Raw genomic sequence first — 53973 nt, 5'->3', positions numbered from 1 at the left:
GGCTGTACCAGCCAAATCCTTTACAGAGTCCTGGTCCGGAAAAGAACTACAGAACAATAGGAGTAGGGGGAGGAGGAGGAGAGGGAGGGAGGCATCTGGTTCCTTTGTCTTTCAGGCTGCAATTAATCAGGCAAAGGCCAAAGAAAAAAGCCAAGGGAGGGAGAAACACTGAACGGAAGCCTCCTTCATTTGTGACTGCTCCTGATAGAACAAGGGAAAGAACCGGGGCTTCTCCACTTCTGAGCCAGGTGACCTGGGGCCTCAGTTTCCATGTCTGTGAAATGGGGGATTTCCCAAGTTCCATCAATATGGGGGAAAAAATGTGAAATGTGAAATAAAGCCTTTGGAAATGGTGTATGGTAAGAATGACTGTTGTGCAACTGGGTGACAATGACGGTGACAGTGATGATTAAAAATAATGTCAGCATATGGCTCTTTCTTCACCCGTTTAACAAAATAGTGGGAGCACCTTTTCTGTGCTAAGCACTGCTCTGGGTGCTAGGGGTACAGAGGTGGGCAAGATAGACACCGTCCCTGATCTGATGGAGCTCACCACCCAGCAGGGGGACAGACTTAAGGCAGCCAAACAAAGAAACAAATAAAACTGGCAGAAAAGGACCCTAATGAAAATGAAACAAGGGATCGAATAGACAGCAAATGGGGACGGGGGCTACTTTAGTTGGTGGGAGGGGTCAGGAAGGGAGTCTCTGAGGAGGTGACGTCAGATCTGAGACCCGGAGGAGGGGGCGTGGTCCCGGAACAGCGGATCAGCAAACGCAGAGGTGGGAACGGTCTTGTATGCATTCGCCTTGCTGCTGTGGTTGATCCCGTTTGCTTTCTTTTGAGGGCAGGTGGAAAGGAGTGCCTGGCTGGGGCGCAGCGTCAGATAAAGGTGGAGCAGGAGATGTCAGTCCTCTAGGGTTTTGTAAGCCATGGCAGAAGGTTTGGATTCTTGTGCTTACTCTGTGTTGGAAACTTACTCTGGCTGCTTCACAGAGAGGGGTTGTCAGAGGGCAAGGCTGGAAGTGGGGAGACCAGGGAGGAGGCAGAAACACATCTAGATGAAAGAGGGCGGTGCAGGTGAGCCCAGCACCTGCTAAATGCTTACATGCCCCATCTCATTTAATCCTCTTCGCAACTCCGTGAGCTGCAAATTCTTATTCCCCCCATTTTACAGATGAGAAAACTGAGGCTTCAGAGGTATGAGGCAGCTTGAGATCATAGAGTTTTAAGCCTAGCTCCAACCCTAGCTGATATAAATGGCAGAGCTGGGATTCCAGTCCAGGCAGTCCGACTCCTGAGCCCATGGGATCCTGTGTCATAACCATCAAAAGGCTTTTGAGTTAAGGGACAGAGCTGGGAGGGTTCAGTCCTTCCTGAGACGCTGTCTACAGATGGACCCTGCAGGGACCACCCCTCTCTGAGTTGCTCCCTTGAATCAGAGAGAAGCCCCCAGACCTGGGTCTGTTTAGGGTGTCAATAGAAATGGGAAGTCATTCCTGCAGACACCATGAATTATTTTATTTTTAAAAATGCTTTTAATTGGGCATAACTTACTACCATGAAGTGCATCCATATATGTACAATAAGTGGGTTTTTATATATGAAGACAGCCGTGGACTCACCATCCAGGTCAAGATAGAGATCCTCTATCACCCATACCCAGGACAATTTTGAAGGGTAAAGTTTATGCCCCAAACACAGCCTGTCTCTGCGATATACCAGGTTTTCCCAAGATCTCCTGCCTCCCCCAGAAGGAAGACTCTACTAGAAACTCCCAGTGACTCCCAGATCCTGGGAAGGCCAGCACCAAAGTCCTTGTCAAAAAACTGAGAAGTGAAGAGGGCGGCTTGGTGAATGACCAGGACTCTAGAATAAGGGTGCTTTGAAGGTGACTCATATGAGCATTTCCACATATATCTCATCTCCCAGCAGTCAGTGAGGTAGGTGGTCCCACTTTTATTTGCAAAGAAGCCTCAGTTTCACCATCTGTTAAATGGGTGGATGGGAAGAGATGAACTTGAAGCAGAGTCTCTTCCAGACTCAATAATCCTAAGATTCTCAAGGTCAGGAGGAAGTGACAAGCCCACCCAGATGCCGTTGCCTCCCTCCAAATGAAACAGGAATCTCTCAGATTCCTCCATCCCCCACCTCCTCAAAATCGGACACCGGAGAGATCATATCCTTGCCATCCTCTCTCCTGGGAGGAGCCTCTTCAGAGGACGCTTCGTGTTTGCAAGTTGCTTTAGGGTCAAACAGACTGGGGCTTGAATCCTAGCTCTGTCACTTACCAGCTGTGTGACGCTGGGCAAGTCACTTCACCTCTCTGGGCCTCAGTTTCCTTGTCTGTGCGGGGAGATAGTAATGGCCCTTAACACAAAGATGTCTGTAAGGATTCAAAGAGATAATGACAGGAAAGGGCTTGGAAGGTGCCAAAAGCTTGGACGTGCGCAAGGAATTGTACCTACTGTTACTGATCTGATGACGGTTGTTGAAATTCTGAGCACCAGGTAAGTATTCTCTAGACCTGTGCGCTCTCTTCCTTCACCATCTGTCTCCTCACCCCCACTTGCCCACCATCAGCAGTAACTGGGTGATGTGCCTGAGGGTGTCTCCGTCTCCCAGAGGCAGGGGAGACTTCTGGAAGATCCCACAGGTCAGAATTTGGTGACCTCCAAGTTCAAGTACTTGGAGTCTCGTCTGCATAAATTCCCCGCAGCCACCGCCCGCGATTGCTGCATTAATATGCCTCCGTTCCTCTTAGGTTAATATATGTATAATTTATAGGGCTTTATTATGTGCACAGAGGGTTCCCCTGAGAAATATAATTGTGCATTGGGAGGTAAATTTGAATAATATTTACAATTAATCTCCATCAATAAAGCAACGCGCCGAGGCCTCTGTGCAACTGAAACGAGCCCTGGGTCGGTTTCCCACTAACTGCTCCCTGGAGAAAGCTTGGGTAGCTTTTCAGTATCTCTGGACGAGTCCACTTCTCTCAAGCCCTGTCTTGGCTCCCAAAGTCCAGACACCATCGCGCTTGCCTAGATGCTGCAGCAACCTCCCACCTCCCCTCGTGCCCCCGTCTAGTTTGTCCCCCCAAGAGCAGCCCTGGGCATTGGGCATCCTTCTAATATGCAAGTCTGAGCATCTCAAAGTAAAGACCCATCCCGCGGTCTGGCCCTGCCTTCTCTCCATCCTATCTGGTCGCTGCTCATTCTACTCGCTCTGCTGCAGCCCCCACCCCCATTCAGCCCCTCAAGGTCACTCTGTTCCCTCCCACATCAATGCCATCACCCATGCTGTTTTCTGCACGAAGCACCATCTCCGTCACCTTCTCCCCATCCTTCGCGTCTCAAGTGTCTCTTCCCCTGGGGAAGTTCCTTGGCCTTTGGACAGCGTCAGATCCCTCTATATGTGTAGCACTTACTGTGTGTGTTTTCCATTTAAGGTATTTTTTTTTTAATTGGCTGTCACTAATGAATGAGCTCAGGAGGACAGAGGCTGTGTATGTGCCAGTGCCAACCACAGGGCCTGGCAAAGAGGAGTATTAAATAGATGCTTGTGGAACGGACGAATGGGTGGTTTTATATAGAGATGGTTACAGAAGTGGCTGGGTGCACGAAAGGATGGCTGAGTGGATGCGTGCGCGAAAGGATGGCTGAGTGAACATGTAGATGGCGGTATCTGTCCTTGGGTGGCCAGATCACGGACTTAGGAGTAAGGAGTCCTGGGTTTCAGTCTCCTCTCTGCCACAGCTTACTTTGTTACCTTGGGTAAGTCACTACCTGTCTCATATCCTTGGTAACTAGGAAAATTAAATGAGTGGAGGAAATTTTTTTCAAGGAGCAGATTTCTTGGAGTCCAAAATTTGGGGTCTAGAAGGTTGGAAATCTCAGGGTTTCTCCTGCTGTCTCACAACATAGCTGTGTGACTTCAGACAGGACGCTTCACCTCTCTGATCCTTAGCTGGGATTCCACGAGGTGGGTGGGGAAGGCAAGGGGCGGGACCCTCCAGCACTGATCCCCACGCTTGTTTCAGTCTCTTTATTCAAAAGAAACTTTGTCCTCAGAATGAGGAAGCAAACAAGACCCCTGCTGAATTATTTCAAGGTTTGACAAGCGGCTTCCTGGATTCCCCGGTGCTGGATACCAGCCCCAGGAGCAATTTTCCAAAGCCAGAGCATCATAGGCGGTCAGGGAGGGACCGGAGAGGGAGGCCAGAGGCAGGAGGTGGGGACTCACTGACCACATCCATCCAAGCCAACACCACCTCCTTTTGCAGGTTTCTCAAAGGTTAGCTCTCACAACCTCAATTCCCTCATCTGTAAAATGGTAAAGGCCTGGGGGAGATAAGTTTGAGAGGTCCTCGTGATTCTGGCTGTTGGATTCTCTCTTCTCCCACCCATCCTGGCTCCTACGCCCTCCAGAGCTGAGTCTGGAGTCAGGCTTAAGGTAAACCCCTCCTTCGGCCAGCGCCGGGGTCAGTCTCCCCTTCTAAGCCCCTCCCTCTTGCCCCCTCTCCGCCTTCTCCTCCTCCTCCTCTCTCCCTCTGCTCCCTCTGCCCCCCCCCGCCCCCCTCCCTCCTCTCTCTGTCTCTCCATCCTCCCAAAGGCTGAAGAAGCTGGACACTCAGGCAGCAGACCCCATTCCACCGTTTACTACTGTGTGACCCCGAACAGGTGAGGTCTGCAGTCCGAACCTCCCTTCCTGCATCTGCATCGTGGGTCCGATGGTCCTCTTCTCCCACGGCTGTTCTGAGGCTGGATGAGATTTTGTGGCTGACACTTGGTTGATGCTTATTACATGCCAGATCCTTTTCTTCATTGGCAGTCCGTTTCCTCTGTGCATCTCTCCTCCCTCCCTTTCCCCCGCCCTCAAACAGCATGGTCTCTTCCCGTCCCTTTGCCCACAGCCCTGCAGCCCCTCTGCCCACCCACCCGACCCACCCACCCGACCCAGGAGGCAGCACTGAGGCCCCATCAGCCAGATCCAGGCCCTGGAGGGAGTGCTGCCGGGCACAAAGCGTGCTGGCCCCCTGTGGAGTAATTCACATGAACAGACTTTGTGATCTCCACGGGGCCTTCGTACGTCTGACCTGCGGAAGGTCTCAGAAGAAGCTGTAGGGACAAGATGAAGGGGATGTCCTGGGTGCATTTAAGCATTTGATGGGAAACTCCAGTCAGAGCAGGGCAGCCAGAAAGAGCGGGCCCTGGCTCTGAGGAGAGAAACAGCTGGTTTTCATTCTGCTTCTGTTCGTCAGCTTTTCCAACGACAAAATCGCTTCCTGGCTCCCCCAGCCCGGCCTGGCGAGCACGCAGCCCAGGAAGAATGAGACAGCGAGCCCCAAGGAACAACATGGTCCTCCTCAAGCCGTGGATGACCATCTCTAGGACCTGGAATGCATCCCACTCCAGCTTGGGTCTCGGATGCTTCACCCGTGGAGATGGTGTGGGGTTGGGGGTGGAGGACGGGGATGCTGGGCGGTGTGTCCGGCCCCCTTCTCACTCTCAAACTAAGCTCAGATGGCTTGGAGCCATTGGAGGCCCCAGCTGGGGGTCAACTCAGAGCTGTCTCGTCACAAGCACAAGGACGGAACAGTTTGTCTCTTAATGAGGTGTGATTCCAAACAGTCCATGGCCTCAGGAAGTCGCTGGGCACTGTGTAGACATCTATTCATGGCATCTTGTTGGAGAATTGGCTTCACAGTGAAGAAACTTGGAAGAGAGCAGAATGTGGACACTTAGAGACCGAAGGGCCCTCCTGCTGGCCGCCTCCCCTCCCCCGCTCTCCCCGGAGAGCTTGGGGGCACACGAGGTGGGAGCCATGGTGGCCAAGTGTGAATGGGAGCCAAGGGACCTGGAAGCCAAGTTCATTTTCTTTGCCATGTTGGGTCTTTTTCGAAAACTGTTTGCAAAGCTGACTTTAAAGCCCTTAAGATGTTGATATTAATCTGCTGAGGGATATGGAGATATTTATAATCAAAACCCCAAGGCTCTGCAGCCTTATTTCAACCAGACAGACCTTGGTCCAAGTCCAGGCTCTAACGCAGACCGGCTGGGCGCCCTTGGGCAACTTACTTAAACTCTCTGAGCCCTAGATGCCTCCTCCATAGAAGGGAAGTGATGATTGTTCCTAACTCAGGGCTGCTGCGAGAGATAAATGAGATACACATGTAACGTGCTTAACATAGGAGTGCTAAATAAATGTAGGTTATCCGCATTGTCTACAATATTCTCAATAGATCCATCCTGCATAAAAGAAGGGTTTCTGGGGCCAGGCAGGGCTGGCTTCAGATGCTTAACTCTTAGCCTCTGGCTCGCTGTGTGACGTTGGGTGAGTGACTTCCCTCCGCTGAGCCTCTGCTTTGTCATTTGTAAATGGGACAAGGGCACCCTGCAGCATGGGGAAGTGGGGGGGCGTCCCAGATGAAAAAAGACAATGTAGCTACACACAGGAGATGCTCTGGGCCCTCGGGCCCCCTCAGCCCTGCGTCTTCGGGAGCACAGTTCAAGGAGCGAGGCTCCAGCTTCTGCTCTGAGCACAGGGACAGAGCACCTGACACCCCTTTGGCCCTTGAGGTGCTCCCAGATTGATTTTGGACCAGCCTCCAGCAAGGCTTTGAGAAAGGTGAGGAGGAGGAGATGTGCAACCCCCAGTTCCCCCCATTCCCTGCCCCCTGCCCTGGAGTATTCTGAGCACCTCCAGCCTGAGCCAGGGGGTTAGAGAAGAGGGGGGTGATGGGGTAGGGGCTGCCTGCCTCAAACCAGCCCCAGGGTAGCAAATGCAAAGTGAGATCAGGGCTTGGGCCAAAGGGCTGACATCGCTTAACCCCACCCTGAAAACAGCTAAGATCCAAAGCACTGTCACCCTGGGAAGTTCAAAGGTGAGCTGCATCAACACTCTTCTTTCTCCGGCCCTTCCCCCCCGGCCCCAAGTCCTCACTGCAGTCCTGTTTCTCTTGCTCTCACAAAGAGCCCTGTGGCCCCTGGGGATCTCTTCTCTGTCTTACCAGCTGATCCGAAAGCCAAAAAACATGGCCCCAGGAGATCAAGCGCTCACATGTCGCCTCCTCCTCCCAGGTAACCTCGAACCCAGAGGAGTGGCTTGAGTGGCAGGATTCCTGGCCAGCTGTTGATATAAGGATGTGGGACGAGGCGTGATCTCCATTGCACCAGGTTTGCTCTGACCTCCTCTGCTCCCATCGGGAATGGACCTTGGAAAGTGTCTATGTTATTTCAGGGGAGTGCTCCGTAGGTGGCTTAATCCCTCTGTCTCATGTCCAACCCAGTTTGTGGCAGTGCTTTTGAGAATTCTCCCTTTTTCGTTTGTTTTGCATCGGTCCAGGCTAGCCTCCCAGAAGCATGGGAAGCTGGTCCAAGGCTGAGTACCATGGGTGCTCTGTCTACCATGACACTGAAAGAAAGGAGTTCCCGGCCCTGGATTCCCAGCTCAAAATACTGTTCAGCCCCATGCAAAATGCAGTGGGCATCTGTGGGTACCCAAGAGGCTCCTACCATGGTCCGGAGAATGCATCGCTTTGAGCTTCCAAGGTTGGGAGTATCCATTCGGGGGTTTCCAGGCGAGGCTCAGAGCATGCTGGTCTCCCTCTCATTCATGGATGACATCTTGGTAAAGCTCCTGTGGCTGGGGTAGGAGGAGTGGCCCGTGTCCTCACTCAGAGCATTGATGAGACGGGAGAAGAGGGCCACCTTGAACTTCTTGAAGTCCTGACCCATGAAGACGTACAGGATGGGGTTCATGCAGCTGTTGGCAATGGCGACGGCAGTGGCCAAGGGCACACCGAGGCTGAAGACGGAGCCCGACATGGCGCGGTGGTGGAGCTCCAGGAGGTACAGTGTGTGGTAGGGGCACCAGCAGAGGAAGAAGGTGATGATGATGGTCACGATGATCTTGAAGGGCTTCTTGGTCTTGGCCAGGCGGTTGTGCCGCAGCTTGTAGACGATGGTGATGTAGCAGGCAGTGATGATGAGGACCGGGATCAGGAAGCCACAGAGGAAACGGGTGATGGTCACCACCATGTGCCGGCCGAACCCCACAGGGTCCACGTGGCGGTGATCGGGCCACGAGGCAGAGCTGGCGGCGGACAGGCTGAAGTTATTAAAGCAGGATATTTTCCCGTGCAGGTGGGCCGTGTCCCGGAAGACGAGGGATGGGGAACTCAGGAAGAAAGCCAGGACCCAGATCACCATGCAGGCCATGTAAGCCAGCCGGATGCTGCGGTGGTTCTGGGACCAGACGGGGAGAAGCACAGAGATGCAGCGGTCGAAGCTGATGATGGTCAGCAGGAAGACGCTGGTGTACATGTTGTGGATGAGCAGGAAGTTGCTGATCTTGCACATGGCCGTCCCGAACACCCAGTGGTAGTCCATGGCGGCGTAGGCGATGTGGATCGGGAGGAAGACGTTGAACAGGAAATCCGCCACAGCCAGGTTGAGGAACCAGACACTGTTCACCGTCTTCTTCATCTTGAAGGCGGCGATGACGATGACCAAACCATTGCCCAAGAGCCCAAGGAAACAGACGATGCTGTAGACCACCACCAGGAAGATCCTGACCACCCTGCCTTCCAGGGGAGATAAATCCTCCAAAACCAGGATGGAGTCTAAATCCTCGGAGTACTCATACTCATCGGCGAAGGAGCCGTTGTAATCCTCATTCTCCATTCTCTGCAAGGGGAGGCGGGGGTCAACGGGGGAACTTTGGTTAGAACTGACTTTCAGAGGCTGACCAATACCAGCGAGACTGACAGTGTCCCCCACCCTCACCCCACCCCCGGCTCTGAGCAAGGCCAGTTGGATGGTTTAACCGTTTCTCACTTTGCTATTTTATTTATTTAACAAACACTTCTCTGGAACCTCCTACATCCTGGGTCCTAATCTACAGCTGGATGCATATAAACTCTCTTCATCCTTACAACAACTCCATGAGATCAGAAGGTTACAAACCTCCTTTTACAGATGAGGAAACTGAGGCACAGAGCGCTTAAGTCACTTGCCCAAGGCCACACAGCAGGGAAGAGGCAGAGCCAGGAGTCAGGTCCCAACTTCTGAGTCTATCCTCTTGATATTTTACTGCCTCACTGGGACCCTCCTCTTCCCCTTACAGTCTAGTGGGGGAGACAGACATTCATCAAAAACTCCTCAAATCATGGAAGAGTCGCAACGATGTTAAGTGCAATGAAGGAGAGGTGCGTGGTCCTGTGAACTTGGTTCCAGTCGTGTTTCTAAAGCCCAGCAGACAGCCGTGCTGACATCGTCCTGTGCTCCCACCCGGGCACGGTTCCCCAAAGGTACCCTTTGGAGAGCTGAATTCAGACCACAAGGGTGCCTCACTGTTCACTGTTATGGTGCCCAAAGCTCCCCAATGTGGGTCCCCAGTCCCTGCACACAGCTGGAAACACCTGCAGGGAAGAACGAGGAGGCAGAAGCCGGATCAAGGTCTAAGAACCAAGGGTTTGGGTGGACTCAGAGCCTGAGAGAGAATTCTACTATTATTACTCCCAGTTTATAGAGGAGGAAGCAGAGGCTCGGCGTGGCGCTCGGTGCGATGTGCCCGAGGTTACAGAGCTGGGAAGTGGTGGGGTCTCCTGAGTCCAGACCTAGAGCTAGACATGTCATCCCAACCCCCATCGCCCCCCACTCCCCCCAAGCACGTCCTTAGGTGAAGCCTGATTCAGGGGTGGGTGCAGGGGAAGGTGCAGGAGAGAGAGTGTGGATGGCTCGATACAAATCCAGGGTGGGACCCAGAAAACATCACTTCAGGCAGTGTTGGCGACCCAGGGGACAGGAAGAAGAACTGCCCAGAGGACCTACTATGTGCCAAGAACTATAATTCCTTCATCTCATCTAGTCTCCCCAGGGCACAGAGAGCTTAAGTCACTTGCCCAAGGTCACACAGGCAGGGGATATCACTCCTGTTTTGGAGCTGCGGAAACTGAGGCTCAGAGAGAGAAGCACCATTCTTACCGGGGATTTTCTGGGCCCTGTGGGTACCAAGAATCGGATGCAGGCCCTGCTTTCACAACGGTCTGGTGGGGAGACAGACACAAATACATTCCTTGAGCACCTGCTGTAGGCCAGAGAGCGAAAATGGTACTTCACAGAGTCCCCATAACAAGCTTTTCCCAATTTATAGAAGAACAAACTGAGACTGGAGAATGGGCAAGCTTGGGAGGTCTTGGAGGCGGTGGTCGTGAGCCTGGTTCCAACCCAGCCTTGGCCGCCTCCCAGCCCTGTGGTTTTGGACACGTGATTGCTCCACTCTGAGCCTCAGTTTCCTCATCAGTAAAATGAGAATACTCACTACTACGTAGAATGGATGTACAGATTACAGGCAATCAGGAACAGGGAGCATTTGGCTCGGGGCTGGCACATAGTAAACCTTCAATAAATATTCAGTGGTAACATTACAGCCCAGGGGTAGACAGCTGAATTCTGAGCTGGAAATTGAACCCAGGACTCTGACACCCCAGGGCCCGTGCACTTTCCACCACCCAAGCTCTCCCCCTCTGACAGGTGGGCTCCAAACCAGATGTTTCAGCAAGACTGCCAAACGATGCTCCATTATAAATAACTTCAGCTTTCCTCTGTATCAATTCATTACTGGTCCTTGTTGGGCTTGAGGTTGTATTTTATTGCATAGAAGTCATCTTTGCTATGTATTAAATAAAAGCCACTTGGAAATTTCTGTTGAGGCCAGGGACTGAGAATTTAAACTTGGGTGTCACCCTACTCTGCAGCCTGGGAGGATGTTCCAGAGGTGCCCAACCATGGGTCCTCAAGGGCTTCCTGGGGAACCCGGAGAGAAGATGGGAAGGCTGTAGCTGCCCCCCCTACTCCCATAAGTGGGAAAAATGATGGGTGTTCATGATAATAATGTACGTGCTGAGCATAAGACACCAAGGGTGTGACTTTAACCCCAGGAGGGGCCACCCACGATGAAGACTTGCCCAAGGCATCCAGGCAGGAGGTGGAGAGCCCACATGTGCACCAGGTCTGCAGAACCGAGGCTCCTGACCATTCCTCCACGCTGTCCCCAAAATCATCATCCGATGACAGCCACGGAGTGCATCCTTGAGGAAGGAATGAGCGTGTCCACGGTCCCTGCGCCAGGCTGTGCAGGATCCAGGAATGAGGAGATGGCTTCCCCAGGGTTCCTTCCCACGGGGGCTCACAATCAGTGACAAGGGACAAGACAAAGGTGGTGCTGTGACAGGGCAAGGCCAGGATTCCCCCAGAGAGCCCCGAAGAGGGGCATTCTCCAGCCTGGGCATCAGAGGCTTCCTGGGGCAGGCAGGATCTACAGCTGAGTTCTAAAGGTCAAGTGTGAGCTCAGACGGGAAGGCAGGAGGAAAAGGGCATGCCAGGCCGTCTCCCTACCTACCGTGGGCCCCTCTTATTGGTTGATGTCTGAGCCCCCAGAGGAGGGTGAAGGGGAGCAGGGTCTCAGGACCCAGCACTTGGCAGCAGCGTCGGCAGAGAGTCGAGGGACACAGATAACGTCATGTCTGGCTCTCCCGCTGGGCTGGAAGCAGCCCAGGGTCAGAGGCCACATGTCTTTTCATTGTCGAGCAGGGTCTGGGGGGCAGAGTGTGGTGATGCCTGGCCTCGTCCCACCAGGAATGAGTCAGTGCTGGTGCACGTCCCTCCCCCTCCTGCCCCTTCCCTCCCGGTCCCTGAGCCCCTGGGATCTCCCTAAAGGGGGGCCTTAGTCACAGGTTTGCCCTCAGCGCACCTCCCTCCTGTCCTGAGAGCCCGTTTCTGCCCCCAGCCCAGGCGGTACAGCACAGTGGTCAAGGATACAGACCCAGCCAAGCTGCCAGTGTTCACATCCTCGTTCTGCATGAACTCCCTGTAACCTCAAGCCAGTCGATTATCTTCTCTGCACCTCAGCTGTCTTATCTATAAAATGGGTATGATCCAAAGGGTTTGAATGGTTGAGAGAATTAAGTCCTAAGAAGAAGTCCTGTTATGCGGTAAACACTATTCCTGTTATTTTATTATCATCATTTTTCCCCTCAGGCTATTCTTTTTTTCTTTCTTTATTTTAATTTTTTTTTATCTTTTAAAGGCAGTACTGGGGATTGAACCCAGGACCTCGTTCACGCTAAGCAAACACTCTACCACTGAGCTATACCCTCTTCCCAGACTTCTACCCTTAACTCCCTCCTAAAGGGAGGCTTCTCCCTCCTAACTCCCTCAGCCTGGGAAGGTGGGTGGGGCCAGGAAGGCCAGAGGACCAGTGCATCCTGCCCACTGGTCTCCCCAGCTCTGGGTTCAAGAGAAGGTCAAGCGCGACACAGCGAGAATTTTGCTTCTGTAAGCTCCAGTCTCCTCACCTCTTCAATGGGGGTAAGAACCCCTCCCTCGTCATTGGAAAGGTCATAAGAAATGACAATAACTCCTTTGCCAATTGTAAACAGCTATAAAATTCTCATTGTTTGGATTCCTTAAGCCCTCTGTCACCAGGAAGCTTAAGAAAAAGGTATATAAACATAATATGTGTACACACACCCCTAACATTTATTTGAGCGCTCCCTGCATGCCATTGTACTCTGCAACAGCCTTACAAGGATATTGTGTGTTTGCAGGTAAGAAAACTGAGGCTCAGAGAGGTGAAGCGACTTGCCTGAAGCCTCACAGCTGGGAGGTCTGACTCCAGAGCCTGATGCCAAGAATCCCAAGTGAAGTCTCTTGGGTTCCCCCTGCTTCCCTGAGAGATTAGCAGGCCCGATCCCACCCCTCTGAGCCCTCTAAGCCTTAGCTTTGAACCCTGAAAGCCCAGACCTTCATCCAGTTCACAGTCATCCCATGGAGCTGCCTTTCCTGAGCCACTTTCCCTGGTGTCCCTTTGCCTTTCCTTCAAGGCACGTATAAGTGGCTACCACTAGGAAATCACACCTGTGGTGCTGTATGAGTCCAGGACATTGAGGCTACCCACTGGCTGTCTCAGGGTGCCCTTTATGAAATCCCCTGCCCAGTGAGAAATGCCCTGGAGAATTCAGGATAAGGAACAACATTGCTTCCCCTGAGAAACTGGGCTGCTTCCTCATACCTGATAAACCAGCTGAAAACGTTTCCCTTTTTGATGTGGCCACAAGGAAGCTCAGAGGCACCCTTGCAGGTCCAAGGCAGCAAGCCCGTTCATCCTGTTGTCTGCAGCATCTGCACTGGTTTTGGTTGGCTCTGATGTCTATATCTAGTTATATTTTCTGTTGGTTTTAGTTCCTTGTGATTAAAATAAAAATCGGGGCCAGGACATGATTAGACCCATTTTCAGTTGGGGACACCAAGGCACAGGGAGATGAAGTAAGCTCAGTGACGTATTTTGCAGCACTGTAGAACCTAAGGCCACTGTTGTTTTTGTTTCTGTCATTTTTGTTGTTAGCGGCGGTTCCGTCTATAACTAGTGCCCGCCAGGACTTTCTGTTGGTACCCAGTTCTGACCCCTCCTGCCTCCTTCCCCTCCAGTCCCCAGGCCTCTCCCTCTGATGCCGACCATGTCCTACCTGCTGCCCCACCCTGGGCCACCCCCTCACAAAAGTCCTGCTGGATAACCCTGGCCAGCCCCCAGCTCAGTGCCTGGAGCAGGGGAAGCCCTTAATGAGCACGTACATTACTATTACTGACATCATAATTCCTTGGGCATTTACTATGTCACAGGTACAAGCGCATTAGCAATGTTGTCACAGACTGTCCCCAAGCAGCCCTGCAAGCGGGGTGGTATCCCCTTCCCCTGAGGCTTTAGAAACATAGAGCTGGATGCCCACTGTTATCAGTCCGCTGGGGTTGCTGTAACGTAGGACCACGGACTGGGTGGAAAAACAGACATTTTTTTCCTCACAGTCCTGGAGGCTGGAAGTTTGAGATCAAGCTGTCGGCAGGGTGGGTTTCTCCTGAGGCCTCTCTCCTTGGCTTGCAGACGACCACCTTCTCCCTGTGTCTTCAGTTGGTTTGCCCTCTGCATGTGTCGGGGTCCAAATAGCTTCTTCCCATGAGGACACCAGGCAGACTGGATTAGGGCCCACCCTAATGGCCTCATTTTATCCTTATCACCTCTTTAAAAAATCCTGTCTCCAAATACAGTCACATTCCAACGCACCGGGTGTACACCAGAAATTAACAGAACTGTTGTAAACTGACCATACTTCAACAACAAAAAAAAAATTAGAATTTTTAAAGAGTAACAAAACAAACAAAAAAACCCAAAAAACAATACCGAAGTACTGGGGGTTAGGACGTCAACATACGCATTTAGAGGTGGGGTGGACACAATTCAGCACTACAACACCTACGCAGTTCTCATTATTATTTTAACTAAATGTCGATATTTGTTGTTCCTCCAGATCGCTCCCTCTATCCTGGGGAGTCTTACCCCCAGCTCTCTGTCCCATGCCCTCACTGATGCTGGGGCCCAGGCCTTGTCCTTATAATGAGCCACACACACACAACATGCCCACAAACAGAGATACACACACTGTGTGCTCACACACGTACAAGAACACACACACACATTCTTTCACACACACACACACACACACACACACGCCTGGCCTCCAGTGGAGGAAGAGATTTACAGTCCTCAAAACCAACAAACAATTGCCGTCCAGAATGTACCAGGAACTTCCTTCTGCAAATCCAGAAAGACAGCAATCCCAGCAGCAGAACAGGCTAATGATATAAACAGGTAATTTACAGGACAGAAACCTCCAAACTGAGGCATGAGACAAACTGAGGATCACAGGCTCTCAGACTGGGAAAAACTGATGATCACAGACAGCTGTGGGAAGTGTGGCAAGGACCAGAAAGATGGGATGGAGACCCCCTTGGGGCTGGCAGGGTGGGGGCAAGGGCTTCATGCCACCCCGTGGGTACCCGTGAACCCCCGTGTGCCTCACAGTCCCGCAAGGAACCACTCTCTGGAATGACCGTGTTTCAGGAGCCATGTCTTAGCTTGGGTTCTCCAGAAGAAAACCTCAAATAAGGATTCCTGCAAAGGTGATTTATTAAAGAAGTGTTCCAGGAAAACCCAGTCAGGGAGTGGGGAGACTGGCTTGGGAAAGGGAGGAGGTCGGACAAGGGGGCATCACCAGGCACAGTCTTGGGAAAGGTGGCCTTGGTTCCTGCCGGGGTCAGGAAACAATGGAGGTCACATTCCAGGAGGTTATTTATAACACTGCATCCCGTCCTGGGAGGGGTGCAGTCGCGGGCACTTCCAGCCCCTGAGGGCAGTCCTCTGACAAAGAGCCGCAGGTGCGGGCTGTCAGGAGTGAGAGCCCACGGGGAGGCTGTGCACAAAAACAGTCAAGGATCCAGAGGACTCAGGCCGCGCACAGATGGAAGCTGGAGGCTGCTGACGTCCGCTGTGGGAGAGGGGCCGGGTAGCAGCCACGCAGCTGTTGGAAGAGACAGAGTAGCAAGCATACACACCACAGAGGAACGCGGAGCATCTTAAAACCACCTACCTTAATAGCACATTAGTACACGCCGGAAACGTGCCTGCAAAAGCAGCAACATGCACAAAACAGTAACACACGTTGGGCAAGAATGGAGCCAAATAACAAGATACACGCTGAACGGATTAGAACCGCTCCGTGGGAGCGGGGGCGGGAGGGAGAGCGAGAAGGAAACGGGGATAAAGGAAATGAATGCGGTGAAGAATAAAAATAAGACAAGTGTGGGGGCTTCCAGAGGCCTCTGATGCACAAGAGGACGGATGGAGGGGTATCATTATGTCAGGCCATCCTTTCCCTCCTGAGGTCCAGAAAACCCAATGCAAGCAAATGAGCACCCCAAATCCCTGCCTGGGGTTCATGCTTGGGCAGTGGCTAGCCAATGGCCTGGGTCACTAGGTCCCTCATGAAGCCACACTGGGCAGGGGGAGGGCCCAACAAGCAGCCTTGGACCTGCCCATGGTCTTTAGAGCCCCGCTCCCCAACAGCCTCCTCCATCAGGCTGGTAATGAACTCGGACAAGCCCACAAAAGGAACGGTATCACTCCCGTCAGAGGCGGCCGTGCAGTGGCCAAGGCCTGATTCCTCCTGCCGGGGACCACATGGACCTGGCAGAAGATTCTATACAGATGCTCCTGCCCTGCCCATGGCCATGGCTGACCGCTGCTGGGGAAGGGGTCGGGGGCTCAAAGCCACATCTGGTTCCTCCCACCAGAGAGAGCAAAAACCTCAGGCAGAGGTTATTTGCTTAGTTTGTATTAAACAGACACGGATATAGCCCTCACCAAGTTCCAGGCACGGTTCTAAGCCCCGTTACAGATGAGGAAACTGGCCCAGAGAGGGTCAGTAAAGTGCCCAAAGTCACACAGATGGCTCAGGTAAGCAAGGCAGGCCCAGTCCGTCATTCCAGACAGAGGAGGAAGCTCAGAGCCTACTGAACTGCCCAGCCCACGCTCATTCCTCGTCCACTGCCTCGCCTCCTTGGAACATTCCAGAATCCTAGGGGCATCGCCCCAGTGGAACCTCCCAAGACCCCCCACGAGATCAGGGTGTGCATTTTACAGATGGGGCAAGATGAGGCTTCAGGTCCCCTGGGGGTTTCCCCCAAGCAGCTCCGCCTCTAGTTGATGACCCTCTTGAGAAGGGATGTCCCATCCCAGGTGCTGCTGGGAAAAGCCCTTTGGAGGCGGGGCTCATTCGTGCATCCATCCTTCCGGGATGTGCGCTGCTCCCTGGCCATGGTGAGGGGGCTGGGGTGCAGTGGGCACGGATCTCTGCACCTGGACCTCCTCGTAACCCTGCAAGGTCACTGTCATCTGTATCGATTTACCCAGGGGACATCTAAGGCCAGGGGGCTCAGGGGGAGCATCCCTTGCCTGCGGTCACACAGTTGGTTAGTGGCCATGCAGAGATTTGAACGCGGGTCCTTAGGCATCCAGGGCCCCACCTCCTCCAGTTGCCGCCTGCAGGCCTGTGTCCCCCTGGGCTCGGGGAACAGCTGGGCTGAGAGGCATCTGGGCAGCAGACGTTGCCCTCTGCTTCCTCTCCGTGTCACTGCCATGCCCTCTGCCAGGGTCTGCAAAGGACTCACTCCCTTTCTGTGCATCTCTGCGTCTCTCCCTTCTTGCTCCTCCGTCAGCCTCTGTCTTGGTCTCTCTCCCTGTGTCCCTGCCTCTTTGTCTCTTGTCCCTCTTTCCTGTGCTATCTCCCTCATCCTCTCTCTGTCTCCTGTTCCCTCCGTCTCCCCCGAACCTCGGCCCCGAGAGGCCCAGCCACCCCCTCACCTGCCAACATCACTCACCTGTGTGTCTAGAGGACTGAAGCCGCTAGCGGCCACTCTCTCTCCCAGCCCGCTGCTCCGGGCTGCTGCCTCCCCAGCCTTCCTCTGGCGGCAGGCCCCTGACCGAGGACAGGGGCTTTATCGGGGCCCGTGGGCGTGGGAGCCCATCAGGGAAACTGGAAACTCTTCCCCCAGTGTTTGGCCTGGCTCCTGTCCCCATCTCCCACCTCCCTGACAGCCCACCCTGACAGTCTGGGCTGGGCGGCCCCGATGCCTCTCCTCCAGTTCTCCCAGCCTCCAAAAGGCTCTGAGGACCTGGGAGGCCCCTCAGAGGTCATCCCATTTTGTAGCTGGGGAAACTGAGGTCCAGGAGAGGGAGTGACCCTCCCTAAGGTGCAGAGAAATGGACCTTGGCCTGTCTGGTGTGTGACGATGTATACCAATGCCTAGAAATCTGCCTGGCATCTGACACACCTTATGCCTCATCATTCAGTATCTTCATGGCATAGATTTGCAAATGAAACTTTGTCCAGAGAGGTCAAGTGACTTGCGCAGGCTCACACAGCCTTTAAGCATCAGCCCAGGACTTGAACCAAGGACTCTGTGACCCAAACACCTTGGCTATTTCTACTTGTCCAAGGTGGCAGCCTCAGCCAGCAGGGAAGATGTAATGGGGACTTCCGGGTACCACACTCCCCATCACCCATGTCCCTCCTTATCAGCATCCCCACCTCCCCCAGACCCAGTACCCTGGCCTGCTGCCACAGTTCCTTGGTGGTCCCATCCACCAGTCCCTCATCCTTCAGGGCAGAGAGAAGGGACCTCCCAGCCCCCTCCAATGGCTCCAAGAGACACCTCGCGGGTCACCATCCCTGGATCCCCAGCTCTGAACGATGCAGGAACCTTGAAACCACACAGCAGCAGCAGATGTGGCCACCGCAGTCCTGGCTGCCAGCGCTGGGACGGAATTAGCTCTGTGTTGGGAGCAAATTTCCTCCCTGGTCTCACGCCCACACCAGGGAGCTCAGGCTGAGTCACCGCAGTGGGGACGGAAGGTTGCTGGCTGCCTAACAGGCTGTCCCATTTTCTTTTGGTTTGGATGGAGGCCGTGTTTGAGCTTGGGACCCTGCAGTGGTGGGCAAAAGTAGGGAGTTTATGCCCTTGGACCTGGAGAGCCCACTGGCTCAGAGGCCCTGGGAAACCTCCAGCAGCTGATGAGAGCACAGAAGCAGGGGACCCCGAAAGTGTCCACTCCAGTGCCTGGCACCCCCCTGTTAGAAGGATGCCCCTCTTCCCCCCCCCCCCAATGTGCTCTGTCTTCAAATTCCCCATCCCCTGCTCTGTGCCCTGCAGGCTGGGCTGTAGGAATGATATCATTAGGCTCCCTGCCCTCTGACCTCTAGTTGGGTTTATCAGTGGAGGTCCAGTGGGGCTGCAGGGCAGGAAGAGGGCAGGTCAGGTGTTTATCCTCCCAGCTCCCGCCCTGCAGGGTCTTCATGAGTTTAACCACAGCTACACAACCTGGGTCCCAGTAACTGCTCCTCCCCTGGCCCCTCAGCTTAAGGGCAGGAAGGTACCTGGAGTACTGTCCACCCCTTCTAAGTCCTCATCAAGGCCCTATTTGACGGGGGGAGGGTATAGCTCAGTCGTAGAGCACGTGCTTACCATGCAGGAGGTCCTGGGTTCAATCCCCAGTACCTCCATATTAAAAAGAAAAAGTCTAAAATAAAAATTAGATAAAATATAAAAGCTTGTTTAAAAAAAAAAAGATCCTTTTTGAGTAGGCCGTCTGTTTCCCACTAAGACCCCGACCCAGAACCCAGACTCTCCATGCCTCCCCTTCCATCACCCCCAAATCTGTCAGATCCTACCCACTGTTTCTACCCATAGTATAGATGACTGTGGTAGGCCCCCAACTCGCATGTCACTTCAACTACGATTTCATTATCCACTTCGTTGCTGGAGCGATGGCTCCAAAATGCAAACCCCATCACAGCACTCCCCGCTTAATGAAACACAGCCCCCCGGGCAGCTCGCCCTTGGTCCTCAGAATAACACCATCTCCTTACCAACGTCCCGAAGGCCCAAGCAGTCTGGCCCCTGTCCACCCTAGGACTAGTCGAGGCTGGACCCCAGCCCCAGAGGGAATCCTGACCCAGCAGCGGGTTCCAGGGCCCAGGTAGAGGACGGAGGCTTCCTTGCAAACCCAGCCCCACTCTTTTACTGCAGACCCAGCAGCCCACCGAGGCCACAAAAGGCACCCCAGCAAGAATGTTTAGACAGACGTCTCTCCCTTCCAGGCTAGAAAGTCACTCTGGCCCCCAACGATGGATCCGATGCACAAATACTGGACGTCCTCCCGGCCACCCAGCTTACGTCCAAAGCCAACGAGCAAACAGCTCGGGCCTCTCCCCACCCCCTCCCCGGTAAACACTGCCCCAGCCCCTGGAGGTGGCCTGTAAACAAAGTTTCTTCTCTGCTTATAACCCACTGGACTGGGAGGCCGGGTACCCCATTCGCTTAATCCCCTGAAGTCAGCCTTGAGTCCACACACGCAGATAACCCCTGAGCTGTGTACACAGCGTATCTGGAAGGCAGCAGGCACGGGGGTGTTTACGTGAGCCGCTCAGGATGTGGTCGGAGGAGGCCGCCAGTGGTGATGGCCGTCTCCCTCAGCCAGCAGCCAGCCACGACAACGCACTCGGTGTCCCACTCGCAGTGTGGGCTTGGAGCCCAGACTCTGAGTGGCTCTTGGGCGCCCCCTGAGAAGTCATTGCTCCAGCCCCTGTCCCCCTAAATCCAGGCCAGCACAGCCCAGCTTCAGCCCTGAGGGCCAGGCTGCATCTGATACCATCCCTGAGCATAATGGCTTCTCCTCCTGGCCCCTGGAGACACGTGGGAGGGGGCAGCCAAAGGAACATGCGTTCCCCATCACTAGTGCCCCCACCTGCTGCGGAAGAGAAGAGCAGAGAAGCTGAGAACCAGACTTGTCTGCTTCTGGAGCCCTTCTTTTGAACCCCTCCATCCCTCTGTGTTGCTCTGAGAACATTACCAGGCCCCTGAGAGTCTCACAAGAGCCTCAGGCCAAGTATAGGAGGACACAGCTTTGGCCCCTAGAATGTCACAGTTAAATATTACTAATAATAATCCCCAAAATATTGATGTTTTATTGAGAAACTACTATGTGCACTGGGATGTTGAGAAGCACCTAACGTGTATCACTGCACAAAAACCCAGGGGTGGAGGCCATTATGATGGCCATTTTAGAGGTGAGGAAGCTGAGGCCAAAGAGGTTAAGAGTCTTGCCCAAGGTCACATGGCAGAGGTGGGATTTGAACCCAGATTAAGAATCCAGTATTCCAGGAAAAGACGCTCGACATCGCTAATTATCAGAGAAATGCAAATCACAACTTTCAGTGAGGTACCACCTCACACTGCTCAGAATGGCCATCACTAAAATGTCCACAAATGACAAATGCTGGAGAGGGTGTGGAGAGAAGGGAACCCCCCTTGCCCTATTGGTGGGAATGTAAATTGGTGCAGCCATGAAGGAGGACCACATGGAGGTTCCTTAAAAAACTAAAAATAGAGTTACCATATGATCCAGCAATCCCACTCCTGGGCGTATATCCAGAGAAAACTCTAATTTGAAAAGACACATGCTCGCCAGTGTCCATAGCAGCACTATTTACAATAGCCAAGACATGGAAGCAACCTAAATGTCCATCGACAGGTGACTGAATAAAGAAGATGTGGTATATATATATATATATATATATATGCGCAATGGAATACTACTCAGCCATAAAAAAGAATGAAATAATGCCATTTGCAGCAACATGAATGGACCTGGAGATGATCATACTAGGTGAAGTAATTCAGACAGAGAAAGACAAATACCATATGATATCACTTATATGTGGAATCTAAAATATGACACAAGTGAACTTATTTACAAAACAGAAACAGACTCACAGAAAATGAACTTACGGTTACCAAAGGGGGAAAGGTAGTGGTGGAGAGATAAATTAGGAGTTCTGGGATTAGGAGATACAAACAACTATATATAAAATAAATAAACAACAAGGTCCCAGTGTATAGTACAGGGAACTATATTCAATACCTTATAATAACCTATAATGGAAACAAATATGAAAAAGAATTTATATATGTATAACTAAATCACTGTGCTGCCCACCAGAAACTAATATTGTAAACCAACTATACCTCAATAAAAAAAAATTTTTTTCAAAGAATCCAGTGCTCTTTCTTTTTATACCTTACAGGATCTACTTGGCAAATGTCCTTAGATGAATCCCTGACAATTTGGGTCCTCGGATCCCCTATCTATGAAACAAGGAGGTTGGGGTTGGTGTTGTCAAGGTGCTCTTCCAGCTTTAAAATATGTGCATAGTTGAATGGGGCAAGTGTCCGTCCATTCCCAGCCTTGTGCCAATAAAAAGACAGCCTGGCTCGGGTCCATGCTGTGTGACCCTGGGCAAGTTGCTTTATCTCTCTGAGCAGTAGTAGGATTGCCTAGAAAATGGCAATTTTAAAAAACCCTCCTTTCAGAAAATCAAGGGGTCTGGCTGAAGTGATCTCTTGGGCTCCCTTGCAGGTCTAAGATCTCTGGGCTGGTAGTTCAAGGTTAATTGACAAGCCTCCCCACCACCAAGACCCCAAGTCTGGGGTCATTTCTGATCGTGACAATGTTGCCTCAGACTCGTCCCCGACTCCAAGCTGCAAGAGGCGAAGAGCCCACACTTGGGAGTTAGCCAGATCAGGTTTAAAGGCCCTTCCTGCTTCAGTGGCTGCGGACATCGTCGCTCTCTCCTCCAAGTCTCAGATGTAAAAGGAGGCTGACATTACCACCTTCCTTCTAGGGTTATCATGAGCATATCATGATGTGGACATGGTGCCTGGCGCCCAGCAGGTGCTCAGCAAACATTTGTATAGAAAAATCAGATGGGGCCGTATCTGCGAGTACCAACAGCACCCCTGCCCCATGGTGGGGAGAAAGCCAGGCTGAGTATCCAGTTTGCAAATTCTGACCCCAAGCCAAGGGCTGTGTTTCCATGAAACCCACAGAGCTCAAAGATGAGCCTGGATGGTGTCTGGAAGCAGAGGAGGGCTGGGAGCCAGGCCACAGCCAGCTCCTCCTCCCAGACCAGATGCCGCCTGGGGCCAGATGAGGAAGTCGCGGCTCCTGCACCCCTCCCACCCCACCTCTCTGCTCGGCCCTATCTCCCTTCCTGGCATCCCCACATCCTCTGCCAGAGCCTCTGCAAAGCATTTTTCAACTCGATTGAAGTGCCTCGGTTGACACAAGCCATTGCCCCACCTGTGTCAGCACAGGGCATTAAAACCTAACAAACAGACAGCTCTGGTTGTGTGGCCTCGGGCCCATTCTCCACATCGCCAACCTTCCGTCTCCGCGTCTGGGACATAAAAGTGGTCCCACACACCGTGAAGATGAAGGAAAATGACCCCCGTGAAGCACCAAGCAAAACAGCCAGCTACTCGTAGCATTTCAAGTGGTGGTCCTTCCCTCTTTGGCCCACTTAACAGATAAGAAAACTGAGATTCAAACAAGGTTCATGATCTTTCCCAAAGTTACCCAGCAGGTAAGCAACGGGTATAATCAGGAGCTCCAGGCTGGACTTCGGGCTTCTCCCCTCCTGGTTTCCCCTGGAATCACTGAGAACTACATTTCAGGCCCAGCTCCAGCCCTCGCAGGCTGTGTGACCTTGCACAACTTGCTTCACCTCTCTGATCCTCGGGCATCTCATCCATAGCATCTTTCTCTGGGGGTTGTGAGGATTCAGTAAAGCGTGGCTGGTGAAGGGCTTGGCATATGCCTGTGATCACAATTACCAGTACTATTAATATGAATAATTATTAATATGAAAGGGGGGGGATTTATCTCACAGAGGTGAAACTGGAAAATGTGTTCGCACTCTCTTGGTGGGGTCCATCATTTTAGGGTCCAAGGAGAACTCAGCAGGGCATGAGCCTCCTCTGGAACCCCAGAAGTCAGGGAAGCTTGGGTAAACTGGGGACACCAGGAGGCTGCAACACCGGGTCACAGACCCCTTCCCAGCCTTCTCCCGTGTCCCATCTGCTTGTCCCCTGAGTAGCACCGAGGCCCCAGCACATCTGGCCAGGAGCAGCTCCACCTGGGCCCCTAGCGGGCTGTCCACGGCCCCGTTCACTCCAGGCCACCTTGTTTCCGAGACTCCCTGCCTCTGGCCTGGAACATTGTCCTCCATGGCCTTGTCACAGGAGGAAGTGTGCACAGCGTGGGCCCGGGGTTCCAGGAGTGCGGTTTGGCACCTCTGCCTGGGAAAGGTCAGAAGACAGAAGCCCTATTGGAGGGTGAGGGAGGGAAAGGGAGGACGAGGCGGGGCCCCTTCCAGGCAGGCTGACTCAAACCCTCCAGGAGGCTGAGAAACTTCCGGCAAGATGGCTCTGACACTGGGCTAACAGAAATTAATCTCAGAAGGCCCAGGAGTCTTCCCTCCAGCTCTCTGATCCTCCTCTTTCTCTTCCTCCATCCTTCCAGGAAACATTTATTAAAGACCTATTATGGGCCAGGTCCAGAGCCAGATCCAGGGGATACAGCAGGGAACAGAGAGGACACATTCCTTCCCTGGAGGGCTGCCATTCCCCAGAGGGAAGAACGAGAAGCAGACAGATAAACAAATATGTGATAAAGAAGGCAAACACCTCTAAAGTCAGACTGCCTGGGTTTGAATCCCTGCTCTGCCATTCACCAGCTGTGTGATGGTGGGCAAGTCACCACGGCTCTCTGTGCCTCAGTCTCCTTGTCTGACACGACATGGAAGCAAAGGGAAGGTGTCCAGGGAAGTCAGGGGAGGCTTCTTGGAGGAGGTGACGTTTGAACTGAGCCTTGGAAGGTTTGGGAAGCTTTTGCTTAGTTGAGCGCTGGAGGGAGACATCACCTTTGCAGAGGGAACTGGGCAAAGAGGGGTGGCTAATGTGAGGTTAGAGTGTGTGCATAGGGTGAGGGGGCACAGAGGAATGACAGGAGACGTGGCTGAGAAAAGAGGGGTTTGGGTTATGAGACCCCCCTGCAAGCCACCAAATTTATCCTATAAGCAATAGGAAGCCATGGTGGTTTTTAAGCAGAGAGATGTCCATTTTTCTAAAAGGACCCCAGCTCTAACCCACATGGCTGATGGGGGGGGGGGGGGGCTGCACTGGAAGAGGGAAGACTGTAGGCTAGAGCCCAGAAAAGGACATGGTGAGCTGAGCGAGAATCCTCCACCAGCTCCAGGCCCCCCCACAAGTGTCTGTCTTTGGAGGCTTCAGAAATCAACGGCCCCATCAGAAAGCGGGGGAGTCTGCTAAGCTCCCCATTTTCTTGAGGCATTTTCCTCAGCCCACACCACACGGGCAGATTTGCCTCAAGAGCCGTTTCCATGGCAACTGCCAAGGCTCCAGGAAAAGTCTTGGATGAGCAGAGGAGTGGGGACCAGATACACGGAGATGAGTCTTCATGGGAGAAGGCGGGTCACACTGGCCAGTTCCAGGGGCTGAGACCCAACCCCTGCCCTCAGAAGCCCTGATGCTGCAGATGAAATCTGGTCACCACGGCAACACTGATTCCCTATTCTTGGGCATCACTGGGGGGTGGGGTGAGACAGAGGGAGGCAATGTCAAGGGGTGGCCAGACCAGTAGATTACAAGATACGCTCACCCTAGGATGGGTGTATGAGGTGGGTAAGTCTGAAGACCCCCAAGAGATGAGCATGGATGTAAGGCTCTGGGGTTTGACTTGGGGATTCCAGAAATTCATTTCCCCTACACCCCACAAAAAAATTGAGGCTAGAATTCCATCATTAGAGTTCTACTTTTAACTCTCCCACAACTAACTGCAGTAAAAGTGACAATGGCCTGGGGCCAACAGCCCCGTTCACTGGCTCAGGCTGGTTTGGGGCAAGACTGGAGGGGTTGTGGGTGGGGAAAGAAGAGAGGGAAAGAATGTTCAATATTAAATGATGGGATGAGGGGACATCTCAAGGATGCAACTTGATCCCCCTCCCCATCTTCCACTCCAGCAAACCCGGGGAATGCATTGAGGGCTGAGTTTAGAGACCAAACCGACAGAACCCTCCCATCAGGTCCCTGGTTTGCCGTGTGACTTTAGGCAAGAACTTTCCCTCTCTGGTCAGACCTCCATTTCCACGTCTCTAAAATGAACGGGTTGGACCGAGAGGGGAAGATTTAAGAGTGGAGGAAACAGAAAAGAAAGTTAGGGTGTGGGTGTGCAGCAATCATGGGGTCACAGGGGTATGAGAGAGGAGGTGTGGAAATAAGGCTATTACGTAATCATGAGCTGTTTGTTGAAATAGAATTTGATGGGAAAGTTAGACACTAAGCCCATCAAAGCTCAGGCTCTCACCGAGGCTGGGTGGTGGCGGGGTTGAGAGCCCAGCTCAGGAGCCAGGCTGCCTGGGTTTAATCTCAGCTAGCTGTGGGACTGAGGGAGGACCATTTACCTGCCCTGTGCCTTGGTTTCTCCGTCTGCAAAGTGGAGGAAGTAGTGATACCTCTTAGAGAACTATTCTGGGATTAAATAACTTGACAGACGTCAAGCGCTTAGAATAGATCCTGGCTCTTGTTGTCTCACTACTGATGAAAAAAAAAAAGCTAAAAGCATATACGCGGGGGCGTGTGTGCGCATGTGCTGATATTGACGTTCCCAAGCGCGAGTGAGCGAGAGGATGTTAAGGGGAGAAGGAGCACAGATCGGGAGGCTGGGTGGAGACAAGCTAGAGAGAGAGAAAGGGAGGGCCCCTGGGAGTGTGCACTGGTCTCTGTTCCCCAACCAGAGGGAGGTCAGCGACCTGTGCTCAACTGACCCAGGACACAGCTGCAGGGTTCAAGGGAAGCCACCGGCTGGGGTCAGGGAGGGGCCACCAGGGGAATCTTGGAGCCCAGGTCCTTCCAAGACAACCCCCTCCTTTGTGCCCCAGGAGCCCGACACCCCCAGCGTGGCGGTCAAGGCCTCTGGGCATCTTCTCTTGGAGGTTCCTCTGCTGGAGGTGCCCTTTTCTTGTCCCCTCTCTCCTCCCAGCCTCACCACACACAAAAGCAGGCAGAGCAGAAGCAAAGTGGTAACAGAAGAAGACAGAGCAATCCTGCTGAGACGTGCCAGGCGTCCGGCTGGGCACTTGGCCTTCCTTATCTCCCCATATCCTGACAAGCCTCCCCGCCCCGAGGAGGGGGTGGTTAGTATCCCCACTTAACAGCTGTTGAAACTGAGGCTCTGAAAGGAACCAGATCAGGATCACCAGCCCGCCCTGGTGGAGCCAGGACTTGAACTGGGATCTGTGGGACTCCAGAGCCCGCATTCCAAGGCACCCCAGCTGCCACCCACATGGCTGTTTAAAATGTTCCTCCATCTTTATCAGCACTTCCAAGCACCCTGGGTGAGCTGGCAGCCCCTTTGACTGCAAGGCTGTGATGCGCATTTAGGCAGCATCCTTGCCTCTCCCTCAGTCTTCCTGGGACCCCAGGTGCAGCCCTGGGGTGGGAGGTACAGAAGCCGAGAGGCTGGGAGTAATGACATTAACACTCACTGCTCAGGCGCCAGCTGCATGCATACCCAGTGCTGCTCCTCAGAACCAAACTTCAAGGTGGGTATTTTCATTCCCATTCTGCAGATGTGGAAACTGAGGCACAGGAAAGCAAAGCCACTAGCCCAAAATCCCCCAGCTAGGAAGAGGCAGGTGTACACTTTGAACCTGGGCTGTTCTGACACTGGGGCTCACGTCTTCAGTCACTGTGATTGCCTTCAGTGTTCTGTGACTTGCCCACTGGGGAGCCCACTGAGTGCAGGCCCTTAGTTCTTGCACCCACTGACCACCCCCCGCCCTTCCGCCCGTGCACAGGGCTGGCAGGGGAGCAGTGTCTTGAATATCCACAGTGCCACCTCAAAGAGCCAGCAGTGACCCAACTCACCTACCTCTGATCAGTGCAGTCACCACACGCCAGGATCCAGGGCAGGCGGGGGGCTGCAGGGGCCCATCCAGCTGGGAGCACCCCTGAGAGGTCCTGGAACCCTGAGCCGCCCCAGCCCCAGCCGGCCCAGGCAGCCAGCCCCAGGCACAAGGCCCCTGGGGCACCCAGGCAGGCTCTGGCCCCTTGGAATTGCCTGGCTCCAGTCCAGGCAGCTGACGGAAGGGCTGGCGTTGCTGCCAGCAACCAGGACGGCAGAGTATGAGATCCCACCCTGTTCCCAGGCTCAGAGGGGTTGGGGGGAGGGACAGGCTGCCCTCCCCCTCGACTACTTCACTGCGCTGTCACCTTTCCCTGCAGAGAAGCTCAGCCTTGCCCCAGGAAGGGTCTCACTGGGAAGACTGCCCCCCACCCTCAACAGGAAAAACAGACGGTTGAAGCCCAGAGGAAATTTCAGAATCCTAAAAGCCATCGCTGGAGACGCTACAGGATGGAGGGGTCTGCCAGCCCAGTGCCACAGAAAAAGGAAAGTGGCCCGGAGCAGAAGAGCTCAAGCCTCATGCAGCTGCAGCAAAGCCAGGTACCAAGGCCAGCCTGGCTCGTGAGATTTTGGGTCACAGACTCAGTCTCTTCGTCCGCAAAGTGGGCCGGTGTTAAACTTACATGCGATCACAAATGCAGAGATGCAGAGAATATAGGTTAGCCAGTCATCCCAGTTTGGGGATGTCCTGAAAGGCGGGACTTTTGGTGCTAAAACCAGAATGTTCTGGGCAAATCGTGATGGGTAAGTGGCCCTACCTGTCTAAAAATCCCGGCTCCCCCAAAGGCACCCCGTGGCTGTGATGCTCAAAGACGCCTACTTCTGGAGTCAGATAATACTGAGTTTGTATTCTAGCTCTGCTATCACACAAACAAACAAACAAACAAACAAAATAAAAACTTTGGTTTTAAATTTTCATTCCATTAAATTCAACAAATCTGTGCCAGGCACTGTGTTAGGTGTGGGGGTGCTATAGAGAGAGGAGTGGGCAAAAACCGGTGCCTGCGGGGATTACTTTGTAGTGGGAAGAGAAAGACACAAGACATCACATCACATAGGTAGCCCTCCAGTGGCTTTGCCTTTCTGAGACTCAGTTTCACCTTGAAATTGAGGGGACCCTCCACGTAGGACCTCCCCTCTGGCATCCCCTGAGCCCTCGAATCATTGCTCAAAAATAAAAGCTTCAGAAATAAACTCTCCCTGGGTTCTGCTATTGTCCAGAGAAAGATTGCCTCTCCCTTTCTTCCCCTACCCCCAGAGCCGAACTTCTAGAAAAAAACAGCAAGTCATTAGAAAGCTCTTCCTTTTTTCAAAATGAACTCCAGCAACCTGCCACATTTCCCTCAAGCCTGGTTTCAGCCCCCCTGGGGTCACACGGGATAAGCCGGCCACCTCCTTCCCCTGGCAGCCGCCACTTCCTCACGTTAACCTTGGCCAGAACTTCCTCTGCATCATTCTTAACCCCTTACCTGCTGGCCCCGACTAGTTGAGACCGCTCTTTCCCTGGGCAGGGAGAGAGGCGCTACACAGGGCGCTTTTTTACCTGCAGGTTTGTCAGATTGTTTGTTTGCTTAGGGATCGGCTTGGTCCAGCAGGGTGGGGAAAAGCTCCAGAGAGGCTCACGTATCCAAAAAAAAAAAAAAAAACGTAAAAGTGAGAGTGAAAGGAGGAAGGGAAACGTGGGTGGAGACAGAAAACAGAGCCAAGACTGAGGGGAAAAATGCAGACGATAAGTCATGTCCTAAATACTTAACAAGGGTGGGCCACGCAGAGGACTCACAGACTCCTAGTCTAGGGGGAAAAAAAAAAAACAGTGCCGGGAGTCCACGTGCCCCGTGGCTAAAAACAAACCCACTTTGGGAAACAAGAAGACTTTGCAGACCAGGAACAGGACTTTCTCCCGAAGCCCGCGTAAAAAGGACACAGTGTGATGCCCTGATCAGCATCCTCAGTGATGTCCTGACCAGTCAGGCCTTGAGGGTCCAGATGTTTCAGGAGAGGCATCCAAACACCGGCGGCCTGAACACCCCTCCCTGTAAGCGGTCAGCTCTGGTCCAGAGGGCCAGTCGGTCGGTAGGACACGCCCCGTGTTCGCTCCGCCCCTCGCCCGCCGCCTGCGCCCCACCCCCTTGCTGTCGCCCCGCCCAGACGTGCCAGGGAAGGAGCCACTATTTGCTTTGGTCTAGACGTCCAGGGTGATGATGCATGGCCAGCTTAACATGAAATTTCTAGAATGTCTGGGAAAGTGGCCTTCAGGGCATTCTTCCTGACGCTGTCGCTCTGAAGTGATGTTTTGATGCTGTTAGCAATGGTCAGTGGGACGTTACTCTCTGCAGCAAATGCGAGAACACAGCCATGCTCTACACCAGCTGGGGACGGACCTGGGGGCCGTGACACTCACTACCCCCAGCTCGCTTGTCTGTTACCATGTCCTATAGAAACAGGATGCTATAGAGGACGCTCTTGACCCCTACATCAAGTGCCCCTACGTCAAGTGACTTTTTTTTAGTATAAATACTATATTTATTAAATATCTTCACAGTTTATTGAAATGTATTTACAGAAGCATTCCGGAGTAAGTTATCTTTCGGACATTCCATTCAGGTCATTGCCTCTGGGGTGGGACAAATAATCATAGTTTCGACAGAAAAATGTCACTCATTAGTAAACACAAAGTCAGATGCCATCTTTGCCACACATCACCTGCTTCCAGTTAAAATTTTTACCTGGACACTGTTGATTTTTGGTTGAGAAGTTCAGTTTCGCAAAGAATTAAATCTGTTTTTAAACAAATCACATCTCAGCCACCAGGATGACACGGATGCTGGAGGGAGGAGTGGGTCTGCATGAGCCTCAAACAGGACCCTCTCCGTCTAGGTTTAAGTGGGCTGGAAGAAACTTTCTCCTTGTAACATTAAGGAAGGCGGAGTCAGGTAGAGCTAGGTTTAAAATCCCAAATGTGTCCACGTGATGGTCAAGGAGACAATGGTGATGGAAGTTACGGACATTAGAGCTTATAATAATACTTCATAATGGCATTTACTATTAGCTGAATGGGCATCCATTTGCAATTCTAATTTGGCTATTTTTTATTTCAATTTTTGACTCTATCTAACTGGTGATGTTCAAAACTATCTAAAATTATAAAAAGGTTAAAAAGCAAATCCTAATTCCCACCCTGCCACCATCTGCCCAGTCCCCTCTGCTCCCATCTCCTTGTATTTGTTTACTATGTATCCTTCCAGAGTTTCCTTAAGCAAATACAAATATATATCCTAAGTTCTCTCTTGTTTTGCATAAAAATTGGTATATTACCCACACTATTTTGCAACTTGCCTTTCTTACCCTACAATATACCTTGGAGATGGTTTAATATCAGTCTATAAAAAGTACCCATTCTTTTTCATGGCTGCATAGTATTCCATTACTGGATTTGCCATCATTTAATTAATCAGTTTTCTGCAAATGGGCACTTGGCTTACTTCCAGTCTCTCATTGTTACAATTCATCATCATGTATGTGTTACAATGTTATAATCAATCATTGTGTGTGTGTGTGTGTGTGTCATTTCCCACTTATTCTTAATAGCAGCTGGGGCTCTCAAACCCTTTCTTTATGATGAGCAAACAACTTTGAAGCCCGCCTCTTTGTACTGGCTGTGCTGTGTTTTAATCCATCAAGAAAATGCTTCAGAGCCACGTAGACTGTCAGTCCCTGCCTTGCCAAGGAATAGATTATGCAGATGTCTGAAACTATCTACAGCGTGAGAGAGACAAATTCATGCAAGCCCCCTCGATAACCCCAAAGGGTAGATCTGGACCCTGTAGATTCCCAGTTAGTCAGTCAGGCTGGAGGAGACAGGCTCCATGGAGAACAGGGTAGCGACCGACCAGCCAGCAGATTTCTGGTGTCAACCCTGATCTCAGAGCCTGGACCCCGAGCCCAAGAGGAGCCATTTTCTGGAGCTGGCTTGGCAGCCCGGAGTAGCCCCCAGCAACCACCAACTTGAAGCTTTTTTCTGCTTCTATTCTGTTTTAAAATAAAGCCATGATCACATTCCTGGGGTGTGGAGAAACCTCTCTCCTCCATGAACTGGCCTGAGCTTTCCCTGCCCCTCTGGAAAGGATCCAAAGTAATTTTCCACCCATTGCTCATGAAGAACAAATTTTGGTGGGCAACGGGGTGCCCACCCCACTCCCAGGCACTCCTCATCTTTCTCTTTGTAGTACTCACATCTTCCCAACTTGGGGTGGGCCCCAAGTAGCTGACAGAGGAGCCTTTGTCTCCCTCTTCCCTGCTTCCTCACCCTCCTGACAAGAACCCTGGCAAAGTCTCCACTGGTGTAGGTTTCTGAGGGCCCCCACGGTTTGTAACCACAAGTGGGGACCCTTGAAACCGCCATAATGCTGAGCCGTGGGAATCATCACCATCAGCCCTCAGGATCCTCCTCACCCCTCACTATGCTCCAGCCTCCCAAGAGCCCTGATTACTATCCCCACCTCACAGTTGAAGAAACTGAAGCTCAGAGGGGTCAAGTAACTCATCCAAGGTCACACAGCTAGAAAATGGAGGAGCCAGGACTTGAACCCAAAGCCATGCTCGACATGTGATAGTGAAGAGAGCAGACCACCCAAGTTCTGCCACTGACTACCTGTGAGACTTCTTTGTTGCTTAAGTTCTCTGTGCCTCAGTTTCCCAATCTGTAAAATGGAACAGTAATAGTACATACTTCACAGGGTTGGTATTAGGATTAAATAAGAGAAGGACTACAAAGCACCTAGAACAAAGCCTGGCCCACGTTCAGTTCTCAGGAAGTTATCTACTACCGTTTCCATTATTAGCATTGTCAAATGTGATTACGATTCTTACAGTTCTATGACACTGTCCCGGTCATACGGGAGTGTGAGTGTACAGAACCTCCTCTCAGAGCTTCCTTCACACTGAGGCATAAATATCTGATGACAGACGACACAGTTCTCACTTATACACTCAGTAAACCTCACAGAGCACATGTTACCTGCCAGGTACCAGGCAAGCAGCTAGGAACCCAAGGATCTAATTCTCAGTCCTAAGAAACCCAAAGCCAGGTTCCTCCTCCCTCTCTCTGCTCCTCCTTGCGTGGCCAGAATCACCGACCCCTTACTCCACTTGGCCTTCCTCTCCCCAGCTCCCACTCTGGAAGGAAATGAGCCGGCAACCCCTCAGGCGATGCCCACATCCATGCTAGCTCTGCCCGCCTTCCTGCTCCCCTCCCCCAAAGCCAGGACGCCCTCCCTGCTGTAAGCATTCACTCATGCATCCATTCTATAACAGGAATGGAAGCTGGGCCCCGAAGCTCGAGCACAGTCACACTCAAAGAAACACAGTCCGACAGCCCAAAGCACTTATAAATAATTCAAATCTTCACTGCCATCTCTCAAAGAACCGCAAAGGATATTGCAGAAGGTGGTGGTGTGCAGTCCAGATCCCCTTTGCCACTGGGGGGGGGGGGGCACCTGTCCCACAGCTGCGGAGAATGCTAGGTACCCCCAGCTCACAGCTGCCCTCTTCTCCTGAGAATCGCCTGCAGCCAAGCAGGAGCTGCTTCTCCCCGACTGCCATGGGGCACAGTTCAGGCTTCAGAGCTCCCCTTGGGATCAGGCTGAGGCTGGTCTCCACCTGAGACCACCTCCTAGCTAAGCTCCTCCCCCTGGCCAATCCTTGAAGGCAAATTTAATGGCGTGCCCCCAAAACTCACTCATCGGGATAAAAAAATACTTTTTCTTTAAACTTAAAAAAAATTTTTTTTTTTGCTTGTGTTTGGTGTTTTTATTTTGGGAGGAAGATAATTAGGTTTGTTTGTTTGTTTGTTTGTTTTAATGGAGGTACTAGGGATTGAACCCAGGACCTCGTGCATGATAAGCATGCGCTCTACCACTGAGCTGTACCCTCCCCCCAAGAATACTTTAATGCACTATTTTTAAATCAAAACTAATGTGTTAGATGCATGACGGGCGAAATATCAACATTTTCCATAAAGAGGAGATCCAACCCTGAACTTGCACGACCCTGCCTCAGTCAGCTCACCCAAATCCCAACCCTGCCTGAGACACACCTCACCTGAACCCCTGCTGCGGAACCCCACCTAAGACGGACATCCAGAAGCCACTCTTGGAACTTTCTTTTACTCATTCCTCTGTGGTGGATCCCCCCCAAAGCCCTTCTCTCAACCCCTCCCACACAGCCCCCTCCCCACCAAAACCTCACCCTCCCTCCCATCCAGAGTAGGCTCCTGCCTCCCCTCCGGCTCCTCCTCCCACCACCCTCCACTTACGTCCTTGTCACCCAAGGTCAGCATCTCCACCCTTACCCTCTCATCCCCAGTCCTCTCTCCCCGCCCGCTGCCTGGACTCTGAGTCACGAACAGAACGCTCACAAGGCAACCATTTCAACCTGTTGCCCCCATCCAGCACCCACTTGGTGCCAGGTAGCTCCTCCCCTCTGCCATCCAGCGCCAGTGCTAGCAGCTGGAGCCCTCTCCTCCACGCCCTGGTTCTCTGTCCTTTCTGGGCGCCCCACCTCAGCCGCACCCCTGCCCTCCCTAACCTCCAAGGAGCCCGCCCAAGAGACAGTTTCAGCACAAGTGAACTTCAAACTGTGGGGTATTGTGAACCAGTTACATCTCCCCAACACTTCTGAGACTGCCCCTGCGTCGCCAATTTCTCATGTTTGCCAAGTCAGGTCACAGAAAATTAAAACTGTCCTTTATCAATATCTCACCAGTTCAGGAAAAAACGCTACGTCAGTATGTTAATATCGACAAAAATCAGAAATTAACATAGCATTGCAAATCGATTACCCATCAATAATAATTTTTTTAAAAATCCATAGGACAGAGACTCATCTTTCACAGCTGAAAACATTTCACTTTGTGAAAAAAAATCATTGTCTGGTCTGTGTTTTCTCTTTTCATTTCTCTGCAGGCTGGGAACCACTTGGCCACATACAGTTTCCAAGAGGCGGGGGTTGTCAACCCCCCTGTTTGACATCAGGGGAAACAGACCCAGCAGACAGACAGCTGTCTTTCCTGTCCACACCCGGTCCTTGAATACTCCCCCGAGGGAACCCTACAAGAGGTAGGAGACCTGAGTTCTAGTCCCAACTCTGCTCCTACTTTTCAGAGAAGCTGCCCTGAAATCTCTTCCCCTCTCTGAGCTTCGAGCCTGCGAATCTTTCAGGCGACACTGAGCTCGAAGGCAGGCGCGCTCTGGTTCAGCATGGGGGACTGGGGGCTCAGGCTCGGCTGAGCTCAGGAGCCAGCATGGACTGGACATCAGGCCTCTTTCTCTGGCATCACCTCCGGGCCTCAGTTTCCTCTTCTGGGAACGAGTTCTAGGATCCTTGCCAACAGCTGCCTCGCAGACAGGCACGGGGGCCAAGGGGTGAAGACTTGGCACGAGGGGAAACACTTGGGAGAAAGAGGCTGGCCGACAGCCCAGGGCCTCAGATAAGAGGCACATGGGGCCATTTCCAGTTCCAGAAAGACCAATATGTCCAGACACCCAGCCCAGGACAGAGGTTTGGGGCTTCAGCTGGGGGACCCCAAAGTTTTCATCTTTGGACAAAACCAGGCACTTTCCTCTCCCTGGTGGAAGGATCCTCAAGGCCCCAGGTGCCAGCTGGGTTCTTGATGGCTCTTCATCCTGGAAGCTGACTGTGATCAAGACACGGCTATGAATGGAAGTGGGTCTCAGTTGTCTGGGAAATGTGTCCTGGCTGCCCAGCTGTAGATGGAAGGGGTAGACAGAAATGGGGCTCACCAAAGTGGCATCTTTGCAAGTGTTGTGGTTAAAGCTGTCTGGATTCCAGCTCTGGGTCTGCCCTCGCCTGCTGTGTGACCTTGGAAAAGTCACTTAACTTCTCTGTGCCTCTACTTCCTCAGGTACACAATGGCCAGGCAAGAGAAGAGGACTCCATTGTCTGTGAGTGTCCCCTTCAGACCTGGTGATCCACGCATTCTCTACCCCAAGTTTCTCCAAATGAGCCACAGAGACAGGGATCAGACGATGGGGCCTCTTCCTGGAGCTGAGACGAAGATTTCTGGGGGACACAATTTTGGTCTTGAAATGGATAGAAATATGACGGCCCTGAATGCAAGATTCCCATGCTTAAACAAAGGGTATGCGCTCAAAAGAACTTGATGTGTTTTAAAAATAAAGCGTACAACCTCAAAATAACTAGTGAGGATTTGGTCTTTCCCTAAGGAAAGGAGGGGGCTTCAAGTGATGCTCCAGCTCTTGTTCTCCAAAGTCTGAGGCTGCCGCCCTCTCCTGTTGGGGCTTATGTGTTCATTTCCTCACTAGTGTGCACTGCGTGCCCGCGATGTGCTGGGTGTGGGGATGGTGGATGCCCCCGGGGCACCTTTCTTGGGTAGCTGAGGCACGCTTCCCCCGACCACAGCCGACTCCCAGAGGGAAGAACCACCAAGCGTGCAGTCAGCAGCTAGGACCTTGAGAACCCTTCCACTGGGGACAGGTCAGTGCTTGGGTTTTGCCCAAAGATGCTCCAACCACTCAAGCTCTGGAAGATGGCAGCTGGCTCAGAGCACAGGCTGCAGAAGAAAGGAAGGAGATGGGGAGAGGAGGAAGGGGAGAAGGGAGAGCAAGAAGGGGTGGAGGGGTCTCAGGGACAGGAAGTGCACTGAGGAGTCGGGGTCGGGACAGCCAGCCTTCGAGCTGGCTCCCCACAGTGGCCTTTGTTGGCACTCCATGAGCTTTGGAGCCCCCTAAGGAACTTGAGTGTCTGGGGTGCCCCTAGCCTTCTCATATGACATCCTGGAGAAACCAGCTGGCCACCACCACCCCTGGGGAACCAGGTGATGCCCAAAGAGACCTTTCAGATGGTTCCAGAAATTATTGCTACCCAAGGAGCCAGGACCACCTTTGACGTCACCCCTGCGTCCATACCACCACCTGAAAGGGAGCTGCCACAGCCCCAGTTTTCAAGAACACGGGGCAGCAACTTGCCAAAGCCCCACAGCCAGAAAGCAGAAAGAGAGAGAGCTACTCACTAAATCCACTCCATCGCTGGGGACACAGTTAGCAACGAAGAAGCGAATGCCACGCCCTTACTGAGCTCTGGGCCTCCAGCTAAGCGCATCCCCCATGCAAACGCCCAATTTCAACTTCCCCAATCCCCAAATTCTTTCCTTCAAACAACTGTTGGTGGCAAACACCAAAATGACAAAGATGAAAAATAAAATAAAATAAAATAAAATAAAATACGCCCTCCCCGAGATCCCCCACCCCAAAGTTCCTGCAAGGCAGCGTCATTCCCATTTCACAGATGAGGAAACCAAGGCTGCAGAGCTGGGAAGTCAAGGAATTTGAAGCCAAGCAGCCGGATTCCAGAAGCTCCGACCACCACGCCCTCCTGCCCCTCCAAACACACCTTGATGAGACCCTGCATGGTCTCCGAGCACCAGCTCCAGCGCCCACACAGGGAAGGAAGGATGCCTACGAGCACGAGGCCAGTTTTACCAGTTCAGCAGAAAAGGACAGGGACCCCAGGCTCCTCTTTCAGGTCGCAGGGCACCGCCTGAACCACCCTTAACCAGCTCGGCCCGCAGGCTGTGTGAGAAAACTGCAGGGCGCCAGGAAGGCAGTGGAGATGGGGCGTGTGCCAAGATTGCAACACTTACCCCCATAGCATCCCAGGCCTCCTGTGCTTCTCTGAGCTCTGCTGATGTGTAGCTTTGTCACGTTTAAAAAAAAAAAAAAATAGTTAACGCAATTCTGGCCACTCCACCTACAAGAAAAGGGCAGAGCAGAGGCCCCAGTGGAGGCGTAGGAAGTTGGAACGACAAACTTCTCTGACGGAACTGACTCAGGAGCTGCCTGTCCCCAGGTCCTTGGAGCAGGACCTCCAGGAAGATCCCGGGGCCAAAGGCTCCCCTCACCTGTGTCCGCACTGCCTGAGGGTCCACCATCGTGGACACTCCGTGTTGGTTTAAGACACCATATTCACAAACCTCTCTCCCGTGAGCTGTCATCAGTTGCAAACACCTTGGTGTGAAAGAGTTAACTGCTTTGGTTTCCAACGGAACATCTGCATGAAAACTGGCTTCTGAGGGAATGGGGCATGAGACTGATCTAAGTTTCCATCGAGCTATCAAAGGCCTATGAGACAGCCCTAATTGGGGTAGGGAGGGTCTGCGGCAAAAATGGAAAGGCCTAGAAATCACAGAAGAGGAGGGGAGGTGGGCTCTGGAGAAGGGCCCAGAAGAAAAGCAAGAGCCCTGGTGGTGCCCAGGCAAGCGAAGCGTGCGATGTCAGGAGCATGACTCCCTCGGTTCCAAGCTGTGTGTCCTTAAGGAGCTGACTAACCTCTCTGAGCCTCCGTCTCTGTGTGTCATCATTTACAGGAAAAGAAGATGAGCTGCTGACAGGCTGCGGGTTGGAGCAGAAGTGGAAGTGATTAAAGAATTCAATCTCATTCCAGAAAGTATTTAAGGGAAAAAAAAGTATTTACCAGGAACCTCACACATACCCCATCTTTAGTACCCAGAGTCTTTACAGGAACCCACTAAGTGCAGGGCCCAGGGCTAAGCCCTTTACAAGGATTATCTCCTTTAATTGTCACCCAGGGCAGGTCCTGCCTTCTCTCTCATTTATAAGTAGGGAATCTGAGGTTGAGAGAGAAAAATGGACCCAGTAGCACTCAGGTCTACCTAACACCAAACTGAATCACTACACTGAGAGCCTCACCAAAGCACATAAAGCTAAGTCCGCTGGAGGCAGGATGCATTCCCAAGACAGAGAGCGGGGCTGTGAGTCAGAGAATGGAGGAGGAGTGAGCACAAGTCCTCTCTTGGGGCCTCAATTTCCACAGCTGTAAAATGGGACCGTTTGCCCCACCTGCCACGTTTCTGACGAGTCTGCGTGATCCCCAGGAGAGGAGTGCCTGGCCCCCCCCCCGAAGAGAATCTTGGCGGTGGAATTGGGCAGAAGCCCAGTCCAGCCTTAGAGAATGAAAGCTACCTGTCCCTTCAGGCAGGAGAAACAACACACAGAGCTCTTGGAAGGAAGAACTTCGCTGGCTTCCCAGCCCCCTGGAAGGTGTGAGATGCCAGAGCTGGGAAAGGGCTGAGAATAGAGGGTGAGCAGAATGCACGGAACAGGGACCAGCCCAGTGGGACAGGGGGAGGCCCCGGGCCCCAGCCTGAGGAATCCCCTCCCCCAGGCACACCAGGGATCAGTGATGGGGAGGTGAAGGCCATCGCCCAGCCGGGCTCAGGGAAGCTGCGCTGCCCTTCCTCAGAGCCCTGTTTCTGATTTCCCTCATGTCTGAGATTTTTCACAGGAGGGGGGGCAAACACAAGAAAAGAAAGGCCCGTGTAAGCCAGACAGGCCCCACCGCCTCCCTGGGGAAGACAGGCCGGGGACCCCAGGTCTCTACCCAGTCCCTGCCCACCTGGCCTTTCCAGCGTCTCGCAGCTCAGGACTCCCGGTCCCCGCTTCTCCCCGCACCCCCGGAGCCAGGCCCTCCTGCTCAGGCCGCATTTGGTCCTCAGCTCCAATTGTGTGCCAGTCGGAATCTCACGCAAGCCGCCCAACAGCCCCTCTGTCAGAAAAGCTCTTTCATGATGCCCCGTTTGCAGTGGAGGAAACTGAGGCTCAGAGCAGTTAAGTGTCCTTTCTGACATCTCACAGCCAGCAACCGGCAGAAGTGAGTTTCAAAATGGGTCCATGAGCTGGCAGAGTCCCGCTTCTACCCACGGGTGGCCATCCCATTCTTACTCAAGGCATGCCCTATTTCTTCCTGACCCAAATCCTCGGCAGTTAAAGAGGCCCCCCCGTGAATCACGTCTGTCTTAAAAGAGACTGAAAATTGCCCGCGTTCCCCAAAGACCCACTCTTGACGTCAGTCAGCTCTAATCCCCCAGCGATGGGGGGGGGGGGGCGGGGGCGGGCAGCGGACCCTCAGTGCCCAGGCTGGTTCATCTGGCTCCAGCGGGCAGTGGCCAAGTCCCTCTCCCCCTCGGTAAACACATCACAGCCCAGACACAGCTGCCGTCCTAAATCAACTCTCTTTCGCTCCGAAGGAAACACCTCGTTTCTCCCAAGCTCCGTGCCTACACCCATCAGCAAGTCCTGGACGTGCTAGGAGAGGGGACCCAGCCTTCAGCCATGAAAGCCACCAATGCAAAGAAACAGTCTCCTCTCTGAGCTGATTTCTGGATCAGACAACCCAGGAGATAAAGCCACAAACCGACACGCCCTCTGCCAAGCTGGAATTTCAAACTCAGTTTGCTTGGGATTGTCTGGAACCTTCGATCATCCAGACCTTCCAGTTTAAGCATTTAAGGTCTGGGGACAAAAGATGTTGCTCTAGTGAAATGGGGCGCCTTGGGCCACCCAGAACATTGAGTGGGACCTTCGAGGCCCTGCAGAACACCCGGGCTCCCTCCGGCCGCTCCCTGCTTCCATCCGCCGCACCAGCACCAGACACCCCTCGCTCGTCAAGTCAATATCTTTTATTTCTGGCCAACTTCTCCTCCAGGCACTCAAGCCTAACTCATGCTTGGAACCAGCTCAAATACATGCTCCCTTCTCCCGGCTCTGTTTCCAGGCTTCCCCCATTAAAGCGACCCCCTCTTTGCTCCTGTGGTCCTTTGCACCCTGGATGCATCAGGCAGGTGCTAATAATATGAGTGTCTTTAACAACAAGCTCTCAGTCAAAATGGCCCGGGACCGGAATGGATGCTAGATGGAATGGCCCCAGGCACCCTGCCGTTAAAGACATAAAGCCAGATGGACCCCACACTGTTTACACACCTGTCTTCCAGCTCAACTGGGAGCCCCCTGAGGGCAGGGCTTGTCTCTCCCTGTTATCCTTACTGTCAGCACACAGTAGGTCCTCAGATAATGCTGGTAGAGTGAAGGCTCTGTCCTGACTCACTACCTTTCCTGGGCTCCTTTAGACAAATCCTTTAGACACTTTTTCAGCTTCCGTTTTCCCTTCTGAAAAGCAGAAGTTCCAGGCACCACGCTAAGCACTTAACTCAGACGCTCTTTTTTCTCCTAAGTGCCGCCCCATGGTGTGCATGGTTCCATTCCATTTCACAGATGAGAAAACTCACTTGCTCACAGCTGCGAGGTCTGTAAGTAGTGGAGCGGGGATTTGAATCCAGCCTGAGCGATGCCAACGCCTGGGGTCTCGGTCAGGCCTGATAATCACCCCATACACCTCATTGGTTGTTTACACCCACATCTGTCCTGACTGGTCAGTGCTCCATGGGGCCAACTGTGAATACCTGGATGGCCCCCATCTGAACTCTCAGTGTCCAAATTCAGGAAATTGATGGATGCCGTTCAATGTGACAGTCCACACTGGGGTGGGCAGAATAAGGCACTTCCCAAAGATGCCCACGTCCTAACCCCCGGAACCTAAGATTGTGTTCCCTTACGTGCAAAAGAGACTCTGCAGATGTGATTAAGAGCCTTGAGATGGGGTAATTATCCCGGATTATCCAGGTGGGGCCGATGTCATTACTATTCAGGTCTTTAATAAATAAGAGAGAGGCAGGGGGTCAGAGGGATTCAGTGTAAGAAGGGTTCAACCTGTGGCTGCTGGCTTTGAACATGGAGAAAGGAACCGTGAGTCAACCAGCATGGTCAGCCTCTAGAAGACGGAAAAGGCCAGGAAAAAGATCCTCCCTTAGACCCTCCAGAAGGAATAAATACAGCCCTACCAATACTTTGATTTTATCCCCATGAAGCTCATTCAAGGCTTCCGATCTCCAGGACTGTACAATAATAAAAATGTATTTTTTTAAGCCACAAAGTTTGTGATGATTGTTATAGCAGCAACAGGCTCTCATACTGGCTGTCCGAGCTCTTAGCTCATCTCCCACTCAGGAATTCCTAATTTCTGACAGCTGTTCAAACAAATTCCCGTAACACAGGATGGGAGTATTTTGAATGTCCCCCGTCCTTAACCGCCACCCCGGATCATTTACTGGTCACTGCACACCCTCTCTCAACGGCTCCAAAACAAGAGGAAAACGGAAGCCCAAAGAGGTCATGTGACTTGCTGGAGTTCACGCCGGTGGCTTGTGCCAAACCCAAGACTAGAACCCGGGTCTCCCTGCCTGCACCCCGGCAGCCCTCCTCTGTCTCCTGTGTCTGACCCCCAACACCCAGAGGGAAAAACTGAATGTGCTAGCCTCTGTTTCTCGCACCAGTCACCCCACCCACCCACCTCCTTGCACAAGAGCTTGCCCCCAGCAGGAGCCTGCGATTAAGATCAGAGGACCCAAGTCAAGTACCCCAAGAAAGCAGAAGTGATTCTGACAATTCTGCCTGGACAGCAGCTGACCCCCCTGCTGAGTCAGCTGCTGACATTTCCAAGGTTGCCAGAGCACGTCTGTGGTTGGGGGAGACCACCTCCACCCCTGGAGCCCAGGACTTCTCCACAGGGCCAGGCATGAAGCCAGGATACTGGCCGAGATGACCTTTTCTACCCTGGGAACCCAAAGTCACAAGGCACCAGATCCCAAAATCAGCCCAATGGTACAAAGGCAAATTTCAATGCCCAATTTCCTGAGAATAAAAACAGAAATGGCTTCCCTGAGCTGGCCATGCGCTGTACTCACGTGTATTTTGATGTCTATTAACTCATGGCACCACCCCCCTCAACAATCCTAGGAAGGAGGCCCTGATAGTGTTCCCACATCCCAGATGAAGACACCTAGGAGCAGGATTTGAGCAGATGGGTGGCTATGGCCACGTCACGCTGACAACGAATGCCAACCAGACATTAAATTCGGCGTTTGGGATTAACAGCTACACATTACTATGTGCAAAACAGATAAACAACAGGGACCTACAGTAGAGCCCAGGGAACAATATTCAATTTCTTGTAATAACTTATAATGGAAAAGAATCTGAAAAAAAAAAAAAAAAAAGCACGTTTGCTACTCGGATATGTATAACCGAACTGCTTTGCTGGATACCTGAAACTGACATTGTACATCAACTACACTTCAATTTAAAAGATAAAATTTAAAAAAATTTTTTCTTAAGGGGAGGGTACAGCTCAGTGGTAGAGTGTGTGCCTAGCATGCACAAGGTCCTGGGTTCAATCCCCAGTGCTTCCATCAAAATACATAACCCCTCCTCCACAAAAGTTTTTTTTTTTTCTTTCTTTGACAGCACTGTGTAGAATTAACCTGGCCTCCGGGTTCCATCCAGCAGGGCCAGAAATTCTATTCTTTCTCTATCTTGTTCGTGCTCAGACCTGCAAAACGACAGAGGTTCCAAAAGAGAAATGAGTTAAATTAACTGGTTTCCTAATTTTGCCTGAAAACAGCATGTCCCGGGGGACTGCCAACCCACAGGGCCCCTTCCCTGTATCCCAGGCCCAAGCCTAGGGCTTCACCCTCAGCTGGGGGCGTATAAGGAGTCCCAGCCTGGAAGCCGAGCGCCCCAGGTCCTAATGTCACCAGGTGACCTGGGGAATGTCACTCAACCAATCAGGGCCTCACTTTCTTCAAATCTAAAATGTAGGCAAACGCGACTACCCCCTGGCCCCTCCAAAGTCCCATGAGGGTAGGAACCCTGTCTTTTGCATTATTCTACCTCACGGTGTGCCAGACAGAGTAGGTACTAATAAACGTTTGTTGAGCGACTGAATAAAAGTGTATGCTACAAGTTTGCCTCCTCTCCCCCAAAGGCCTTAAGAATAGGGACCAGGCCTGATCCATCTTAAGTTCTCACATGGATACAGCTTTCACTCGTCCGTGGATTTATTCACACGGGGAATTGTCCTCAAGCACCCACTACGTGCCCGGCCCAGTCAAGGTCTGAGTGTCACCCAGGACCCACAGATGGCCTCAGCCTGTGTCCTTACACGCTATCTCCTTCTCCTTTTTCTGGCCAGTGACTGTAATATGTAGTCCTGCTGGACCTCCTCGGCCCAAGACAGACACCAGCTGCCTTCTCATCCGCACGCTTGGCCCATTCTGGGGACTTGAACAATGATTCCTTCACTTCCACTTCCCTCTACCCAGCCCTGGGGGAATGCAGCCAGAGGAAAACCCCTACCCAAACCACACACATGCACTCACACACACACACACACACACACACACACACACATACACACACACACGTACCCTCGCACACATGCACTCCAATGGGCAAAGGGACCCTAGGTCAGGAGTAGGATTTCATGAGTTCAAATCCCAGTTCTTTGGCTTATGAGCTGTGTGACTTTGGGCAAGCCCCTTTCCCTCTCTGAGCCTCATTTTCTCCATCTATAAAATAGGAAGGCTAACCATGAAGCCTTTCCACAGAGGGTTGTCGGGGGATTCAATGAAACAGTGCATATGAAAATCTTTGGCTCAATGCGCCTCTGATCAATAAAATTGTTATATTTGCTTCCTTTTTTCCAGGAGGGAAGGAGAATGGCCATTGCCTAAGTTCCAGGAAAATCCATATTTAGGGGCATGGAATGTGGGAATTAACTCAGTATATTTGACAGGGGATTATCTTGAGAATAGGAAAGTATTTGTGGCCTCAACATCACCATGTTAACTTTAAGATAAACTAATGAAAATTTAGAAGTTAGCATCAGGGACTGGAAGAGACCCAAGAGGTCACCATATTTGTGGCAGAGACAGCTAGCTGTCCACAAAAATTTATTCTCCCTTCCATGGTACACAGCTATTGATGAGAAAGCTCTCATCTTTCTTGCCAAGAACTACATTTCAAAGCCTCCTTTACAACTAGACTAAAGACATGACTATTTCTCACACATGGTACAAGGCTATTAAGAAGCAAATATGCCCTCTCCATGCTTTCTTTTATCAGTGGTGAGGTCCAAGGGATAGTAGGGATGTGAGATGGGTCATTGAATCACTGATTGAAAGAGGACCATCCTCCACTCAAATACCTGCCTTATAATAAATGTCTGCTTTGTCTGAGCCATTATACACATTTGGGTCTATTTGTTACTACAGCTACTACCCTGACTGATACAACATTCAACTTCATTATTTACAAATGAGATGATGATGGCCAGAGAGTGAAAGTACCTTGCCTAAGGTCCCACAGCAAGCTCAGCAATGCTTAAGAACTTGAGTGTCTTAACCATTTGAAGTAGATTTGCAGTTTTCAACCTGCCCCCTGGAGATTAGAGGGTATTTCTAGAGGCCCTTCAGCAGTGACATTGATATTGACTGAACTGCTGTCTGGAGTCCTCCGCTTCTGTTTCAACTAGAATAATACAAATTTTATCTGTCTTCAGATTGTACTTCTCCATATATTTCATCAGAGGAAAGGCTTCTGTGGCTTAAAATAATGTCAGAACCCATACACTGGGTGATTGCTAATGTGATCTGACTTTCTGTGGTACATGACCAAGTTTCGCTTCTTCCTCACCATGCCTCCTGGCCTCAGCTGCTGACACAGGGCATGTAGGCTCACAGAAGTATGTAGATATTTGCTTAGAAAGGAAAAAAGAAGCCTCTGTATGCAGCAAAGAACCCAGAAACCTCAACAAAGTACAAAAAGGAAAGAATTTCAAGTACTCCAGCTCAGTGATTTCTCAAGTTTTGGGGAGCATCGGAATCATCGAGGGTGCTCATTCAAAATACAGACTCTCACACCTCATCCTCAGAGATTCTCACTCAAAAACCCAAAGCTTTAAGAAACACTCATAATTATTCTGAGGGTAGTGGACCCACGGTTGCACTTGATAAACCCTGAGTCTAACTTGTAGCTGTGAAACTGACAGTGAGAACCACACCCATGTAGCAGAGCTCAAACAAGATGAAATCGGCTTTTGGTTTTCTTATCCACTGGCAGCAGCCTAAGTGGTAATAACCTACTGCTAAAGAAATCAATAATCATTTCTATTTGGCTTAGATGGCTGTCACAGGTGTAGGCAGCATGGCGATACAGAAATGATAATCACATAACAGCAAGAGTTTATAGAGCCCTTTATGTCATGAGAAGCCCGCTGCTCAGTCTTCGACATGTGAGTTCTCATTTAATCCTTATAATAATCCTATGGTGTAGTTACTACTCCTATTCACATTTAATAAATGAAGAAATCGAGGCATAAAGAAAAGCTGTGCAAACACTCAGCTGGCAGGTTCTAACTCATCCAACAGAGCCCAAGCCCAGGGTCACAGTGTTCTATTGCCTCTTGTGGGCATCTAACATCAGAACCCCTCTCCAGGCCTCAGTTTCCTGGTCTGTAAAATGGGCATGTTAAGAATATCTTTATCATATAGCCACGGCGAGGATTCAAGAAAATCATGGCAATACAGTGGTTTGCAAACTGAGAGGAGTTGAGTAAACACCTAAGAGATGAGACTTCAGTCTAACTCCCCATCCCATTTTACAGATGGAGAAACTGAGGCTTGGTGACTTTATTTCTTCAATGAACATTTACTGAGCACCTACTCCAAATGAGGTCCTGCACAAGAAGAGAATAATACCCCAAGTCTGGCCTCAAGGAGCCCCCAGGCTAGCAGGAGAGACAGACGAGATGACTGGCAATTATAACACAGTGTGAGAGGGGCTGTGATGAGGGGGGTGGGTACAGGCACCAGGAGAGTCTAGTGGACAGGTGTTGACCCAACTGGTTGGCAGGTGGAACTTTGCAGAAGGTGTCAAGCCAGAGAGGGGAGTAACTTGCCCAAAGTCAGATTTATCTATTCCCTAAAGTTTTGGAGGTCCAGAGAAGGTCCCTGTTCTTCAGAGATAACTCCTTCCATAGGCTTCTCAATGACTGACCGCCACTTGGGCATCACTGGTTTGAATTAAACCTTCTTAACAAAATACCAAGATACCCTCCTCCCACCGCCGAGTCCTGGATGAGCCGTTTGTGTTCATCTCAGCAACCGAGGCATTTAGAGGAATCTTTCCTCTGAGCAAGTTTGGAGGAAGCAGGAGAGACAGCAAAAACTTCAGGGAAGGAGGTGGGGGATGCTAAAAGGGAAGTAGGGGCCAGGCCCCTTAACAGAGAGAGAAGGCAGACCCAAGGCCTGGCCACTTCTTCGCTGACCTCTTTGAAAATTGCACAGGTCAGAGAGATCAGACTGCCATCAAGTAGCAGTTACTTGATTATAATAACATGCTGTTTGCTTGTAATTTTGCAAAATGCTGATCTGAATGGCTTGCCCATTTAAAATGTGCTACTCTGATCACGGACATAGAAAACAAACTGTGGTTACCAGGGGGGATAGATTAGGAGTTTGAGGTTAACAGATACCCATTACTATATATAAAACAGATAAACAATTTCCTGTAATGAACTGTAATGAAAAAGAAGTTGAAAATATATATGTGCATGTGTGTATCTGTATAACTGAATTGCTTTGCTGTTACACCTGAAACTAACATTGTAAATCGACTACACTTCAATAAAAAATAAGAAAAAAAGAGGGATAAAAAATGAATAAATAAATAAATGTGCTAGCCTGAAAGCAGACAGGGGAGTGGAATATTTCCAACAGATATCACTGGCAAGGGGTTCAGATCCTTCATATACAAAGAACTCTTGAATAGCAATAAGAAAAAGACAAACATGCCAACGAGAAAAAACATGGGAATGAGCTTGAACAGGGTAGTCATAAAAGGGAACAATAAGATTATAAAGCATCCTCAGCATGAACAAAGAAACGCAAAGTCAAGCAGCCAGATGTGACTCTCACTTTTCCCATCAGGGAGGTTTTAGGAGACAGGTAGCAACTAGTGTAGGTGAGGCTGTGAGAATATCACACCCCAGTGTTGTGCCAGGGGAGTCCAAGCCCGCACAGCCGTCCAGGGCAACGTAGCCAGGTGCCTCAAAAGCCTTAGAAACAGGCAAACTTTTTAGCCAGCTATTCTACCTCTGGAAAGGCATTCGCCAGACAAACACACAAACATGACGTGCTAGGAGCAGCCACTGCAGTGCCATTAATAACAACAATAATAGCAATAGCAACAATAATAATAAAGAAGGAAGCAACCTCATTGAGGAATGGTTAATCAATGCCAAGTCATCCTCTCTGTGAGGCCATTAAAACGTATGTTGGAAGAACACAGATCATATGGAAGGATGGGCATGATCCACGGTTGAGGACAAGGTAGGGTACCAAACAAGAGCCTGGAAAAACGTGTGTACGTCCACGTTGAGATACGCATACAGATCTGGTACGTTGTAGCTACTCAACCGACGTCATAGGTAAAATGAGTGAGTGAGCAAGTAACAGAGACACCTGCAAATCCACCTGCGGGGTGGGAACCTCCTCTTTCATCTCTGGAGCGGAAAGGTGGTACATCTCTGGAGCGGAAAGGTGGTACAGTCCCGTGGCTAAGAGGCGGGCTGTGCAAACCCCCATTCCATTCCCATCTCACCATCTCCGCAGGGCTGGGCCCGTCCCTTCCCCAGTCTGAGCCTCAGTATCTTCACCTGTAAAATGTGGACATGCACGGAGTCCTAAGGGAAATGCTCAGGTCACTCCTCTTCTTAACTATGGTAACCTCACAATTAGCTTGCATTACTTTGAAATCTGAAAGTCATCAGAGAGCTATTTCCATTCCGACAAAAATACATTTTATGGAAAACCAAAGAATTTCTCTCTCTACTAGTATTCTCCCCTTGCTGGCCCCTCTGGGTGATGTCAAAACCAAGAGTGATACCTTGTGGCTGGTCTCTGCCCAAGTCTTCCTGAGAATCCCGTGACTTCAGGCCACTCGAGGCTGCGCAGGAGACCCGTGTTCCCCGACTTCTTTCTCGAAATCACACCGTTCTTTGCCTGTTGCCGTTTGCCTGGAAAGCAGTTCGTTCAAAACCCACCCCGAATACCCCAGAGGCAAGCCCCGCAGAACATCCTCATCTCCCAGAGGCTCCCGGGGAGAGCCGGTGGCGTCCTGAGCGCTTTGCTTGCTCACCAGGACTGCTGCCCTGAATGGGACAGAACGCTGCCAGAGAAACAGCTGGAGGGAGGAGAGAGGGAGGGGCAGGAAGCTGGGCTGACCGAGGGCGGGGGCGGCCAGCTGCGGGTGGGGGGGGGGGGGGCCGCAGGGGAGGCCGCCGGGGCCCGTGGGTGGTGGCTGGTGGTAGAGCCTGCCGGGGACGGGGACGGCCCGCCCCTCTGCGGGGCTGGGAGCCGTGCCCGCCGTCTGAGCGCAAACCAGGAGCACATGCGGCCCCGGGGCAGCCGTGGGAAGCGCGTCTGCTCCCTGCAAGGACCTCCGGAGCTCCAGACGGCTACGTACTTAGCAGACGGGCTGCCGGATATCCCAGCTCCCTGGGTCACCTCCTCATCCCAGGCGTCTGTGCATGCTGTTCCTTCCACCTGGATGCCCTTCCTGCTTCCTGCACCTATTCACAGCCTAATGACCTCCCGCTTCACTTTTTTTTTTTTTTAAACAGCAATGAGGGTTTTTTTTTTTAAGTAGCAAATGAACAATCAGGAAAATGTTTTATAATGTGTGATTTTAGTCAGTGTTACAGGGAAGTGAAAACCTTATACATAATTAGAATACACGTAACGTACCATTTCCAGAGAGCTAACTTACGACATCAAACCATGAACTATGTTCAGACTTTGTGTGGTTTAAATATAAATTGTTTTCATCCTCAACCCAGCTCCCCAGAGATAAATATCATTAACACTTTGGTACGAACACACACACATATATTTTATATATAAATGTAAAATGGTTCAGTCATATTGTATGTACCATATTGTAACATGCTTTTATATTCAATGACTATATATGATATATATATATTACATATCTTATCTTTTTTTTAATTTTTTATTGCAGTGTAGTTGGCTTACAATGTTAGTTTCAGGCGTACAGCAAAGTGATTCAGTTATACATATACATACATATATATTTTTTCTTTTCAGATTCTTTTCCATTATGTTATTACAAGAAATTGAATATAGTTCCCTGTGCTATACATATATATATCTTACCCTGTTTTAACAGCTGCTAGTTATTCCATTGATTCCATGTAGTTTATCTAATCGATACTTTAGGAGTGGACGATTAGGTTATTTCCAGCTTTTTGACCAAAAGAAACACACCATTGCACACTTGTCCAATAATTTTCTTATATAAAATTCCTATGAACCTGTTTATTATTCCAAGAGACGTCTGCTTCCTCTTCATACCTCAGCTTGGGGCCACCTCCTGGGGAAAACTTCCCTGCCCCTGGGGGACTGCTCTGGGGTCCCCTCCCTCACGGCACTGATGCAGTATTGTCCCTGCCTGTTAGGGTGTCTCTCTCCCTCGCTCTGGGAACTCCTTGGGGAAGGGACTGTGTTTTGTCCGCTGCTCTGTCCCCAGCGCAAAGCAGTGTCTGGCTTCCTGTCTACATCACTGCATCACCATCGTCTGTGACAAATAATCAAAACAGCGGAGAGCCAGGCAGCGTGCTAGGCACTCGGTACTTAATCCTCATAAAGGAAGGAAGTGGGTACTATTTCTGCCCCCATCTTCTGATGAGGAAATTGAGACACAGAAAGATTAAGTCACTTGCCCAAGGCCACACAGCCAGATAGGTGGCAGAGGTGGGATTTCAACTGGGAAATCTGGCTCAAGACACTCGCCCATTTTACAGATGAGAATTCGGGAGGCACAGAGGGAAATTTGTTTTCCCAAAGGCGCCCAGAGGCGCCCATACCAATCGAGGCATGATTGAACCCAAGTTGATTCCAAAGCCAAGGCTGCTGAAAATAACATGTGTAGAAAGGGGGTTAGGGTAGGGGGAGAAGGGGAAGGGTAACAGATTAAAAGGGAGGGTGAGGGGATAGGAAAGAAGGGAAGGAAGGGAGGGAGGGAAAAAGGGAAGAGAGGGGGAAGGAGGGAGGGAGGGATACCTGCTTTTCTTTGGGCCTCCAAAACCTTGGCCAGGTGGGAAAACATTTCCTTCCCCATCTGACCATCCAGAGAAGCTCATCTTCTCTCCCCAACATCCTCAACCCGTAATTCAGTGAGATTTACACTTAAAAACGATCTAGTCTAATGCTTTCATTTCAGGGCTCATAACTGGATGCACAGAGAGGTTAAGTCACTTGCCCAAGGTCACACAGCTTCCTAGAGTCAGATGTCAGACCCAGTCTGACTCCAAACTCCTCTCCTCCTTCTTCTGCCAGGCTTGCCCAGGGGACTAAGAGCATCTCATTCACACCCTCACTGTCCAGATGGGAACGCTGGATCCAGAGAAGACAAGGGACTCACCTAAGGTCGCCCAACAGTTAGCAGTGGAACAGCAGCCCCGGAGTCTCCTGGTCCAAAGGAGAGGGCATTCCCGCAATGCGAGGGGACCCTGTCCGTCACCACCTAAAGGCCTGTCATTAATAGAGACCAGCTGCAGCGGCCTTACCTGGGAGCCGTTTAGAAATGAAGGCTCTCAGCAAGCCGTCGTGGGATTCTGGTACCAGCGCAAGTTTGAAAACTGCTGATACAGACATTTCCATTAGGAATAAATTCTGGATCCCAGGACACATCACCTCCTAAATCCACAGAATCGTGGTTAAGACCTTGGGCTTGGACAGTCCCCATTTGATTGAATCCCTGTCTCCACCACTTGGAGCTGTGGGGGCAAGTCCTTTCACCTCTCTGGGCCTCAGTTTCCTCACGTGCAACGGATGGAGGAGGAGGGGGGGAGGGGGAAAGCAAGGAGGAGGAGGAAATGGAGGAGCGAGTAGGGGAAGGAGACTTCCGGGAAGATCAAGCACCCTGGGTAGGGCGGGAATCCTGGAAGATGAGCTGGGTGAATCCAGCCTCTGGCTGGATTTAGGGAAACTGCCTCTTCCTTCTTTCTCGGATGCCTTGCAGCAGGCCTCCCAGGGGCCACCCACCTCCAGGGCCAACCCAAGGCTATAATGAGGTTCAGGTTTTATCAGCTGGGAGGCACGTTTGGCAGAGAGAGGACGCTGGGCTCCGAGCCAGCCGGGCCTCCGGGCCTCTGGGCCTCCGGGCCTCCCCTTGAAGGAGGAGGAAGTCGGTGCACGCAGCCCCACCGGGACCCCCAGCGAGGAGCAGGCGGAGTCCGGCTGCTCCCGCCAATCAGAAGCTACAGACTTTGGCCACCATTCTGAATGTGGCTGAAAAGTTTGGCTTTCCTTCCTTGGAGTGAAAAGAGTTTTGGTGGGTTTTTTGTTTTTTGTTTTTAATATAGGATTCTGATATGTAAGTCCTGATATTGGAGAGAGAAGTAGTGCCCTTCAGGGCGTGCAAAAAAGCCTGTGTGTCTTCCTAATGAAACCGTGTCGTACCAAGACGGCGGGTCAGGCTTCATCTTGACCCCAACTCCAGTTGGTTGGTTCTGGAATCCCGGAGCTGCGTGTTCAAGGGAGTCGGAGGCCACACTCAGGCCGGTCTGGGAAGAGCACAGTGATCGATTAGCAATGCCTGCCCTGGCCCTTGAGTGGGTGGGAGGGGGAGCGAGGGAGTTGGAGGGGACGGGGGTGGGGAGATGCTTTGCCGGTTCTCCTCCCACTCTGTCCAACAAAAGTCCATCGCATTGGCCTAGGAGTCTGGGGGCTGGTTCCAGCTCCCCATCTGTCCCAGGTATTGGCAGACCCTGATACAGATTGAATTTATATTTTAATTCCCACATCCTTTGATGTCTATTTCTGATTGCCCTTTAGTGTCCTTGGATTCTTTACACGCTAGTTGAGGCTAAATGATTTCTCTATGTTCCTGAGGCTCTGAAACCAAAGGAGGCCTTCAAAGATGTTTTCTGTGGCAGGATTCTTTATAAAACCAAACTATGCCTATTTTGGACTTTCTGGAAGGTGTGGAGGAGCGTCATTCTAGCCTCGGGCTGTGTGGGCTTGGGAAAGTCATTTATCCTCCGTAGGTCCTTCAGGGCTTTTGTGCTTAAATTCTAGGTGTGATTAAGTGACGAATCAGGAGATGGGAAGAGCATCCTGGATTATGCAGGTGGGCCCGATGCAATCAAGGGTCCTCATAAGAGGAAGACGGGAGATGAGACAGGGGAGAAGACAGTAGGGTGAGAAGGAAGCAGGGGTCTGAGTGATGGGGCCACAAGCCAAGGAAATGCCAACATCCTCTACTCTGGAAGAGACACGGAGTGGGTTCTCCCCTGGAGCCTCCAGGAGGAACCAACCCTGCCTGCATCCTGATTACTGCCCCTTAAGGCTCGTTTTGGAATGCTGACCCCCAGAACTGTAGGAGCATATGTATTGTTTGAAACCACTAAATTTGTGGTAATTTGTCGAACGGCAGTAGGAAATGAATCCAAGGGCTGTTCCAGGGAAGATGAGAACACTGACCTCGGTGGCAGGCAGATCTGGGTTTGAGCCCCTGCTCCCCTTGCTAGCTGGGTGACCTTGTGCAATTTCCTAACCTCTCTGGATCTCAACTTTCTCCTCTGCCTGTGGGAGTAATAAAGTACCTACATTAGACTGTTGGGAAAGTGAAATAAATTGAGACACGCAAGGTGCCTAGAACAGTGTGGCACACAGCTAGCACACAATAAATGTTGGAGTTTCCCCCTTCTACTGGGCATTAAAAGGCCTCCAGTCCTAATACAGGCCCTCTAGTCTCCCGTGGGATGCCTCTAGAGCCACTCCCCTGATGCCCCATTTTGTTCAGTGTCCCTCCAGCGCTCAACAACAGTCCATGGCTCCCCAGTACTATGTCTTTAATCTGATCAATCAGCATCCCCCCTAACCAGGCTCCTGCCAATCTCATTTCCTGGGAAAGAGAAAACGAAAGGGACAGCAAAACTGGAAGAGTTTGAGGAACCAAACCTTCAGATGTCAATTGAAATGTCACTTTCTCCAGACCCCCCCAAAACAAGTCAGCACCCCTGTTGTCCATTCTTTTAGCACACTGACCTCCGCTGCAGCACCAACGCCAGCCATAATGTGATCATCATTTTTGTTGGGAATAAACCATCCATCTCCCCCTCCACACATAAACCCCTTGCGGGGCAGGGACTGGTGCTGCGCACGTAGTAGCTGCTCAGTAAATCTTTGTGAAATGAATGAATAGATGGATAACTGAAGTCAGCAACCTCCCCCGGCCAGCTGGGCTGAGGACCCAGAGTTCTTCCTGACAGCCAGGTTCTGGTGCTTACCTACTGAGAAGCCTGCAGATATATCACCATGGGAGAGCTGAGCCCTGGGCCAGGAGTCATCAGACACTTGTCACAGCCAAAACCGTTATTGGAAACCTGATTTGGGTTCAGGTAACAGAGAATTCATTCTTCTGTGGGTAAAGGAGAGTCTCCCAAACTCTCAGGATTGTCTGAGGTGGAGGGGAGGAGCATAGAAATGAGATGTTGAGTTTGGGGAACTGAAAAGGAGGAAGGGGTGGGAGGCTGCCCCTGCTGCCCAGGATTCTGTCCACTCAGCAAGCATCCTGGGCCTAGGCTCCCATCCAAGCTGGGAAGTGTTAGCAGCACTGATCAGGGGCCGGGGTGGGACAAGGTGCAAGGAAACCTCAATGCTGAGGCCAGGGGAGGGGGACTTCCCGGTGAAGGGGAGGAGATAAGGCCCCCTGCTCCCCCCACCAACTTATGGGGACCCTATCCACCCTGCTCCTCCTGCTGGAAGAGAGTTTTCCACTGGTGGTTGCAGGAGGTGGGGCGGGGTGGGGGATGGGGACCACCCTGGATGCCTGGGGGCAGTGGGAAGACCGGCAGAGTTGTTCTGGCCCGTTTCTCCAG

The 53973-nt window shown here is 51.6% G+C and overlaps 1 protein-coding gene and 2 non-coding genes across 6 annotated transcripts; 1 reads left to right on the top strand and 2 right to left on the bottom strand.

Moving 5' to 3' along the window:
- Positions 1–4941: 4941 nt before the first annotated feature.
- On the bottom strand, positions 4942–48241 carry CMKLR1 (chemerin chemokine-like receptor 1). 4 transcript variants are annotated; one of them, XM_074355975.1, is made up of 3 exons: positions 47955–48241; positions 47531–47724; positions 4942–8690 (listed from the first exon to the last, which is right to left on the bottom strand). In XM_074355975.1, the coding sequence occupies exons 2-3, from the start codon at positions 47651–47653 to the stop codon at positions 7590–7592; spliced, it is 1224 nt and encodes a 407-aa protein (XP_074212076.1). In that variant the 5' UTR covers positions 47654–47724; positions 47955–48241; the 3' UTR covers positions 4942–7589. The 4 variants fall into 4 exon arrangements, with proteins under 4 accessions (XP_074212076.1, XP_010961841.2, XP_074212077.1 ...); XM_010963539.3 differs by lacking the exon at positions 47531–47724 and having other exon boundaries at positions 47955–48240; XM_074355976.1 differs by lacking the exons at positions 47531–47724; positions 47955–48241 and adding an exon at positions 36709–36921.
- On the top strand, positions 18886–18958 carry TRNAG-ACC (transfer RNA glycine (anticodon ACC)). The gene has a single exon. It is a non-coding gene; the product is annotated as a tRNA-Gly (tRNA).
- Positions 33139–33211, bottom strand: TRNAD-AUC (transfer RNA aspartic acid (anticodon AUC)). The gene has a single exon. It is a non-coding gene; the product is annotated as a tRNA-Asp (tRNA).
- Positions 48242–53973: the final 5732 nt, after the last annotated feature.

Source organism: Camelus bactrianus, chromosome 32 (assembly GCF_048773025.1).
Source record: "Camelus bactrianus isolate YW-2024 breed Bactrian camel chromosome 32, ASM4877302v1, whole genome shotgun sequence".
Taxonomy (NCBI): Eukaryota; Metazoa; Chordata; class Mammalia; order Artiodactyla; family Camelidae; genus Camelus; species Camelus bactrianus.
The sequence above is the reverse complement of the archived record's forward strand: the minus strand, read 5'-3'. Positions and strand labels throughout refer to the sequence as shown.

Excerpts from the sequence above, each read along its gene's own strand:
- CMKLR1 (XM_074355975.1), bottom strand. The coding sequence starts at position 47,653 with ATGGGGGTTTGCACAGCCCGCCTCTTAGCCACGGGACTGTACCACCTT. Across the intron at positions 8,691-47,530 it reads CCCCGCAGGTGGATTTGCAG|AGAATGGAGAATGAGGATTA; the intron begins GTGTCTCTGTTA and ends CTCCCCTTGCAG.